This window comes from Lolium rigidum, chromosome 5, assembly GCF_022539505.1.
Source record: "Lolium rigidum isolate FL_2022 chromosome 5, APGP_CSIRO_Lrig_0.1, whole genome shotgun sequence".
Classification (NCBI taxonomy): Eukaryota; Viridiplantae; Streptophyta; class Magnoliopsida; order Poales; family Poaceae; genus Lolium; species Lolium rigidum.
In genome coordinates this window covers 169,201,601-169,272,949 of record NC_061512.1, presented here as the reverse complement: position 1 = coordinate 169,272,949, position 71,349 = coordinate 169,201,601, and the positions used below count along the sequence as shown (strand labels likewise).

Sequence of the window (71,349 nt, the reverse complement as noted above, 5' to 3'; positions counted from 1 at the left end):
CGGTTGACGAGGAGGTCCGTCGGCGGCGAAGTGGAGAAAAGCTTGAAGAAACACCAATGCCGCAACCGCGAAAGGAGCACCGCAGAGGTTCTTCGCGCGGCGAAGTCCGGCGACGTCCAGCAGAGCAGTAGCGAAGATTCGCTGGGCGGCAGAGCTCGAGCGGCAAACGAAGCGGCGGAGACGCAAGAGCAAAGAACACTGTGCGCGAGGAAGTGGGGAATGCGAGAAGAGGAAGAAGAACGAGCGGTTTCGCCTTATAAAGGAAGAGAGAGAGGTGGGCCGAAAACCGCTGGGCCGCGGCGGTTCGGTCCGCGGGCCGCGACGGTTCGCTCCACGGGCCGCCGCGTGGCGCAACGATACACGCGTAACAACAGAAAGCCACAGGGAGGTACACACGGATCCAGAGGGGTGGTTGGGATCCGCTGTGAAGCAATTAATATGCGCGCGGAAGCCGAAGGGAAGTGACCCCTGACACTGACGCGTCAGTCACAGTGCGCATGTCTCTGACAGGCGCGGGGCCCGAGATATTCTCGACTTCGCCGAGGAGGTGTTTAATGACTAAGATACCGGAAAATGCCTTGCAAGAGAGAAAACGTGAGTCCGGGCAAAGATGCTGGATCTAAGCTAAGCGCCGGATAGATTAAACCGGTATCCAAAGACGTGAGAACCTGGCATGGTCTGTTGGATAGAATCCGCCAGACTATACCAGCTTCGGGGACTAATGTTGGGGGGATCACCCCCGGTATGCCAAAGGCATGCCAAACCGGATGGTTTAGGCCATCAAGATACCGGTTTAATGTTCATACCGGAGCACGAAGATAAGAGTTTGGCTAAGTGAAGCTAAACCGGTATCCCCAAGAGGGGTATACCGGAACCGGGTAAAGAAGATACCGGGATACCGGAAAGATGAGCATGTCGGCAGAACTGGTCAAAGATTCTCTCTAGAGCTAGAGAACAAAGATGAGCTAAGCAAAGTAGCTTTAAACGAAGGCCTGACGATAAAGGGGAGGATGACGATGAAAGAAGCCGGAAGACGTCAGCCTCCTGATACGTCCAATTTGCATCACTATTTTATATCATATTTTGCTGTTATTCATTGATATATTTCATATTGGGACACAATACTTATGTTATTTCATCTATTTTGCATGTTTCATGATTATTTGGAGATCGAGCACCGGAGCCGGGATTCTCGCTGGAAAAAGCACCGTCAGATGCGATATTTCGGAAGATCAACTCGTGGAAGGAAGTTTTACCAAAAATCCTATTTTTCCAGATGACTGGAGGAAGCCGTAAGGGGAGCCAGCTGGACCTGTGGTGGGCCCACACCATAGGGTGGCGCGGCCCATGGCTCCGGCCGCGCCACCATGTGGTGTGGGGCCCCTCGGCCTCTTTCGCCTCCTTTTCTTCGCGAAACCCTTCGTCCCGAAGACCTAAGCCACAGAGGAATCCTCACGAAGGGTTACAGCCCGCCTCGCGGGGCGGAGAACACCGGAGAGAAAAGAGCTCTCCGGCGGGCAGGAATCCGCCGGGGAAATTCCTCCCGGAGGGGGAAATCGACGCCATCGTCACCGCCATCGAGCCGGACATCATCTCCATCACCATCATCATCATCTCCACCATCATCACCGCCATCTCCACCGCTGGACATCGTCACCGCTGTAGCAATTTGGGTTTGATCTTGATTGTTTGATAGGGGAAACTCTCCCGCATCTGATTTCTACTTGTTGTTTATGCTATTGAGTGAAACCATTGAACCAAGGTCTATGTTCAGATTGTTATTCATCATCATATCACCTCCGATCATGTTCCATATGATGTCTCGTGAGTAGTTCGTTTAGTTCTTGAGGACATGGGTGAAGTCTAATTGTTAGTAGTGAACTATGGTTGAGTAATATTCAATGTTATGATATTTAAGTTGTGGTGTTATTCTTCTAGTGGTGTCGTGTGAACGTCGACTACACGACACTTCACCATTTATGGGCCTAGGGGAATGCATCTTGTACTCGCTTGCCAATTGCGGGGTTGCCGGAGTGACAGAAACCTAAACCCCGTTGGTATATCGATGCAGGAGGGATCGCAGGATCTCGCAGTTTAAGGCCGTGGTTAGATTTATCTTAATTACTTTCTTGTAGTTGCGGATGCTTGCAAGGGGTATAATCACAAGTATGTATTAGTCCTAGGAAGGGCGGTACATTAGCACAGGTTCACCCACACAACACTTATCAAAACAATGAAGATTAATCAACTCGTATGTAGCGAAAGCACTAGACTAAAATCCCGTGTGTCCTCGAGAACGTTTGGTCATTATAAGTAAACAAACCGGCTTGTCCTTTGTGCTAAAAAGGATTGGGCCACTCGCTGCAATTATTTCTCTCGCATTTTACTTACTTGTACTTTATTCATCTCGTTACATCAAAACCCCCGAATACTTGTCTCGTGAGCATTTACAAGTGAATCCTTCATCAAAACCGCTCGTCAACACCTTCTGCTCCTCGTTGGGATCGACATTCTTACTTATCGAAGATACTACGATACACCCCCTATACTTGTGGGTCATCAAGACTATTTTCTGGCGCCGTTGTCGGGGAGTGAAGCGCTATTGGTAAGCGGAATTGGTAAGGAAAACCTTCACCGTTTGTGCTGATTTTATTTCTGCCCGCCGCTATAAGTCATTATGGAGAGATCTTCTCTTCAATTTCTATTTGGGAAATCTACTACTACCGCAACGGTAGTGGATGAGGCGCCAGGTGAGGAAGTAATACCATATAAAATACCTACGAAAATTATTGAACATGTTATGGATAACCGCTATGAAGGGGATGGAACCGTCCATCCCGGTGATCATTTACTGTTTTTGCATGAATTATGCGGGTTATTCAAATGTGCAGGTATTGCTATGAATGAAGTTAGGAAGAAGCTATTCTCTATATCGCTGTCCGGTAAAGCGGCGCATTGGTATAAATTGTCGAAGAATGGTGATTCTCTTGATTGGGAGGACATTGTGCCTTTATTTTATTCCAAATTTTATCCTCCAAGTGAAATTCACAAAGATCGGAACCGCATATATAATTTCTGGCCTCATGATGGAGAGAGTATTGCCCAAGCTTGGGGGAGATTGAAGTCTTTAATGCTCAAATGCCCCATTCATGAGCTTCCCGGTAATGTTATTATTGATAATTTCTATGCAAGACTTTCTTTTCAAGACAAGACCTTGCCGGATACTTCTTGTTCTCGATCATTTACACGCAATAAAGAAGAGTTTAAAAGGGACCTTCTTGATCGGATCCAAGAAAATACCGAAGGTTGGGAGAACGACAAAGATAGAGAATCGGTATAATTTATGATTATAAATGCATTGAAGCTTTTATGGATACCGATACATTTCGTAATATTAGTGCTACATATGGTCTTGATTCTCAAGTTGCCGCAAACCTTTATAAAGCTTTTGCCTCTCATTATGAATTGCCTAAGAAGAATTTTGATAAGTATCATGAACCGTATAAAGATAAAATTGATTCATCTATTAATAAGTGTGTTGTAGTTGAAACTCGCCGATCGTGTTATTCCCGAAGCTTATATTGAAAAAACTCCTTTTCCCGCTAAAATGAGGGAGTACTCGTTATAAATAGTGCGGTTCATAAAAGTGAAAAGAAACCTAGAGAACCCGAAGAACAAATAAAAGTTGAACCCGCCGTTGCCATAGTTAAAGATCTTGTGACCGAAAATGTAGAGGATGGTCATATTATTTTCTCGTGAAGATGCTTCTAATATTGTTTCACATCCTAATAAACCCAAACAAGCTAGTGTTCCTATGCTATCTCGTTAAAATTGGTGATCATTGCTATTATGGTTTATGTGATATTGGTGCAAGTGTTAGTGCTATACCTTATGAGCTTTACACGGAGATTATGCACGAAATTGATTCTTGTGAACTTGAAGATATTGATGTGGTTATTCAGCTGGCTAATAGAGAAACTATTTCTCCAATTGGTATTGTTCGAGATGTGGAAGTTCTATGTGGTAAGATTAAATATCCTCCTGACTTTTTGGTACTTGGTTCTGCTGCTAGTGATTATTGTCCTATCATTTTTGGTAGACCTTTTCTAAATACTTGTGGAGCTATTATAGATTGCAAGAAAGAGAAAATTTTGACCAAATTTGCTCGGTGAATCTTATGAGTTTAACTTCTCTAAATTTACTAAAACTCCTTATAAAGCTGATTTGCCTAGTAATGATTTTAAAATGGAGCAAGTGTGCATCTATTGTTCTTGTTCCTAATAATCCTTTGCAAAGCAAAATTTGGAGGATAGCGAGAGTGAAGTTTTTAGGAAAGAAAGAGATGAGCTTGAGGAGATTTTTCTTCGCCAACCTATTCTCAAGCATGATTTACCTGTGGAAGACTTGGGTACAACACCGCCACCAAAGGAAGATCCTGTTTTTGATTTAAAGCCTTTGCCTCGATAATCTTAAATATGCTCATATTGATGATAAGAAAATATATCCTGTTATTATTAGTTCTAAGCTTACAGAGTTTGAAGAAGAAAGATTATTGCAAATATTGAAGAAACACCGAGGTGCTATTGGCTATACTCTTGATGACTTGAAGGGGATTTCTCCCTCTATTTGCCAACACGCCATTAATATGGAAGATGATGCGAAGCCTGTTGTTGAACCTCAGCGTCGTCTAATTCCCAAGATGAAGGATGTGAGATGTGAAGAAACTAACCTTGTTCTTAATTGGGAGAAATGCCACTTTATGGTTAATGAAGGAATTGTATTGGGACATAAAATTTCTGAGAGAGGTATTGAAGTTGATAGAGCTAAAGTTGAAGCTATTGAGAAGATGCCCTATCCAAGGGATGTTAAAGGTATTCGTAGTGTTCTTGGTCATGCTGGGTTTTAGGAGATTTATTAAAGATTTCTCCAAGATTTCAAAGCCTTTTACTAATCTTCTTCAAAAAGATGTACCTTTTGTTTTTGATGATGATTGTAAGGAAGCTTTTGAAACTCTAAAGAAAGCCTTAACAACTGCTCCTATAGTTGAACCTCCTGATTGGAATTTACCATTTGAAATTATGTGTGATGCTAGTGATTTTGTCGTAGGCGCTGTTCTTGGACAGACAGTAGATAAAAAATTAAATGTTATTCATTATGCTAGTAAAACTCTTGATGCTGCTCAAAGAAATTATGCTACTACCGAAAAAGAATTGTTAGTCGTAGTCTTTGCTTGTGATAAATTTAGATCTTATATTGTTGATTCAAAAGTTACAATTCATACCGATCATGCTCGCAATTAGATACCTTATGACAAAGAAAGATGCTAAGCCGAGGCTTATTAGATGGGTACTTCTTTTGCAAGAATTTGATTTACATATTGTAGATAGGAAAGGAGCCGATAATCCTGTTGCCGATAATTTGTCTAGATTGGAAAATATTGCTTATGATCCTGTTCCCGTTAATGATAGTTTTCCAAATGAACAATTGGTCGTAATAAAGGTGAGCTCGCGAGACAGCCCTTGGTATGTCGACTATGCTAACTTTATTGTTTCCAAGTACTTGCCTCCAACCTTTTCAACTCAACGAGGAGGAAATTCTTTTATGACTTGAGGCATTATTTCTGGGATGACCCACACTTATATAAAGAAGGAGTGGATGGTATTATGCGAAGGTGTGTTCCCGAATATGAACAACAAGAGATATTGAGTAAATGTCATGGCAAAGTGCTTATGGAGGACATCACGCCGGAGATAGAACCGCGCAAAAGGTTCTACAATCAGGTTTTTATTGGCCAACTCTCTTCAAAGATGCAAGGAAGTTCATTTTATCTTGTGATGAATGTCAAAGAGTTGGTAATATCTCCAGACGCAATGAAATGCCTATGAATTATACTCTTGTTATTGAACCGTTTGATTGTTGGGGATTTGACTTCATGGGACCTTTTCCCTATTCAAAAGGTAACACTCATATACTTGTTGTTGTTGATTATGTTACTAAATGGGTGGAGGCCATACCTACAAAAAGTGCTGATGGTGAGACCTCTTTAAAAATGCTTTTAGATATTATTTTTCCTAGATTTGGAGTACCTAGATATATTATGACCGATGGAGGTTCTCATTTTATTCATGGAGGTTTTAGAAAAACTCTTGCTAGGTATGGTATTAATCATAGAATTGCTTCCGCTTATCACCCTCAAAGTAGTGCTCAAGTAGAACTATCAAATAGAGAAATTAAATCTATCTTGCGTAAAACCGTTAATAAATCTAGAAAGAATTGGGCTAGTAAATTGAAAGACGCACTATGGGCTTATAGAACCGCTTATAAAAACCCCATGGGAATGTCACCTTATAAAATGGTTTACTTTAAAAGCTTGTCATTTACCTTTAGAACTAGAACACAAAGCTTATCTGGCTGTTAGAGAATTAAATAAAGATCCTAAACTTGCCGGTGATAAGAGGTTGCTACAATTAAGTTCTCTAGATGAATGGAGAAGTGAAGCTTATGAAAATGCTAAACTCTTTAAAGAAAAAGTTAAAAAATGGCATGATAGAAGGATCATTAAAAGAGAGTTTAATATTGGGGATAAAGTCCTATTGTATCGGTCTCGTCTCGCATTCTTTGCAGGAAATTACTCTCGAAATGGGAAGGACCATATGTTGTTGAGGAGGTGTATCGTTCGAGAGCAATTAAAATTAGCTCTCTCCAAGGCAATGCTACGCAAGTGGTGAATGGACAAAGACTCAAGCATTATATCTCGGTGATTCTTATAATGTTGATGTTGATATTATTCGAGTGGAAACACCGGAGGCTTTCATCAAAGGACAAATTGACAATCCGCCGTAACTCGACTTTGAATAGGTAACAAGATCGGTAATGAAAAGTTCGCGATTTACTTTCCGAACCTTATTTTTGTCTGTTTTTGGAAAATAAGGAAAATTACGAGTTCGAAACGGAGTGGAAAGGACGCACGAGGGCGTGCCACCATAGGCCGGCGCGGCCCGACTCGGGCTCGCGCCGACCTATGGTCCGCCGCCTCGTTTCCCCTTTCCGACTCTGGTTCGATCTGGTACTTTCCGTTTGTTCTGAAATTTTTTATTATAAAATCCACCGAACCCCTGGAGGTCCGTATATCGTTTTCTCGACGTGTTTTGTTTCGAGCTGTTTCTGCCAGGATCTGTTTTCAGTTTAGAAGCATCATGGCCTCCGACAACAAGGGCAAAGGGCCTTCGAAGGAAGAAGTGAAAAGGGTGTCGTCGAAACAAGAGCAACAAGCTGTGGGAAGTAAGCAAGTCTTGGTGGGATCTGTTGATACTCGACGTTCTTTCTCTCATAACTTGCAGGACCTTTACCCCCTGCTCTTGGCCTCGACTCTTTCCCTGTGCTGGAAGAAGCTCTACGGACTACCGATGAGTTTTGTGGTCAATACCGGGCTCTAAGAAGAGAAGTGGAGATACTCAGTGGAGGAGAATCACCGACTCCGTAGAATGTTGGGATATTACTTGATGCCCATCACAGTGTTCTCCATCGCCGACTTCGGATAACAATGAATCTCTTCGAGACTTAGTGCGGATTTGCCAAGCCGAGAAGTCGAAGCTCGAAGGAGATCCGTAAGAAGCGCATGAGGGATTCATCACCACCATCGCCAAAGGAGTAATTCATCATCAGTATTGGCATCCCCTTGGTTTGTTCCAAGCTTGGGGGAGTGCCGCGGTATCACATTTATCATTACCTTTTACTTTTTACTATCAAGTAGTGTCATATCATGAGTAGGGAAGTTATCGTATGAGATGGGTTGCAGTATGGAAGTATCTCTCCTTTAGTTTGTCTGAGTATCCCTTGGTGTGAGTTATCGTTATGGAATATTAATGAGAAGTCTTATCATTTACATATTGCACACCTTATTTTAGTTTGCAATTTCTACTATATGATTTATCTTGATTTTAGTATTGGTACCACTTTGGGAGCATTGAGTTAATCTATTTGGTTTTGGCAAACTTAGCAATGGTCAATAGCAACAACACTTTGAGTTTAAGAAGAATAGAGGAAATACATGTAGAAGATATTATTATCTTTCTTATCACTCTTAGCATTAGTATTCTAAAGTTAAAACTGTTTGTGCTTACAAGTAAGATGCATGATTGTTTCTATCACATGTATATTTTTTTGTTTCCCTCAACTCTTATGCTTGCTAATCAACCTTGCTAGCCAAAGACCTGTACTGAGAGGGAATACTTCTCGTACATCCAAACTTGAACCCAAACCTATTCCATTTGTGTACACCATATCTACCTACTGCATGGTATTTTCTGCCATTCCAAGTAAATACTTCATGTGCTACCTTTAAACAATTCAAAACTTATTACTTCTTATTTGTGTCAATGTTTTATAGCTCATGAGGGAGTATGTGGTGTTTTACCTTTCAGTCTTGTTAGGCAGCCTCCACTAAAGGACTAGTGGCTTCATCCACTTATCCTATAATTTTGCAATAAGAGCTGGCAACGGGGTTCCCAGCCCCAATTAATCAACTTTCATTAATAATTCTCTTCACATGTTTTGCCCCGATTCATCAAGTAAGCAACTTAATTTTGCAATAGACACTCCTCCATGGTATGAGATTGTTGGAAGGCACCCGAGGATTCGGTTAGCCATGGCTTGTGTAAGCAAAGGTTGGGGGAGTGTCATCCTTAAATAAACTAAAATACATGTGTAAACAAAAGAGAAGAGGGATGATCTACCTTGCCGGTAGAGATAACGTTCTTCATGGGAGCCGCTCTTTGGAGGTCTCGTTTGGCAAGGGGGTTAGAGTACCCGCTACCAGCCGTTGACAACAACAAACACTTCTCAAAACTTTACTTTTATTCTCTTTATATGATTTCAAAACCGAAAAAGCTCTAGCACATGATTTAATCTCTCGCTTCCTCTCGCGAAGGGCCTCGTCTTTTACTTTATGATGAGTCGGTAAACCTATTTCCCTCCATCTCAAGCAAGCATTTGAGTTGTTGTGATCAAACCATTATATTGTGATTTGCTTCATCATGTCTTTACTCTTTCTTGTTTAGTACACAAGTTTTACCTTGAATGAATATAGCTTTGAAGTCATCAATGATTAATATGATTGAGTATGCAAGTTTACCATAAGCTTTTAATATGAGAGCGCTGCTCAATAGATGAATATAATCTGTTAAATGTTCTCTGACCAAGAACAAAGTTTGCCATCACCAATTATGATTCCTTATGCACCTTTATTTGTGATTACCTTATACTTGTTTCAAGTTAAATTATATGAGGAAGTTGTTTACTATAATGTCTTGTGTGAATGAATATGATGCTTCTTGTCCGTATTTTATTTATCGACTCTTCACTCCATAAACATGTGGACCTGTTTACGTAGTTCAGCTTCGCTTGGGGACAAGCGAAGTCTAAGCTTGGGGGAGTTGATACGTCCAATTTGCATCACTATTTTATATCATAATTTGTCGTTATTCATTGATATATTTCATATTGGGACACAATACTTATGTTATTTCATCTATTTTGCATGTTTCTTGATTATTTGGAGATCGAGCACCGGAGCCAGGATTCTCGCTGGAAAAGCACCGTCAGGATGCGATATTTCGGAAGATCAACTCGTGGAAGGAAGTTTTACCAAAAATCCTATTTTTCCGGATGACGGAGGAAGCCGTAAGGGGGAGCCAGCTGGACCTGGGTGGGCCCACACCATAGGGTGGCGCGGCCCATGGCTCCGGCCGCGCCACCATGTGGTGTGGGGCCCCCTCGGCCTCTTTCGCCTCCTTTTCTTGGCGAAACCCTTCGTCCCGAAGACCTAAGCCACAGAGGAATCCTCACGAAGGGTTACAGCCCGCCTCGCGGGGCGGAGAACACCGAGAGAGAAAGAGCTCTCCGGCGGGCAGGAATCCGCCGGGGAAATTCCCTCTCGGAGGGGAAATCGACGCCATCGTCACCGCCATCGAGCTGGACATCATCTCCATCACCATCATCATCATCTCCACCATCATCACCGCCATCTCCACCGCTGGACATCGTCACCGCCGTAGCAATTTGGGTTTGATCTTGATTGTTTGATAGGGGAAACTCTCCCGCATCGATTTCTACTTGTTGTTTATGCTATTGAGTGGAACCATTGAACCAAGGTCTATGTTCAGATTGTTATTCATCATCATATCACCTCTCGATCATGTTCCATATGATGTCTCGTGAGTAGTTCGTTTAGTTCTTGAGGACATGGGTGAAGTCTAATTGTTAGTAGTGAACTATGGTTGAGTAATATTCAATGTTATGATATTTAAGTTGTGGTGTTATTCTTCTAGTGGTGTCGTGTGAACGTCGACTACACGACACTTCACCATTTATGGGCCTAGGGGAATGCATCTTGTACTCGTTTGCCAATTGCGGGGTTGCCGGAGTGACAGAAACCTAAACCCCGTTGGTATATCGATGCAGGAGGGATCGCAGGATCTCGTAGTTTAAGGTCTGTGGTTAGATTTATCTTAATTACTTTCTTGTAGTTGCGGATGCTTGCAAGGGGTATAATCACAAGTATGTATTAGTCCTAGGAAGGGCGGTACGTTAGCACAGGTTCACCCACACAACACTTATCAAAACAATGAAGATTAATCAACTGTATGTAGCGAAAGCACTAGACTAAAATCCCGTGTGTCCTCGAGAACGTTTGGTCATTATAAGTAAACAAACCGTCTTGTCCTTTGTGCTAAAAAGGATTGGGCCACTCGCAGAAATTATTTCTCTCGCATTTTACTTACTTGTACTTTATTCATCTGTTACATCAAAACCCCCTGAATACTTGTCTGTGAGCATTTACAGTGAATCCTTCATCAAAACTGCCTGTCAACACCTTCTGCTCCTCGTTGGGATCGACATTCTTACTTATCGAAGATACTACGATACACCCCCTATACTTGTGGGTCATCACCTCCCCGATTAAAGAAGACCCCGGTGTCATCTATGATTAAAGTAACTTTGTAAAGTAGTTTGTCTAGTCAAAGATGCCATTAGGGTTTCTTCCCCTGTAAGCCACCCTCTCCCCTATATAAGGAGAGGGGGCACACCCGTACTCGGGAGCGAGCAAGAAGTAAGTAGCAACCAGCGTAGAGCAGAGAGAGAGAGATCATGTAAGCACAAACCTGTAACCTGTGGAGATCAGTAAAGAAGATGATCTAGAGCGAGTTCTTCCTTATGTCTTTCTTCTTCAACCTCTAGCCTTGGCTAAGTTCTTGAGGAAACCATCCGGAAGTTCATCCCATCTAATCACAAACCCTCCCCCGAATCCTCTAGCGTCCATTCGGCCCCAACTTAAGCCATCCTATGGCATCTGTCTGTTCACCACGACGACAACACTGAATAGAGCATCATCATGATCCGTTGAAATGACACCATACGAGTTATGGCATGGGTATGAACCTTAATAGTCCTTTCTTAAATTTTGGTATGCATAGCATATGTAAATAAGTTTACAATCAAAATCGGATGAATGTCTTTGTTGGTTATCCCAGAGATTTGATTGGGAATTCTTCCCACTATGGAGACAAAGAAAAAAGTGTTTGTCAATGTTTCTTATTTCCAAGAAATTGTTTCTAGCGAAGTATTTGAGTGGGAGGACAATAGAACTTGATAAGGTTTATGAACCTGAGCATAATGATCAGAGTAGTGCAGCATCGGAATTGGTTCCGGAAGCGGCCACGACGATCATGGCTCCCATGACTACAAAGTGTTTTAGCCATGGAGATCGAAGTACATATTGAACCTTGTAGGTATGGTTTACTTTGTGATCACATAAATGATTTGTGGACAAAGGATTTATTTTGAACAATGATAAACCAACTACAAACAAAGAAGTTATGATGGGCCCCGACTCCGTTAAAATGGCTATACGCCATGAAATCCAAGATAGATGAATACTTTTTGAAAGTAAATGGATCTATAAAATTGATGGACTTGGATGGAATATCCTTGAATAAGCTCGACTTGTCGAAAATTTGTTTACGAAAAAGTTCAAAGAGTTGACTACGATAAGATTAGATCTTCTGTAGCGATGCTTATAGTCTATGTGGATTATCCTAGTAATCGCTACATATTTCTTTTATGAGATATGATAGTAGGATGGCAGAAATACATTCCTTACCAGAAGTGTGTATGAAGGATGTATACTAGATACAAACCAAGAGTTTTGCTAGTCCGTGGAATACTAGATAGGTATACGAACTTCAATTGGATGAAGTGAGTATCACGGAGTTGGAATCTTCACCGGATGAAATAGTCAAAGAGTTTTTGATTTCATCAGAAACGATGAAGATGCTTGCATTTGCAAGAAATTAAGTGGGAGTGCTGAGACATATTTATAATACTTTATGTAGATGACATATAGTTGGTTATAAATGATGTAATTATATACTTGATTATAAAAGGTTTCATTGAGAATTAACTTCAATGAAAGGATATGGATCGAAACATATTTAGTGTCAAGATCTATGAAGATAGATTGAAACACATAATAAGTTTAAGTCAAAGTACATAGAATGGATATTGAAGTAGTTCAATATAGAAATATTAAGAAGGTGTTCTTTTCATGTGAAGGTTTAACAATACTTGAGTGTATTTGACACTCGATGAGTAAAAACACATGAGTGATTTTAGATCACGAATAATATGTACAAAATCAGATGTCCTGTGCTCTAAAAAGTTAGGAGCATATACCAGAATGAATCATGTGATGATCATTGGACAACAGTAAGAATATATCCCTGAGTGCTTTAGAAGAACCAAGGATATATATAGTTTTATATGGGGTAATGACAAACAAATCGCTGTAAGGTGTTGCACCGATATTAGTTTGGTCACATATAAAAATGAATTTCAAATCTCAATTAGGCTAAGTGTTGTTTAAAAGGTAGCACAATGCTAGATTTAGAAGAGTTCTAAATATTGTGACGGATTCTACAAAAGAAGGCGGAGTATGTCATTGTTTTGACAATGATTGAGGATGTTAAGTCAAGAAGTTCTTTGAGAACTTGGTATAGTTCCGATAGTGTCAGAACTTTGAAGCTATATTGTGTGTGACAATATTAGTGACATATTTCAGACCGCGGAATTAAGGTTCCACCAGAAGACCAAACATATTTAATGCCGACTCATTTGGAAAATGAGTGATGCGTGAAGACGCAAATGAATTGCAAAATACATACGTTTCTGAGCGTGTCAGATCCGTTGACTAAAACCTATCCCGTAAGCAAAACATGATAAAGCACCAGAAGGCCAGGGTGTTATATCTTTACAAATGTAAACTAGATTATTGACTCTAGTGCAAGTGGGAGACTGTTGAAGATATGCCCAAGAGGCAATAATAAAATGGTTATTATAATATATCTTTGTGTTTATGATAAATGTTTGCATACCATGCTATAATTGTATTAACCGAAACATTGATACATGTGTGTTATGTAAACAACAAGGAGTCCCTAGTAAGCCTCTTGTATAACTGTTATCACCAGAATTTGACCGAGTCAGGGGTGGGCCGCGATCGAGATGGGCTTGAAGGATATACATGGAAGGAATACATGAATCGGCCTGATATGCAAAGTTTGGGCTAGTTTGCCCGTGTATCTGTAATATAGTAGGATACGTGTCGATTAGATAGAGTTTGGCTCGTGTCCGGTGGGGATTATTCCCACGTTAGAAAGTCTACGGACTATAAATATGTATCTAGGGTTTATGAAATAAACAACAATCACGTTCACCACAAACCAATCTAGGCGCATCGCCAACTCCCTTGTCTCGAGGGTTTCTTCCGGTAAGCATCATGCTGCCTAGATCGCATCTTGCGATCTAGGCAGACAAGTTTATTCGCTGTTCATGCATTGCTCGTACTCGAAGCCTTTTTGATGGCGAGCAACGTAGTTATCTTAGATGTGTTAGGGTTAGCATTGTTCATCGTATCATATGTCGTCGTCGTGCAACCCCGAGACGTCTAGCCGCCCTTACACCTATCTTAGGTGTAAGGGCGGCACCCCGCTTGATCATTATTTAGTAGATCCGATCCGTTATGGTGGCTCCTTGTTCTTCAAGGATTAGTTTAATATCTCGCATAGTTAGGCCTTACAAACGGGTTGAAGGATCCAAGTGGCGCGTAGGGTGTAGTTTGCTAGCCCTAGACAGGATGTTCCGGGATCAACTTCGTGTTGGTTTTTAGGCCTTGTCTAGGGTCGGCTTACGATCACCGTGCGTGGCCGCTGAGCTCAATCACGAGTAGGATGTTCCGATTATGTGGTGAAAACCCTAAATCATAGTAGGTCGTTTTAGCTTTATTTTGATCAAGCAGGACCACCATATATTCGTACACCCCGTACGGATCATGGGTGGATCGGCTCTTTGAGCCGATTCACAGGACAACCTGAGAGCCGATCGAGGCTCGTATTTAATGTTTACGTGTATGCCATGCAGGAACTAAGCGAGGCACATCCATCACCTTCCCGACCGGGTATAGGTCAGGTGGCACGCCCTTGCACCAACGATCGGACGTGCGTGCCGAGTCTTTGCGGGCCATCGCTCGGAGGGACCAGGGCCAGCCGCAGTCCTGGGAGCCTCCCGGCTCTACTGTGTTGCCCGTCGCTGCTCGCCGGTGGGTTTCTGACCGCAACAATAACTAGCTTGTTGATTAATAGATGATCATGGTTTCGTGATCATGAACATTGGATGTTATTAATAACAAGGTTATGTCATTAGGTGAATGATATAATGTACACACACCCAAATAAGCGTAGCATAATATCATGTCATTAAGTTCAATTTGCTATAAGCTTTCGATACATAGTTACCTAGTCCTTCGACCATGAGATCATGTAAATCACTTATACCGGAAGGGTACTTTGATTACATCAAACGCCACTGCGTAAATGAGTGGTTATAAAGATGGGATTAAGTAGTCGGAAAGTATGAGTTGAGGCATATGGATCAAGAGTGGGATTTGTCCATCCCGATGACGGATAGATATACTCTGGGCCCTCTCGGTGGAATGTCATCTGATTAGCTTGCAAGCATGTGACTGGTTCACAAGAGATGATGTGCCATGGTACGAGTAAAGAGTACTTGTCGGAGACGAGGTTGAACAAGGTATGGAGATACCGATGATCAAACCTCGGACAAGTAAAATATCGCGAGACAAAGGGAATCGATATCGTATGTAAATGGTTCAATCGATCACTAAGTTATCGTTGAATATGTGGGAGCCATTATGGATCTCCAGATCCCGCTATTGGTTATTGGTAGGAGAGAAGTCTCAACCATGTCTGCATAGTTCACAAACCGTAGGGTGACACACTTAAGGTTTGATGTCGTTTTAAGTAGATATGGAATATGGAATGGAGTTCGAATTTTGTTCGGAGTCTCGGATGGGATCCAGGACATCACGAGGAGGTCCGGAATGTTCCGGAGAATAAGATTCATATATAGGAAGTCACTTTACAAGTTTGGAAATGATCCAGTGCATATATGGAAGGCGCTAAAATGTTCTAGAACCATCCGGAAGAAATCACCATGGAAGGTGGAGTCCCAGTTGGACTCCACCAACCCTAACCAGCCAACCAAGTGGGAGGGTGGAGTCCATGGTGGACTCCACCTCTTTGGCCGGCCAAGCAAGGGGGGGAAAGGGAGAGTCCATGTCCCTCTAGTTTTCGTCCATATGGAAGTTTTGAATTGGGGTCTTATTCGAACTTTTGGGCAAACCCTTAGGGATTCCACCTATATAATGAGGAGGAGAGGGAGGGGCAGCCACTCTTGGCCGCACCACCAAAGGGGCCCCTGGCCGGCGCCCCGGCCATCCCCTCTCTCCCAAACCCTAGCCTCTCTCCTCCTCCATCTTCTCCCACAGCGCTTACGGCGAAGCCCTGCCGGAGATCTCCACCACCACCGTCACCACGCCGTCATGCTGGCGGGATTTTGAGGAGGATCTATTACTTCTGCTGCCCGCTGGAACGGGGAGAAGGACGTTGTCATCAACACCGAACGTGTGACCGAGTACGGAGGTGCTGCCCGACTGTGGCACCGTCAAGATCTTCTACGCGCTTTCGAAAGCAACAAGTGATCGACTACAGCAACAACGAGATCTAATCTCGTAGGTTTTGGAAATCTTCGAGGGTTAGTCTCATGATCTTCTCGTTGCTACCATCTTCTAGATTGGATCTTGGCTTGTTATTCGTTCTTGCGGTAGGATTTTTTTTGTTTTCTATGCTACGAATCCCATCAATGGTTTAGGGTTTTGCATAGGTTACACTAATTGACACATAAATGGGCATGAGGTGTGGTAGGGTTCTACTTATGATCCCAAGTGATGCATGGATTGGAATTTAAATGTGGTCTAGGGTTTTAGTTGTGATCATCCAAGTTATACACAAACTGGGATTGGGATCAGAGCAGAAGCTATGGTTATATTTTATTGACTAGGGTTACTCTTCCTCACATTAATAGGATTCTTGTATCAAGACAAAACTAGGGTTGTCTCAAATGTTTGGTCAAGCAAGGTTTAAGTTAATGCCATTACTCCTCCACTCAAGATATGAGGAATAATCTAGGGTTGACTACTAATGATCTACCTATCATTTCATGTGATGGATTGTATTTAATTATCACATAGGTTTTACTTATCATCTAAATCTACAAGGCATGGTCATGCATTGGACATGATAAACTTATTCCTCACTAATCTCTCTTTATTATTCCTCTCATCACCCTCATCTAGATCCCTAGGGTTTATGATCATTAACCAATTTGTAATGATCAAGGTATTGACTCCTTATGAATTACTAGTGAAATAGATTCTCTCTTCACATCAATTGTTGGCTTTATCAAATAGGTTTAAGTTCTTAGCTTGTATTTCTCATAGCATTAGTTAGTATTAATGACTTACCTCACTTGGATAGGATTTAAATGATAACCAAAAGTTCCACTCAAGAGATAATGTAAACACATATGGATGGTCCTCTCCTTTCTCAGAGGTTTATTAGAAATGAGTTTGGAGAAACAAGATTGGAATAGTCAAGGTTTGATAAGGAATTAATGTGAATGTCCTTGACTTGGGTTCAACATTGTAGTTGAAGATATACCATGTGAATCATGGTAGAAATATTGATTTAGTAGAAAAGACATAGAAAAGATAAGTAAAAAATAGTTTCTTAATTATTCATGTTCTTTGGTTTATAGTTGAATAAATATTCATGTGTTGTTGTAAGGAATGTCATAGTGAGATCTTTTATAAGATCTGGTAATTGACCCTTAGTTATTGTAAAACTAATCCCATTTGATCTAGCTCATAGATCAAATCATCTATACCCAAAGAAAGGTTTTAGCAAAGATCACAGTGAAGTTTACAACACTTGACTTAATGATCTACTTCAATTCCACCGAGTCAAGTAGAAACTTCACTTATTGTGGCAAGTTTTATTTGAAAGCGCGAAAATTCCCCGGATTTTCTATGCATGAATGCAATGCACACTCTGGTGTTCTCTCATTTTGTAGCCTCTAAACCTGGGATATTACATTCAACTTAACAGTATGTGCCGAAACACTGGTATATAAACAAACAACGAGTATTGGTAAATCTCTAAATGGGCATTTGAGATCTGGTGTGAGATTGTTGAAATATTGGGTCCATATGAAGTGGGCCATATTAGATTTCAAATTTCCCTATAAATCTCAAAGCCCACATAGTGGCAGCCCATGTGAGTTTGAGCCCAAGTTGGTGAGAGCTCACTAGGGAGTGACAAGAGGTGGAAAGTTTAGTCCCACATGAAAAGTTGAGAGGAAGTTAGACCACCTTATAAGGTGGGATGTTCCACCACTAGTAAGTGAGTAAGAAGTGGAGTGGTACACGCGCGCTCCTCCTCCTCCTTGCTCGCTCGTCTCGTCTTGACACGTCGCGCTGCGATCGTGGTGAGTGGATTGAGCCTCGAGCCGAGAATTTTCTTTCTTTTTTCAGTTCAGGAAAGCGAATAGGGTCCTAGACGGACGAGTCACAGTTAGTCGGTTCGGGTCGCTCCGCCGGAGTGCACCGACGAACGGGAGAGAAGGTCTCCGGAACCGCTCGCCTTTGTGATCCTGTATGGGAGAGGGCGAATTAGGTTTTTGGGAAGCGCTCTGCGCGACTGCTCAAGCTCTTCATCATGGGTTGTCTTCCGTTCAAGTCGGGCGGTGCTGCCTATCATCGCCTTCAACGCCGTCTACTTCGACCCGTCGTCAACAACGTTACTGCTGCAACGGCAACTGCTACACCGCCACCACCACCTCCACCAGAGCGGTACGTGTGGCATATCTCGATCTGTTTAGGAATGAATGTTGTACCGTTTGCCCTGCTACTATTCATGTTGATTAATGCATCTACTATGTTCGAGTTTCACATGTTAGTAGTTGTTATCGTCATGCTTAATATTTTGGAATTAATTATGAAAATTGTGTGTGGACGTGTTGTTGTGTGGGCTTGGCCCATTGTAGGTTTTCGTCCGTTTTTCTTCTAAAATACTAGAGCACTCTCTTCTTCATTGATGAATGAGGCAAAACTTTTGCCTCATTTTAAAAATAAAAACAAGGACTACATACATCGAAATACCAGGCATATACTAGGTGGCAAGTTGATTCACTACACATACATGTCACATGCTTAGGTGGTGCACATCAAAAGAGATTTAAAATGGTGTCGCTCACGACTGTGTTAATCAGGTGCTTAGGAACTCTTTAGGTCCTACTTATAGCTGTGTTTGTTCAGCTCACTCTACTCCATGTTGCCCTTCTATCTCAATCTTGCAACTTATAGATTGGCAAGTTGCAAGTCACGATATACTATGCAACTGAGCTGAATATAATTTGGCACCTCTGGAACCTTTTCCTGTTCAAATAAAAAAATGAACCAATGTTCTCCTTTTCAAACAATTTAGCACATTGTTACACGCCAAAGTAATGGTTCCAGTTAATTGATGTCTTAGATTACTTACTACTTACTTTATATTTTGTTTATGTAGTCATACCCAGTGACAGCTCATACTTTCCACGTGTTATGTGTAACAGCCCCTAAGGACGATGTGTGAAAAGGACTTTCCCCAGAAAAAAGAAGAAAAGGATATGGCAATTTTCAGTTTGTAAAAAAAACATTCGCAAAAAAAAAAGTTTGTAAAAAAAACTCCCCTTTTATTTTCCGAATATGCCCTTCTGGCTGCTCTCCTCTCATTCCGGCGGCGGCGTCACGGTGAGGACCGGGTAAGGTCGGGCCAGACCTCGCCGGGCGCCGGCCGCAACCGATACAACGCTGACTGTGCACTCGCACCGCTCCTCCACCGCATCCACGGCGCGCTGGTCAGCCCGTCCAACATCGGCGCTCCCTCCACAACGGCCGCCTACTGCGCCATCGTCCTTCACCGCAGTCCGCACCTCGCATCTGCTTCCCCTTGCTCCACCACCGAGGCCTCTCCAACGCCATCAAACTGGCCCTCTAACCTTGCCCTGACGCCTCCACTCGCAGAAGATTTTGGGTAAAACACCTAGCATCTCGTCTTCTTCTCTCTTCAGGTTATTTTTTATTTTATTTTTTGGCGTGTATCAATGTTTCTGTTTATGCGTAGCAATATCTGTGCTGGATCGGATGTCTTGATGCTGTTCTGCTGACCCCTTAGCCTTGTCCCTTCCGCACCTTGATACAAAAAACATTGTAGATTTGGTGGCGTATTTTCTGTGCAGATGTTCCGTACTTTGTGCACACCAGCACAACACATATGTTCATATCGCTGTTGTCCTCTTCACACCCAGCATTCTTAATTGATGTGCATATTTTCTGTACAAGTGTTCAGTCTATCAATTGAACTGGCATAGTTAGGAGATACATAGACTTTTCCCCTGGTGTTCTTGCATGCTTCATATCAATGGGTATTTCATACTTTTCATATTTCAACATAAATAATAAGCTGACACTTGTAAGCCATTCCAAACACAACTAAAATAGCAACGTTTTACTTTCACATCGGCTTGTGTGGTGCTTATTTGGTTTCTGCTAGTCAATTGAAGTCCATTAAGCTGCTGGGGTCTTACTTAGATTGCCATGCACTGATAGGTTTGCATAGGACCTGTTATATACATAGTGATTTTCTTTCTCTTTAATTTGTTCTCACTGGACAGGGTAGAATGAAGGCACTTGATGATATAGAATCCCTTATTCCAAAAGCATTGGCATCTGCTGGTCCTGCGTTACAGTTTTGATGAGGACCTGTACTATCTTAAACTATCTTACAGTTTTGATGAGGACCTGGACTATCTTAAACGAAGCAAGATCATTCTTGAGGACCAGATCAAGTATGCTGAAAAAAGGTATCTGCAGCATAGAGTGAGAATATCAATTAACAGTGATGATCCTTGGCTCTCCATTTCTAATACGATTACCCTCATGAAGTCAACAAATTATGACATAGAAGATATTATCAATGATTCCCATCATTTGAAAGAGGAGCCTGGAGATACTAGCTGTCTTAGAAAGGTAAAGCGCTTTGGTTTAACAATTGTATCGTTATCCATACAACGCAAAAGGATAAACAATGTTAAGTGCATTTTCTAAATTTGCAGGTCTCATCATTTTTCTCCTGTTATAATCCAATCATCACAAAAGTTAAGCTTATTGAAAGGATGAAATCTGTGAGAAAGGATCTGCAGATCATTCAGTCTGACCTCTCCTCTACAAGGGCACTTCCATTCTCTGAACAGCCTGGATCATCATACGTGAATATAAGTTCACCCATCATTGGAAGAGATGTTGACTTCAGCAGAGTCATGAACTTACTGAAAATGTCAAGCGACAAAGGTATTTCTGTCATCCCCATACTAGGGCCTGTTGGTAGTGGCAAGTCAACTATCGCTTGTCTGATTTACTTTGATACCTGGGTGGAAAAGGAATTCAACCACCGAATTTGGCTTAGCCTAGCTATGCATACTGTTGATATCAAAGGCATCGCGAAAAAGATAATTTCAGAGGCTGGGAAAACTATTTGTGGAAATATGGAACTGAAGAGTAAATTTCATCATATTCTGAAGCACGAGAGCTGTTTAATTGTTTTGGATGGGCTGTGGGCTGATGATCAGAAGATAATTGAGCTTAAGCAGATGCTGCAAACCGGAAGTGCTTCGAAAAGTAAGATTATTGTGACAACACACAATGAATTTGTTGCCAACTTGATTGCTTCTTCTCAGGTATATAGGCTGCATCTTCTATCAGACGAACACTGTTCTCTAGTCTTCCAAAGTGCATTAATATATCAGAGTCAAGACACTGAGATATATAGAGATGCAGTTGTTGATCAGAGTCAAGACACTGAGATATATAGAGATGCAGTTGTTGATCAGAGTCAAGACACTGAGATATATAGAGATGCAGTTCTTGCTAGATGTGAGGGTAACCCTTTGGTTGCCAAATTTCTTGGATTTGTGGTGGATAGCGGGCGAGGATCATTGGAGATATAGAAGTTAGCAAAGGAGACCGAGATATGGAAACTAGAGGAGAAAACAGGGCAAGCAATGCCCGTGCTCCAATCATTTCGACAAATATATTGCAATATGGCAGCCAACTTGAGAAAGTGTTTCATCTATTGTTCCATATTTTCTCTGGGTTCAGATTTAGACAAGGAAAAGATTGCTCGCCAATGGATATCACTTGGATTGATTGCATCAGAAGATAGCCTGTTGTCTGCTGAGTTGGTTGGAAAATTCTATATACAGGACATCAAGGCTTTATTTTTCTTTGATGATATGGTAAGTTTTTTCATATTCTGTACCTTATATGGAAGTGTGTCATATTCATAATGTAATTAAGGTTCTGTGTCTTTTTCAGGATGCTTTAGGAAACCATGGTCCTCCTAGCAAGGTCCTGCGTATGCATACCTTAGCTTACAGTCTTGCTAGATCTGTTGGAAGAAAAGATATGCTTGTCCTTTCAGAAGATGGTAAGATCCATAAGGACACCAATTACTGCTATTATAGGTATGGACAGCTTTCTACATCTGACCTGAAATCAATAGATCGGAAGAGATGGCCTCACAAGGCACGCACATTAATCTTGAAGTGCAGTGAGACTGATGTGGACCTCCTCAGGGAAGTGATTGCAGCAAATAAATTTTTGCGAGTACTAGATCTTCGTGGGTGCATAATCACGGAATTGCCTTCGTCTGTTTTTGGACTGAGGTATTTGAGATACCTTGATGCTTCAGGGTTGCATATTTCAGAATTCTTGGTGCAAAGAAATTGCCTTGAAAAGCTAGAAATGTTGGATCTATCAGAAACTGATCTCGAAAAGCTGCCTTCCTCTATTAGCAACCTCAAACAGCTCAGCTACTTGAGCTTGAAAAGTTGCCACAAACTTACTGCTTTGCCTAGTTCCTTCAGCATGCTGAGTAAATTACATTATCTCGATTTATCACATTGTGTTGAATTGAGTGAATTGCCAGTGTCATTTTTGAATCTAAAGATCCGCTATCTCTACCTGATTGGCTGTCAAGATTCAGTAACACGTGCTGGTTCAACAAGCAATAATATTGAAGTATCAGCTAATTCAGAAAGTCCCCAGGCTCTACCATCTGAAAGAACCCAGTCAACTACACAGGTATTTCTGTCATCTTTTCTGTTTCTAGATGTTTAATATAAATCAAGAGTGATTTTGAATTCCCATGCTGCCTGGTTTTTTTGGCAATAGCAGCAGCTGACTCAAGGAGACCAGTTCACAAGTTCGGAGTTACCATCTGCATCTGTGTCCTCTTTGGGTGTTGAGTGTCCAGATGCTAATGGAAGCAGAACAGGTATTATTTATCCTATGTATCCCAACTTTTACAGTCCAAACTTCATGTTTCTGAATTGGTAGCTGCTATCATACTGAACACACCATATTTCTTCAGCATAGGGAAATACATATCGGCACTTAGTTCCATCATCCTTCAATCCGGCTTACCATAGGGAAATATTCATATGAAATTGCGTGCAAAGTAGTATTGTTTCTAATTCTACAAACCTAACAATCTCTATAGGAAAAAATTCTTAAGAAATAGAATCCTCCAAAATTTCTATGAAATTCGTTTGAATCAGAGAGACCCTAACCTCTGTCTATACAGAAGGCCACTGCATGTTGGAGACTGTCCTAGGAGAGCCCAGAATATTCCAGGGAGTAATAGTATATTAGTGCTGTCCTAGGAGTGCCTGGAACATTCCAGTGAATGTTGTAGTCTAGGCTAGTGTCCTACCAGATTCTAGAGTATCCCACTGTACTAGTTAACATGTACCTAGTTCAGCTATATATATATGAGGGTGTGGAGGACCTGAAGGGGCCTGCCCAACCAGAAACTATTTTCTCCCAAAAAACTACATGGTATCAGAGCTGGAGGCAACGCTGGGTGGCTGCTGGTGGTGAATCGGCGCTCAGCGGCACAAGTGTATGAGCTGGAGCTGGTGCGTGTGCTGGCTGGAAGCAGGAGGAGGAAGGAGAAGCCCAGATGCGAAGTTCTGCAGGTGAAGTATCGATTGGTGGAGCCCCGGTAAAGAGAATCGTTAGGAGGAACAGCAGCCGAGCACTGTCCTGGAGCGGAGTGGAAGAGGAGAGAAGAGCTGATTGGAGCTAGTGTGTGTGCGGCTGTGGCTAGGAGAGGAAGCAGAGGGGCATTATCTGGAAGAGGAACCTAAGTGATAGCTGCAGGTGGTTGCAGGGAATAGGTGTGCACCTGATTTGCATTTCTCTGAGGCGTTGTGATTGTTCAGATCATGGGGGAAAATCAAGGATTGGAGAAGACACTTGAGAAACTGGCCGAGCTTCTCACAGCCAAGGCAGGTGGTGTATTATCATCACATAGTACAGTTTCAGAGCAGACCCAGAAGATTGAACTGCCATCCAATGAGATCAAGTTGGAAGGCGTAAAAAACTATTTGAGCTGGTCAAGAAGGGCTTTGCTCATCTTAAGGACTAAAGACTTGGAGAGCTATGTTGAGGGTGAAGCAGCCGAGCCAGGGGACAAGACATCTCCAAAATGGAAGGTGTGGAGTACTACTAATTCGCTGATTGTTGCGTGGCTGTTAAATTCCTTATCCCCAACAATTGCAGCATCTGTGGAGATCCTCTCTAGTGCAGCTGAAGTATGGAAGACCTTAAAGAACTTGTATTCAGGTGAAGGGAATGTAATGTTGATGGCTGAAACAGAGGAGACTGAGTGAACTGAGACAAGAGGACAAGTCTGTGATGGAGTATGTCGCTGAGCTGCAGCATTTGTGGGCTGATTTAGATCACTATGATCCTCTGGAGCTCCATCATGCAGATTGCATTGCTGCTACTAGAAAGTGGATTGAACGCAGGCGAGTGATGAAATTTACGAAAGGCCTAAACTCCGAGTTCGAGGGAAGACGTGCTGCATTGTACCATCAGCCTTGACTTCCCACTCTAGAGGATGCCATAGCAGCGATCGCACGGGAAGAGGTCGGATTGAAGTTGACAAAGAGCAACACAACAACTCCATCTCGTCCAGACCTTCGTTGTAACCCAAAGCTTGGAGACTAGGGACTGCTTCAACTGTGGTGAGAATGGTCATTTGAGCCGAAATTGCACAGCCCCACGCAGGGGAATTCGGGGTAGAGGAAGAAGATATAATAGAGACGGATTAAGCAGAGGCCGAGGCCGAGGATACTCAAGTGGCCCTAGAGCAAATGTGGCATTCTCCGAAGAAGAATCCTCGGGCACATCTCATGAAGAGCTAAAGAAGGAAGCAAATGTGACTAATGATGGCGGTTATGGGGACTTCGACTTCGACAAGTTCGCTCACCTTGCCTACACCGATGAAGGTAATTATGCCCATGCATCTACATCTTTGCATAAGTCTTGTTCAAATTGGATATTAGATTCCGGTGCATCAAAGCATGTTACGGGCACATTCAAAGAGTTCGATTCTTACACCCAATATCCACCCTCACATAAAGAAACTATTCAAGCTGCCGATGAAACCTCTCGACCCATCATAGGAGTTGGAACGGTTCGGTGCACTCCCGCAATTAAGTTATCTTCGTCCTCCACGTTCCTGCCTTCCCAGTAAGCCTTATTTCATTGAGTGCCTTGGTTGATGATATAGATTGTCGTGTAATGCTTGACCGCAAGATGTGTTTAATTCGGGAAAGGCTGACTCGGAGAGAGGCTTGGGACCGAAACCAGGCATAAGGGACTGTGGTATATGGACCGGGAGGTGACAAACGATGCGATATGTACTCGTACTAGCAAGCAACCGCGGGAGAGAAGGAAGCCATGGTGATGCTTCAACATTGTAGAATGGGACATTTGTCTTTTGATAAAATGTATAAGGTTGTGCCCGATGTGATGTGTGGGGTGGATAAAAACAAATTAGTGTGTGATGCTTGTGAGTTTGGGAAACACACTAGAACATCCTATGTGAGTAGGGGACTCGGAGTATCTCGCCTTTTGTGCTTATTCATTCAGATGTCTGGACATGCCCTGTTATCTCTATCAGTGGAATGAAGTACTTCGTGACATTCATTGATTGTTATTCTCGCATGACATGGGTGTATCTTATGAAGCATAAAAATGAGGTATTTAGATGTTTCCAGGACTTTTATGCTTATGTGAAAAATCAGTTCCATAGTAATTAGGACAGACAATGGGACTGAGTATGTGAATAAAGAGTTTGGTGCATTCTTGTCAGTAGAAGGTATATTGCACCAAACCTCCTGTCCAGATACGCCCCCTCAAAATGGAGTAGCAGAAAGGAAAAACCGTCATATTTTGGAGGTTGCTCGGTCGTCGATGTACACAATGAATGTGCCAAAATTCTTATGGAGTGAGGCGGTGATGACGACCACATATCTCATCAATCGCATGCCATCAAGGGTGATTGGGATGAAGTCACCATGTGAAATGTTGCTAGGTGAGAACAAGTTTTTAGTTGCTCCTAAAGTATTTGGGTGCACGTGCTTTGTTAGAGATCATAGACCCTTGGTGGGGAAGTTGGACCCACGAGCGGTTAAGTGTATATTTATAGGATACCCATCTCGGACAAAAGGGCTACAAGTGTTGGAGTCCTATCGAGCGAAGGACATTTGTGAGCATGGATGTGACATTTAGGGAGTCTGAGCCGTTCTATGGAGAGAAGACCGATCTCAGCTCATTATTTGACATTGACTTTGACTCTTCTAACACAGGTGAGGCTAGTCGAGAGGGGGAGAGTGAGGTGTTGAGGACAAATGAAGATGAACCTTTGAGAGTTATGGTTGATTCAGTCCCATATCCTATGGGTGAGGAGAGATGGAGAAAGCCAAACGAGGAAGAGAACTTGAAAGTGTATACACGGAGAAAATCGCAGAGCATGAGCAAGCGGCAACAACGAGCTCCCACGACAAGTGACACACAGGTGCAGGGGGAGCAACATGTGCAACAACAGGCTCCCACGACAAGTGACATACAGGTGCAGAGGGAGCAACATGCTCCAACAGGTGTTGAAACTGATGAATTGGCTGATGACGCGGGTCCATCTATTACGAGGGATTCAATGGACTTGCCCATTGCCTTAAGAAAAGGAACCCGAGCTGCAGCTAGAAAACCTCCAAATTGGTACCAGGAGGAGCATGACATTGCTAATTATGTATCATATGCATCTCTATCTACGAACTACGGGGCCTTCATCGCATCATTGCAATCTGTGGTGATCCCAAGAGATCGGAAAGTAGCAAAGCAAGACCCCAAGTGGCGTGAGGCCATGATAGAGGAGTTAAATGCTCTCGAAAGGAATAAAACTTGGGAACTTGTACATCTTCCAAGCAGGAAAGAGAGGCTGTTGGGTGTAAATGGATCTACACCGTGAAACAAAATCCGAAGGGAAAATTGAAAGGTACAAGGCAAGACTAGTTGCGAGAGGATATAGTCGGACATATGGGATTGACTATGATGAGACTTTTGCGCCGGTGGCAAAGATGAACACGGTGAGGATCCTAATCTCATGTGCAACTAACTTCGGGTGGCCTTTGCATCGGTTGGATGTCAAGAATGCATTCTTGCATGGAGATTTAAAGGAGGAAGTATACATGGATATCCCACCGGTTTCTCCACTCCTAGAACATCCGGAAAGGTATGCAGAGTTGAGAAAATCTCTATACGGCCTTAAGCAATCTCCACGGGCATGGTTTGATAGATTTAGACGAGTTATATGTGCTATGAGATATAAGCAGTGTAATGGGGATCATACGGTATTCTATCGGCACTCAAATAGCAAGATTACAATCCTTGCCGTATATGTTGATGATATCATAATCACCGGAGATGATGAGGTGGAGATATCACGATTGAAAGACAGCCTACGCAAGGAATTTGAGGTAAAGGATCTTGGCCAACTCAAGTACTTTCTTGGCATAGAAATTGCTAGATCCCCCAAAGGGATTGTTCTCTCCCAAATAAAGTATGTATTGGACTTGCTTAGTGACACGAGCATGCTTGGGTGTCGGGTTGCATCAACACCTATTGATCAAAACCACAAATTATGCGCCGAATCCGGGAACCGGTGAACAAAGAGAAGTACCGGAAGCTTGTTGGAAGGCTCATCTATCTATGTCACACGAGACCCGATATTTCATATGCTCGTGAGTGTAGTGAGCACATGCATGATCCTAGAAGCGGACACTTAGATGCGGTCAACCAAATCCTCGAGTACTTGAAAGGTAGTCCAGGAAAGGGACTATGGTTCAAAAGGAATGGTCATCTAAATGTGGATGGGTATTGTGATGCCGATCGGGCAAGTTGCTTGGATGATAGGAGATCAACATCCGATTATTGTGTGTTTGTCTGGGGAAATTTAGTGTCATGGCGAAGTAAGAAGCAGACGAGTGGTTTCAAAGTCAACAAGCTGAAGCTGAATACGTAGCTATGTCGCAAGGTTTGAGTGAGATGTTATGGGTGAGGAATCTTCTTTCAGAACCGAAACTGTTGAGGAAAGGCCCTTTAAATTTGTGGTGTGACAACAAGTCGGCAATCAACATCGCAAACAATCCTCGTTCAACATGATAGAACCAAGCATGTGGAGATTGATCGCTTCTTCATAAAGGAGAAGTTGGATGACGGTATAATTAAGATAAGTCATGTAACCTCTAGCGAACAAATTGCGGATCGTTTAACTAAAGGATTAGGAAATAAAGAGTGTAGTTCAGCTTGTAACAAGATGGGAATGATAGATATCTATCATCCATCTTGAGGGGGTGTTGGAGACTGTCCTAGGAGAGCCCGAATATTCCAGGGAGTAATAGTATATTAGTGCTGTCCTAGGAGTGCCCGGAACATTCCGATGAATGTTGTAGTCTAGGCTAGTGTCCTACCAGATTCTAGAGTATTCCACTGTACTAGTTAACATGTACCTAGTTCAGCTATATATATATGAGGGTGTGGAGGACCTGAAGGGGCCTGCCCAACCAGAAACTATTTTCTCCCAAAAAACTACACTGCACATGCCCTCTTTCTCACCCGATGTGCCTCCACCTACCTCCCCTCACCAGCAAAGAAGGTCTGCTGGTCGACGCTGCTCCCTCCCTTTGTCTGAGTGTTGCTTCCGCGAAGGAGAGGTCCAGCCGCTGCTACTCCTGCACTCTCAACTCAGAGTAGCTTCCCTCCGCTCTCCTATTCTTATACTTCAGTCCTCGCTTCATGAGTAGCTTCCCTCCGCTCTCTTTTTCTTCTTCTCCACCACCATAAGGTTAGCAGTAGCTAGTGCATCTAGTACCTATAGTGGTTCTGGGGTTGGAAGCTCAACCCAAAGGAAGTATCAGGAGCAGGCAGTGTAGGAGCTACCAATGCTCAAGCTCAAAACCAAGTGTTGTGTGTGATTTGCATGCTGAGTTGTGGACTGTTTGATATCTAGTGGTCAGATTGTCAAACTGTGAGTTGCATACCGAGCATTTGGCAATGATCATTTAAATTGTCAATATCAAGGTAGTCCTGAATGGGTTAATTGTCCCTTTTCCTATTCCCATACAAACTTATCGCAATATCTGTGGTTTTTTTAAATTGCCATATCATGTTGTCATGGTACTCGCATCCATTTCACCATTTCCAACTTCGTTCCTGCACATCATGAAAAAAAAAATTTCATGTTCATCAATCCAAATCAAAAGTTGGGCTGAGAAGCACCTTTTTTTGCCATGTGGCAAGGGAACTCTATGTAAGTATTTCCTCCTAATCATATTCTGCCACAACCCTGTACTGCTCTCTGTTACCCGCAACCATTTTACCAAACAAGTATTGAGTTATGACTTCTAACATTGTTATTCCTTACATTATTATTCTTTGCCCACATCCCTCTTTTTCTGAAGAATTGTATTCTTTTCCCAGGGCCATTTGGTAATAAATAAAGACATCATGTATAAAGGGATCTAAGCAAGATCAACTTCCCCCAAATAGACACATACCTTCCCTGCCAAGTGTCCAATTTCTTTTCTAAATTCTGTACTTTTCGAATCATTATTTTTCAACCTTTTATCATGCAAAGGGATTCCTACGGATCTAAGCAGAAAAACTCATTTTTATGAAAAACAAATTTGAGGCCTAACATATCATAAAATATGCAGAAAAGAACTTTTAAAGCCCTAGCATTTTCTTGGTCATCATGCATCATGAACACTGTCTCATCTGCTTACTGTAAAACTGTTAAACCTCCAGGCATAAGATCCTCTACCAAATCTTTAATCAGGCCCTGCCTTAAGCCCTTCCCAATTCTAAAGAAAATTTCAATTTGATTCTCCTTGATGAATAAGAGGTTCATAGTCAAAATACCATGATGAGCAAAGAAGGGTTGCTCCCTCAAGCTAAAAAAATGACGTGTGGTTTGTAGTGTCTTGAAGTTAACTTTAGTTGAATATATCTAAAAATGTTACCATATCTTACAGAACATGCATACATAATTTTATTCTGGCCAACTTAGATTAGCCTAATTTATTTTGTTACGTGTTTTTTGACAGGTGGTCAGTACGCAGAGCAATACCAAAGGCCCGAGGTTAATGTAGATGATGTATCCCTATCAAATCCTTACCAGATTCACCAGTTCTGGATGAAGCGGAAACCGTAGGAGGCAGTGGTGACAGGAAATAGGCAACTGCAATGGAGCATATCTGTCTGATGAGAGGCTCTATGGGGCAACAAAGGGGCAAAGGGGTATAACCATCTAACTGAATGGAGGTTGTTGTTCAATCCTACTCTGAGAGAGAAAAAAAAAACGAGACCCATGGGCACTACCACCCAGGGCATATTCTTATAGAAGAAGCTAAATGAGCCGCAAATCCGCGTCCGAGGAGATTTGAACCCGGGTTGCGGGGTAGCCACCAACTCGAGCTAACTATCTGACCCCACGAGTAAGCCGAGTTGAAGTTTTGAACAGAGAATTAACTTGGCTGTGGTGTAGGGGAGGAAAGAATTACCTGCTGTTGCAACTATAACGACACAGCACTGCCGTTGAAACTATAACGGTACAGAAACTGCCGTTGCAACTCTAATGGTACGACACAACCGTTGAAACTTTAACATTGCGGTTGCACAATCTGAGCCGTTGCTACAGGTTAGGTGGTCACGGCAGACCAACATGTAGGCTAGTTACTTACATTCCGTTTTTTTTATATACTTTGAGCTAGTTTTCTCTAGTTTCGTGGATTATTTCTAGATTTACATGCATATATAGTTCCGTGGAGTGATTTACTTTTGAGCCAGGTACCATTTCTGGTGTGACTTACATGCATATATAGTTTAGTGGCTTGTTTCTAGATTTCTTAGGTAAACGATTGAACTACTCACGGCCCTCCAGTCCCGTAATGTGCATGAGCACCTTTTATTTTTGTTGACAGTCCTCTCCTCGTGCGGAAGCAACACCTTCACTTCCTCATGATCTGCAGGCTCGAAGCCGAGCGAGATTATACTAGAAAAAACAAATTCTGTTGGCCTGTCCGATCAGATGCTCGAACCCCCACAATCGGCCACCGGGGTCATCTGATGTGGGTGCGCACCTCGTGCGAGCTCCTCCCACCAAAAAGGTTTAAACCGGACAACCGTTGTGTGGTCGTGCCTCTGAATCTCCTTTTTTAGATGGAGTTCCCCTGAATCTCTGAACCAGCTAATGTCTAAAGAAACCAATACACATCCTAGCGTTTTGGTATGGTAACGGCCAGGATTTCATGAGTCGCGTCTCTGAGCTTTGTATTAAAAATGCATTAAAAAACCATTTTGTTCGGGCTACATTTGAAGTTTCTGGTTGATCTCTGCTATGTATAAATCCATAAGTGTAGCGGCTTTCATCCCAAATCTCTGTTTTCTCATCCTAACTCTCATTTTTCCCTCTAAAAAAAACTCTGATTTTCTGCTGAGATTTTCTACCAAGTTTTAATGCTAGTTCTCTAGATCACTATGAGAGCCCGAATATTGGGCTTAATTCGAGATACTTGAGTAGATCTGGTAAGAGTTTCGGGATTTTATCCCTTCTAAAATTTTGGAGCTGATTCACTCGAAGTCCGAACTTAAGTACTGCAGAGGCGTGAGGTTCTTGTATCTGACTCTGTCTGGAAGTGCTCACTATTAGTCTCAAGTGGAACAATAGCTGAGCCTCTGGCCTCTAACAGAAGAAGACCAAGCATTCAAGGTAATTTTGCACCAGAATTCTGCACTAGTGTTACCTGTGTCACAGCCTCACCACCTGCGGAAGCAACGTCTTCACTTTCTCATCACTTGAAGGCTCCTGTGATTTTCCCATGAGCTTTGCACCGAATACTGGCCTATTCACACTACTCTACTCTAGTTCGACCAGACCACACGTACTGCTGGGAAACTCACGAACTCTTCCATCGAACAATCCCAATCATCATCATCAGCGTGTAATATTTGCTCGACAAAAAAATGCGCCCACCTTGGCCCTCCTCACAGTGCAAGAGTTAAATTGAACAACTTCCATAACTACAGGCCCCATAAATCTATGCTGCTGGCAACACCAGGGTATTCAGGGATTTGTGGAGCAACGCGACAATTATTTGCACGCAAGAACTCCAACACCCGCATCTGCATACCCCAGAGAAAACTCCACTACCAGTCATGTAAATATCCTAAGAAAATGCCACTGTTATACAGGCAAAAATAAAAACTGAAAGCATGTAGCGGAAATACAGATGGTAGGATAAACAAGAATAAGGATCATGCGGTAACAACTCATAGCATCAACTTTAACAAGAAAAAGAACTGTTAGTAGGAAAGGTCAGATCTCGTGTTAGACAGTTTGAAGCAACGAAATGCCAATTAACTGGGCAACCAAACGGGCAGCCAAACTCAATTCACGTTAACAGAGGCTGGAAAGGAGATAATACTGGGGGTTCTACCCTATGTTCCCCTCAACATTACAATCAAACTCAGCAGCATTTATTTATTGCTTAACAGAAATATAAAAGTATCAAAGACAGCAAGGGACGTGAGGAGGTCCCTGCAGTGCAGGGTGCAACTTGCAAGATGGATTCATTGATTTATCACCTCCAGTAAGCTTCGACAATGGCCTCAAATCACCTTGCGCCGTAGCAGAAGGTTTACGCCAGCTTAGCACAGCCCAAACTGAAAATGCTGCCCCTTTGTTCAAATCATGCTACTTCTTACCGGGGAGAGAGTGGAGGAGAGGGTGTAACATCAGAATAGATAGGAGAACCATGCGAATTTGTCGCCCTCCATTCATTAGGAAATTCTTCATTCCCGCTGCTCTTGTCTATGGACTCAACACCCCTGGGTATCCCCTCCTCTTTCACAAATTCTGCCCAACTTCTTTCATACCTGTACGACTCTCCTATGCGCTTTCTATGGTCTTTCCATATTTCCCACAGCCGTTCCCCCACCTCTTCAATTCTTGGGCGATCATCTCCGTTGAAAGCTGTACACAAAGACGCTAAGCCAAGCCAGTCTTCAAGAAATTTTTTATCCACGCGATGCGCCAGACAGTCATCCAATATCTCTCTGGTGTTGCCTGCCTTAAATTTCTCAAAAATCTGCATGCACAGCAACATAGGTTAGTGTGTCATCCCGCAAAGTTCTGAAGCACAAAAAGAAAATGCGAGTGTTGTGGTTATGAAAACTTCACTAGACCTACTCTAGGCGCATACTTTACATGGCATGAATTTCATTAGGACAGACACGCCAACTGGCGACAAAAGCATATGACGTTCAAATTACCAATGTTGCTGTGCTAGGGTGCAGTTCAGGGGGTTGGTTGTCGAAGAACCCTGGTTGTAGCACTTCTTCACGGCTCCACTCTAGCGGTCCACGAGAGGATAGAATTTCTAAGAGTACTACACCAAAAGAGTAGACGTCGGATTTAGCAGTAATCTCAATCCTCTGCACATACTCTGGACTCATGTAGCCACATGTCCCTACAATTTGGTCAAGGGTACCACTTCTTGAAAGTTCAAAAGCGGTCAGCTTCGCTCTAAAACTCTCTGTCAGTAGGATTTTCGATGTCTTCAAATTGTAACAGATTAATGGTTCACCTGCTAATATTAATTCATGACCAATAAGGATCTTCTCATAAGATACCCATGATGATATAGAAGTACTACAGTATTTAAGCAATGTGAAACACACATAAGTATTACTCCCTCTGATCCATAATAAGTGTCGTGGCTTTAGTTCAAATTTAAACTAAAGCCACGACACTTCTAATGGATTGGAGGGAGTACGGTAATTGATCTATGATTTTGACAACACATAATTTATCAGCCAACACTTCAATTAGATCAAATGGATTGATTAATCTTCAAACCAAGTCAGCTATAGGAAAAGGAAACATGTAGGTCTTGTCGTCTTGCCATAGCAGATCCCTTTGATGTAAGGATGTACAAACAACTCATAAGCATTGCCATGATTCTACATGGTTTTTATTGTAACATGTACACCTTCAGCTTGCAGTTACAGAACTTGTGTGGTTTAGCTTGACTTTTGGGTGAGAAGAGCATTGCTATCTGTTTTATCAGAACAACTTGGCTTATCCCTAAGATACAACCTTAAATCAAAGGAATTATATATCTCATCTCATACTAGCTGAGTGCCCATGCTTTTCAGGGGAAAACAGATGTTCTATTGTTTTTTGTTACACTTGCTATATTTCTTGCTCAAACCAATATAAGTTTTTTTAACTTAATGATAATGGAGAACTTTGAGTACACTCACTTATTACTGTAATACCTCAAATTGAAGGATAATACATGTCTTAACAATCAATATGCTTATGTAGCACTAAGGATAATAGCAAACAGGGCTACCACAAGTCTACAACTTAATCATCCATAACCCTGTTTGCTAATATACATGCAATTGAAGAAGTGAGCCTAGCTCACTTGGTTAGGGAAGTGGATGTACAACCTAGCCACCCAGGTTCAAGTCCCTAGGGACACGAATTTGAGTTCTTATTATTTAAAAACAAAAATCACTGTAGGGGCTTCCCCTACCGTATTTCGTTCAAAAAAAAAAAATACATGCAATTGGTGCATTAATCAAGTTTGCATGTCGATACCCGATAGTCACATCAACAACCACCAAGAAATATGTTTAAGACTGATCCACAGTATCAGTTTGAACAACAGCAAAGCTTAGTTTTTCTCTGTCCCGAAAGTTCTCTCTTGCCAGTTTATGTTTATTGGCATATCCATCCCGAAATTTTAATGTTAGTGTTCTCTCCAAATTTTCTATGCCAGTTTATGCCTATCCCTCTCACCTATACTATCCCTAAGTTCATTCAAGACATGCAGTATGGCTTACATGTCACATACTGTAACTCATTCTGGCAATGAGAGTGCATGCAGTCAACCTAGGTTATTTTAACTTGGCCATGTGAAAGTTAAAAACAGAATTGAATTTGTTTCTGCAAATATATTATGATGTAAGTTAGTAGTCAAACTTTAATTCGGAAATCATGCGTATGTTCAAATTCGTTATATCTTACCATAGTATGTTTTGAATTACTTGAATTGACAAATAGTAAAAGTGTCTGGTGCAATTTAATGAATGTGTACTTAAGCATTATTGACATCCTGAATTATCACTTCCTTACCAGCAGACAAATGAAGGTAAGTTAAGGCAATGGCAACATCAATAGCGATCAATATACGCTGATTCAAATCCAGGATTTTCTTGTGTTGGCCTGCATATAAGTTAAAACTTAACATGTAATTCAGATTTTCAGCAAAAGGGAGAATAAATTAGCGAACTTGACATACCATGCAGGTGTTGCCTTAGGCTGCCATTTGAAATATACTCACTGATCATAATAAACTCATTTCCTTTATCAATAGAACATAGAGGCGTCACCAAACTCCAATGGTTAATTGCTGAAAGGAGCTGCGATTCCTTGTGAACTTTCCCAACTGGAACATAGTTCTGACAACAAAGAAGATTATGTTATCACTTGCTGAAGAATAGAAGCATATCATTGTTATGTGGGAAATTATCTACACTAGGAAGATCAGGCTGGCTGCAACAGAAGAGGAGGGTGCAGCAGCAGCATGGATGCTGCACCCTTTAGTATTTGATCAGTTTCTATTAGTAAGAGTCATGTTAGGAAAAGTTACCTTCCAGTATTCAAATTAGGTGTTGTTTTTATAAAAAGCAGGGCCATGGCCTATTCTCTACAAAAAAGTATTCGAATTAGGTACTCCCTCCGTCCCATGTTTCCTAGGATGGAGGGAGTACTTAACTTGTCAATCATGTCAATGCTGTCCTTCATAAAGGACTAGTCTGTAGTCGTTAAGAGGCACACAATCATAAAGAATTCTTTGCCCTAACATATCTTTTCCCTTACTATTCTACTCTAGCTGTGCCAGTCACGCATATTACCGATTTAAAGCCCTACAGCTTCCCCAGGAAAGACAGATTAGCATCTCTTGTCATAGTAATAGCTAATACCTTAATTATGTTACGATGGAGATTTCTTTCATGTTGTAGGATGCGTGCAGAGTCTCTACACCGAAGTGCTAACAGAGAAAGTATCCTGTTCCTCGTATGTTTGCTTGTTGGGCAACTGCTACCAATGAATGTAATCCCCTGGACCTTAATTTTAGTTACTTGCTATTTAGTGCTTGCTTTTAGTCTTTCTGCTTGGATGTTGCATTTGAAGTATACACCAAGTTTGCTAGTTTGTGAAAGTTGCATATTTCCTCACATGGTATCATAGCAAGGTCAGGGTTTTGATCGATTTTTTTTGCGATCAAATTTCTCACCAGCCAACTGGTTCTTCTCCCTGCTGATTAAATCTTGCGTCATGCAACTCTTGCATATCTCCGCACTATCCCTTGCGTGCAGCTTGACTTGTTCCCGTCATCTTTCTGCACCATCCGTTGTGTTGTGTAGCTCGTCCTTTGTTCATGTGCTCGCGGAGAGGCTAGTGCAACATCAAGGAGCTAGCGCAGCAATCAGGTAGGTGGGCGGAGCAGGACAAGCACCAGACGGCCCTCTGCTGCCCTCACACCAGTTCACCCACTGCTGCTCTTTAACTTTCACTACTTGTTTGTACTTGAGAATTTCAAGAGATCTCAGATTTGAAGGTTCCAAGAGACCAGCCAATGATTCCTAGTGGGTTCGCCACTCTTTATCATTGGAAAAGATACAACAACACGTGCACTTTCAGAGATCACCCACGTGGTCGTCACCGTGCCAATCACCACATTGCTGTCGTCTGACAGCTAGCTCTTCTTCTCTATCACGGCACCATATGCACCTGCTACTAGCACCAAAGGGGAGACACCGGGCTACCACACGGGGTGTCATCGCCCGCTGGCTCTCCTTCGCCACCGCCAGGCGCCAGCCTCCCACCACTACTCTAGCCATACAACCGAAACCCTTGTGGGCACTGCTGTCCACCTCTGTCACGGTCAGCCACCCAGATCTGGTTTCATTTTTTACAACAAGTTAGTTAAAAGCTTCTCTCAAATTTTTACAGGTCCAGTTCATGTTTTTTTTATGTTCACTGCACTCAATAGTTTTTGGAAGTTCACCAAAGATTGTTAGAACTTAGCCATGATTTTTTCTGAAGGTCATCCAAAATATTTTGGTAGTTCGTAAAAATTAGTTACAAGTTCTCCCTGACTTTTCGAAAGTTTACTTAGAATTTTTAGTCTTATTGGAAGCTCATCCCAAAAAATTGATGGTTTGCCTCCCAACTTTTTAGACCTGTTTCAAGAATCATCGAGTTGAGCACGTTAACATTTCCCATGATCCCAGTCCCCAACCTTTTCTCGTGGGGACTACCCTTGCTCCTCGGAGCTGTACCACAACTATCACTGGTCGGATACTTACCAGCCCCAGCATGTGACATACTACATATGAAGTCAATAAATAAAAACCTACCAGAAGCAGCTTATGGACCCCCACGTAACAGCTTGTCAGCAAAACAATGTATCGTGAATACCATAATGAGCGGCAAACAAATTGTATGCACGTTTTATAAGAAAAAAATGGGTAAATGGTAAGAAAATAAAACGGCATGATGATAAAGTAAGAGAATAGACGAATGTGGAAACAACCTTTTTAGCTCTCCTGACAACAACCATCTGGTTATCTGGTAAGATACCCTTGTAGATTTCCCATAATCCACTTTCACTTAGCTTAAGTGAAGGTGAAAATTTCCGAGTAGCCTTCTGGACCTGTTTAAGGCTTAAGTTCAAGGATCGTGCTCCAGGTATTTGTGCAGACATTTTGGACCTAGGAAGCTTCCCCTCCGCGCTCAGCTGCGCGAGGCTCGGCCGGTTCACGCTCTGATCGGCAGGCCTCTGTCTGTCCTGGACCTGTTAATCACGCATGCAATTTCTCAGTATCAGATTCCATAATACATTCTGAATTCCTGATGATGGCAGTGTCAGACTTACCACGCAAGGTTCCGTCTTTATCTCAGCCTGTTCGACGGATTTCGCAGCCGGCACGCTCATCTTGGCTTGCTCACTCTGTTTCCCCTGCATTGCACATTTGTACAGTCATAACATGAGTGTACTGAATCACAGAAATCGCATGAACAAGATGAGCAGCGGTTGCAAACAGAGCTTGGCTCTGGTGGTTAGGTCCCTTGTGGTGGAACCAGCCCACCCAGGTTCAAGTCCTAGACTTGACATGGGTGTTTGCATTTATCTGGATTTATTCCAGGATTTAACCGGCGCTATGCTTTCAGTGGTAGGTGACGTGCCCGTCAACAGCGAGGCGCCAGTGGTGACTTCGTCGACCTCAAGATATGCCGGCTCAGTCCCTCGGAGGTGCTCATAGGGGTAGGGTGTGCGTGCGTTCATAGGGGTGTTTGTACGTGCGTGTTTGTGAGCGTCTGCGTTGTACTGTGTTCTCAAAAAAAAAAAAGATGAGCAGCGGTTGTGAAGTCGTGCAGGAGGTTGCAACCAACCTGGGCGTGAGGAACCTCTCTGGTGTCCTCCGGGAAGTCGAGCAGTATGCCATTCTCGACGGCGATCTCCTTGGCCAGCCTCCGCATCTGCTCCACGGTCGCACTCTGGCCGGACAGCTTCTGCACCAGCTGCAAAACCAAGGCACCAACCAAACCTCGTCAATGAAAATTCCAGCTCCCGTCCAGCACAGCGGTTGGCGAGGCGCCAGCGGTGCAGCGGTAGGCGCGCGCGCGGATAGCTGGAGCAATAAGGCTAACGTACCGTGGGGTCGACGACGCCGGGCGCGCCGTCCCTGGCGGCGGCGGCGAAGTCGCGGCCGAACTTGTCCGCCAGGATGGCGCGCGCGTCCAGCAGCTCGGGCAGCTCGCCGCACCGCGCCGACGCGTAGATGACGCCCGCGGCCGCCGCCTTGATCTCCTCGGTGCACTCCCTGGACGGAGAACCAGATTAGAATCTCCCGCCGTACCGTACCGCACGAACAGAAACGATCAGACGAGGAATTCCGGGGAGTTTGTTAGCAAAGTAGATTACTTTGGCTTGTCGAGCTGGGCGGCGTGGTCGACGAGGAGCCTGCAGTAGAGCTCGAGGACGTCGAGCGCCGCGAGCGCGTCGTCCTCCTCGAGGACCTGGCCGGCCCGGACGAGCGCGCGGTCGAGGTGGCCGATGGAGAGCAGCTGCGCGACGTCGCCGCGGGCGATGGAGCGGCGGCCGACGCGCGGGCGGCGCACGACGGCGAGGCGCGCCAGCGCGAGCTTGACGAGGGACTTGAGCTTCGCGGTCTGCTTGTGAGGGATCCGCTTGTGAGGGATCCGCTTGTGAGAGGTTGGGAAGGTCTCCATCGATGGCATGATTACTGTAGAAGATGTAATTCGTTCCACTGGAAATGAAAAATTGGTAAGCACAAAAGTCGAACAAAGCTTACTTTTTTCCTAATGTTTCCACTGCCAACAATAATTTCAGATAGAAAACTTCCAGATGTACCCTTGTGTGCTTTTAACTATGGTAGTCTGGTAGAGTAGATGGACACAGAAGGTGGGCCACAGCAAAGATTGGTGATAAATCTTTACTGAATGCTCGCCCCCTGACCTGATTTTCTAGTTGTTTCAGCCCTTCTTGTACAGGCCTTTTGCCTTTTTCTCTGTTTCTTCTTTGTTGTGTAATCTAGGTAGGGATTTATTTTCTTCGGTTTGTTGTTGTATGCTTTTACGCTATCTCGGCCATTTTTTCTTCTAATAATAAATGACATATATTTTGGTATGTGTTTGAGAATTTTTTTAACATGAAGTTGTGAGTTGTGACCATGCCACTACATAGTCCGCAGTTTTAGAAAATGCCTATTGTTGTCAGAATGATGTATGGGTCTATCTACATGTTACTGAGACATGCAGTGACACTTTTTTAACTTAAAGGTTTCCAATAGCGTGGTTTCAAAAACCCCTGGAAGTTGCTGCAATAATAATGTTGTTATGGTTGGGTTCCAGTATGCACGGAAGAGGCCCTATAGTGGGCCGAATTAGGGGCTTAACCCAAGTTATCTAGGGTTTGGAGGAGCTGTCCTCTTATATAAACACATGTACCCCTTCGATTATAAAAATAAACATATACTGTTGTCGTCTCCCTCAGAAGACGGGAGCCCCAAGCCCTAGCCGCACCTTGCCCTAGCCGCCGCCTCCTCCCTCTCGCAGCGACGGCGCCCAGCCGCCGGCGTCTGCGCCTCGAGCCTCACCGCCCTCACTTCCATCCCTATAATCTACGCCCGAGACCTGGTAGAACCGTAGTCTCTACCAATTTGGTATCAGATTGCTCTGGTTTGATGAGTTCTTCAGGCCTCCTCACCACCGCCACCAACTGCACCGGCGCGGCCACCGCCACCTCGCAGCAGCCGCCGCCGGCCACCTCGGGTCCGCCCGCCTCGGGCACCGCGGCCATGGCGGCCGACGCGGCCCCCGTCCTCTCTCCGGCGGAGATGTCGTCGGCGATCCGCGACCTCACCCTGGCAGTCTCGAACCTCCGGACCTTCCTCCAGGCTCCCTACGCGCCACCGCCCCCGTCGGCTGCGCCCTTCGCGCCACCACCACCGTCCACCGTCGCGCCCCAGGGACTCCCGATCACCCAGATCAGGTTCCCGTCGTCGCCGTCCCCGCTGCCGACGTGGATCGACACGTTGACCTAGACGACGGCGCCACCACAGCCGACGGTGCTGCAGCCGCCCGCCACCACCTTCGGGGGGTTCGGCGGGTATACTGACCCATACGCTGGGAGCTCCATGGTGCCGCAGTACTCTCCTCCCGCCACGATGGGTCGCCACGATGGGTCGCCACGAGGGCGCATACACGGCCTCGCCGCACGTGCAGCAGCCGACTCGCTTCACCAAGCTGGAGTTCGCCACCTACGACGACACCGTTGACCCCCTGAACTGGCTCAATCAGTGCGACCAGTTTTTCAGGGGCAGCGGACCATGGCGTCCGACCGCACGTGGATCGCCTCCTACCACCTCCGTGGCGCCGCACAGACGTGGTACTACGCCCTCGAGCAGGACGAGGGCGGGATGCCTCCGTGGCAGCGCTTTCGCGACCTGTGCCTCCTCCGGTTCGGCCCCCCGATACGTGGGAGCTGCATGGCCGAGCTCGGTCGCCTCCCCTTCACCACCTCGGTGCAGGACTTCGCCGACCGCTTCCAGACGTTCGCCTGCCATGCGCCTGGCGTCACGGCTCGCCAGCGCCGAGCTCTTCATCGGCGGCCTCCCCGACCACATCCGCGTCGACGTCGAGATGCGCGACCCCCAGGACCTGCAGACGGCCATGTACTACGCGTGCGCGTACGAGCAGCGCGCCAACGCCATGCAGCAGGTGTTCCCGGGCCGTGGCGCGCGCCCCCGACCCGCCCGGAACCGGCGACCGCCACCCCGACGTGCCCCGCCCTGTCGGCCGCTGCTGCAGTCGCCCCGCGCCCACATGTACCTTCCGGCGCTTGACGTCAGCGAGCAGCTCGAGCGGCGCCGCAAGGGCATCTGCTTCAACTGCGACGAGCCGTACGCGCCGGGTCATACATGCGCCCGCCTGTTCTACTTGGAGACCGTCGACGACGAGGTGGAGGCCCTCACCGCGGAGCTCGACGCCACCACACTCTCCGAGGCCGATGTCATGACCTATGGGCCGGTCGATGCGACCGCCTTCGTCGTCTCCCTTCATGCCATGGCGGGCATCAGGACGGCGAAGACGATGCTGCTTCCCGTGATGATCCACGGGGAGCGTCTCACCGCGCTCGTGGACACGGGCTCGACGCACAACTTCCTGTCCAGTAACGCCATGCGCCGCCTCGCCCTCCAGCCGGCGGGCGCGGAGAAGTTCAGCGTCACCGTCGCCAACGGGGACCGCCTTGCTAGCCAGGGCGTGGCACGACAGTTCCCGTCCTCATCGGCGACGAGCCCTTCTCCATCGACTGCGTCGGCATCGACCTGGGCTGCTACGACTTCATCCTCGGCGTCGACTTCTTGTCCACACTAGGCCCCATCCTTTGGGACCTCGACGTGCTGTCCCTCATCTTCTGGCGCGAGGGCGGCCGTCGCGTTCAGTGGACGGGCATCGGCGGCTCCGGCGCCGCGACCCCGCAGCTTCAGTTGATGGCGGCCGCACTTGACGAGGCGCATCCTCTCCCGGCCGACCTCCCGCGCAGCAGACACGGCCGACATCTTCGACGAGCCACAGGGCCTCCCACCCGCGCGGCCCTGTGACCACCGCATCTACCTACTGCCGGACACGACGCCTGTCGCCGTGCGACCGTACCGGTACCCCCAGCTGCAGAAGGACGAGCTCGAGCGCCAGCTGGCGGTCATGCTCGCGCAGGACATCATCCAGATTTCGACATCGCCGTTCTCCGCCCCGGTGCTCAAGGCCGACGGCACATGGCGCTTTTGCATCGACTACCGCGCCCTCAATGCCATGACGTCCAAGGACAAGTTCCCTATCCCCGTCGTGGATGAGCTCTTGGACGAGCTACACGGAGCGCGCTTCTTCACCAAGCTCGACCTGCGTTCGGGCTATCATCAGGTGCGCATGCACCCGGACGACATCGAGAAGACGACGTTCCGTACTCAACATGGCCACTTAGAGTTCCTGGTGATGCCGTTCGGCCTCTCCAACGCGCCGGCAACCTTCCAGGCCCTGATGAACGACGTGCTCAGCCCATACTTGCGCTGCTTTGTGCTTGTTTTCTTTGATGACATTCTTATCTACAATTCATCCTGGGCAGAGCACCTGCAGCACGTGGCCATCATCTTCAACGAGCTTCGAGCGCATCGTCTCCACCTCAAGCGCTCGAAGTGCTCGTTCGGCACGACCTCCGTCGCATACCTGGGGCACGTCATCTCGGCGGAAGGTGTCGCGATGGACGCGGACAAGGTCGCTGCCGTCGCCGGATGGTCGACCCCGCAGTCACCGCGGGCTCTCCGCGTCTTCTTGGGCCTCGCCGGCTACTACCGAAAGTACATCCGGGATTTCGGCCTCATCGCCGCGCCACTGACGCGCCTCCTTCGACGCGACGCCTTCTCCTGGTACGAGGAGCCGCTGGATGTGCCCTCACAGGTGTGGGCTGATACCTCCATGGACTTCATCGAGGGCCTTCCCAAGGTGGGCGGCAAGTCCATCATCCTCACGGTGGTTGACCGCTTCTCCAAGTACGCGCACTTCATCGCCCTCGGTCACCCCTATACAGCCGCGTCCGTGGCCCGGGCCTTCTTCAACGGCATCGTCCGCCTCCACGGGTTTCCTTCGTCCATCGTCAGCGACCGTGATCCTATGTTCACGGGTCACGTCTGGCGGGATCTCTTTCGGCTGGTGGGCGTAAGCTCCGCATGAGCACAACATCCCACCCTTAGACGGATGGCCAATCCGAGATGGTCAATAAGGTGATCGCCATGTATTTGCGTTGTGTTACAGGTGATCGTCCACGAGCTTGGGTGGACTGGTTGGCATGGGCGGAGTACTGCTACAACACCTCATATCACTCCGCCCTGCATGACTCGCCTTTCGAGGTGGTCTACGGGCGCCCACCTCCGCCGATGCTTCCTTATGAGCCTAGCATGGCTCGGTCCGAGACGGCGGGCGACTTACTCTGCACCCGCGACGAGATCCTGGCCGAGGCGCGCCAGCGTCTTCTCCAAGCACAGCAGCTGGCCAGGAAGTACTATGATGCTCATCATCGCGAGGCGGAGTTCGCGGTGGGCGATTGGTTGTGGCTGCACCTCCTTCATAGGACCACACAGTCCCTGGACCCGCGCTCCAAGCGCAAATTGGGACCCCGCTACGCCGGTCCCTTTCGTGTGCTGGAGCGTGTTGGCACACTCGCATACCGCCTTGAGCTGCCAGCTGGTTCTCGCCTCCACGACATCTTCCATGTCGGCCATCGAAGGCCTACCGAGGGAACCTCCCGCGGCGACCCCGGCCCTTCCTCCTACTTCGGATGGCCGACTTCGCCGGCCTCCCACGAAGGTGGCGAAGGTGATGCAAGCGCAGACAGCCGTCGCGGCGTGTGGCATGTCTTGGTGCAGTGGGCCAGCCTCGCCCGAGGAGGAGGCGACTTGGGAGAAGCTCGACGATTTCCGCCGCCAGCTTCCATATGTTCGGCCTCGAGGACGAGCCGTTTGAGAAGGCGGGAGAGATGTTATGGTCGGGCTCCGCATGCACCGAAGAGGCCCAATAGTGGGCCGAATTAGGGGCTTAGCCCAAGTTATCTAGGGTTTAGAGGAGCTGTCCTCCTATATAAACACATGTACCCCTTCGATTATAATCAGACAATAAACATATACTGTTGTCGTCTCCCTCAGGAGACGGGAGCCCCAAGCCCTAGCCGCCGCCTCCTCCCTCTCGCAGCGACGGCGCCCAGCCGCCGGCGTCTGCGCCTCCAGCCTCACCGCCCTCACTTCCATGCCTATAGTCTACGCCGTAGACCTGGTAGAACCGTAGTCTCTACCAAATGTCTAGCTAAATGAGGACATAATGTTTATGCCCTACTTCAGGTCAATATGACACGAAAAGAAACCATTTAATAGCACTTCAAGAAATATAAATCATTGTTTTATCCCTAATTATGCATGTATCATATAGAGCATATTTTGATCACTATGGTGTTTCACTGATCATTGCATACTTCATGTGATTCATAAGCTTAGAGTCGATAAATAGTTTAATTTGTGAAAAAAATCCTCGTTGTATAGGACATCGACATGGTCAAACAATACACAGTTTGGCTATTTATATATTTTTAGTTATAGTAGATCTACTAAAAATATAATGAAACAAAAGACGAGGATGCTCTTCTTTATTATGTGGACTTTTAGGCAGTCTTCCCTGCCATCTTGTATTTTGTTCTGACATGGCATATTTACTAGCCTAGAAAAATACCTAACCACAAACAGGACTATTTTTCACTTAATTGAGAGTGTCATATATACACGCGAAAATAACTTAATGTCACATAGAATTTATGCTCAGTCTAGAAGGACAAACACTATGCAGTAACCTGAGCTATGACAGAGCCACAGAGGTTTTCCATTCAATTTAGAGTGACAAACATTTATGTGCTAACCTGATTTTTCCAATGTTGTATTGAACTTGGGGAAAAGTTTCCAGACTATTGACGTGCCAAGGCCTGTTGTAGCCGGGTTTTGCTGTAAAGATGGTAAAGATGATTCACCAGAAGATTGCCTGCCCGATGCGTCCACGACATAGCCACCATCCTGTATTTCCGCAAGATAGCTGAATGTGAGCACAACAGAAAAGTGTGAAAAGTAATCGATTATTAAGTATTATGTCAGTAATCTAACATATCTTGTACATCTAAGTCACAGGAGAAGAAAAGTGATGCATTGAAGAAATTAGTATGACAGCAAATGAAGTACATGGTTACTTACCTGAGTGGTCAATTCATGTAAAATATTTGTCCCAGATGAACTTCGGTTTGCTGTTTCATTTGGATTCTTGCTACTGGATGACCCTCGAGTGTATTTTATCCCCATGAGCCCCAAAGAGGTTACCGCTTCACCATCATCCCCCACACATGCATCAATTACTATTTTTCCATTAGTCTTCAAGGATTCAAGCCATTGCAGGCAACTGGAAGAAATCCTGCACCCGGTAATCATTATGTTTACTGGTGATGGAGATGACAATGGCCCCAAAGGTTCCCCACATAACAGTATCCGGTTACTATTTTTTACTTCATATTTCACACACTTTGGCAGAGATGGTTTGAACATGAGATTAGGGCAGAATAGCACGGACAACTCTTCAAGAGCAGGGAACATGAACTGCTGATTCCCATTGTTTGTGGTCGACAGTATAGGCAACTCTTCTAGGTTTAGTAAAATTTCCAATTTGAGGTGTGTTAATTTCTTGAAGGGCTGTGGCCCCCCAGAAAGACCCATCTCCAGATTTACAATATTAGGCATATCTTTTATATGCAAATGGCGCAAATTTATTAGCTGGCCCAGTGGAGGGAGATCTATGCAGTTCCCAAGGAAGAACAGATGTAGGCTGACAAGGTTAGGGAGAGAAGTCACCATGTTGTTCATCATCCATGTAGGCCATGCAAAGCCTGAATACCCAGCTAGCTCGAGATACTCTAAATTCTGGTGTGGTAGGAGCTTTTCCAGAACTTCTTCGCCTAAATCTTCAACTACTCCATGTACTGCTCGATGAGAAGTATTAGTCCACTCCAGCTTAAGGAAACGAAGCTCTGGTCGATTCTGCAGATTTGCGCTCTCTGCGATGCTTAAGCCCCTGGACCCTCTTGTGAGGTCTGGAATAACAAGCTCATCAGTTGTTATGTGCCAGTTCTCACGAATACTAATGGAGCACCGGATATATGGTGGAAGACAGGCCACTATCATTGGATCTTTTGTCAACAGAAATTTCAGTCCTGTCATTTTATGTATGATACCTAGGAACATTTGTGATACACTATGGGATGGATGCTTGAGAGCACAACCAGTGAGGTCCAACGTGTGCAGCTTCTGAAGCCGCATAAAACATGCAGGTATGACAAGAAGATTCTGCGACAAGTTCAGATATTCCAGATTGAACAAGTAGCCAAGAGATTGTAGACAGTCAATGGTAGGGGTGCATTGTGAGAGATTCAAAAACTTCAGTCTAGTCAAGTTAATGAAAAGGTTAGGCCGAGTCGGCAGCTTTAGACATTGTTGTAGGTTCAGGTACTCCAAATTGGTTGTTAACATATCAATAATTAGGTCAAGTGCCTCACAGCCAGTTAGATCCAAAATTCGAAGGCTCTGAATATCCCCAAAGGATGGAGGGAGGTTTTGTAGTTTACGACACCTCCGAAGTATAAGGACTTCCAACTTCAGGAGATTACAAAGAGATCCAGGCAATTGTTTGAGCTCATAGCAGCTCGACATGTTCAGGAACCTAAGAAAATATAGGTTGCCAAAAGATTCTGGTAGCTGCTTAAGGTTGAAGCAACTAGATAGGTTTAAATCCTCCAAGTTCATTAAATTACCAAATGAAGGAGGCAACTGTGGAAGCTCAGTGCAGCTTGACAAGTCAAATAATCGAAGGTCCTGAAGCTTGCAGAGAGAGTCATCAAGCTCAGAAACATCATAACATGACAGCCTAAGATGCTCAAGTGTTTGGAGGTAGCCAAGGGTTGCAGGCAAGCTTTGAAGTAAGTCACAGCCTTGCAGATTCAAATATTTTAGCTTCTCTAAAGAACCTATGAAAGAGGGTAATTCCTTGAGAGAAGTATTTGATAGATCCAACGCCTCAAGGTTTATCAACATACTCATGGAGGAAGGTAATGTCTGAACCTTTGAGCCAGAAATGTCAAGGTATCTTAGATGCTTCAAATTACCAATGGAAGTGGGCAATTCTCTAAGGCAGCTTCTACTAAGATTCAAAACACGCAAATGCTTCAGTAATTCAAATGGTTCTCGATGGAGCTTTATAGCCTCAACATTTAGGAAGTGTAATGCCCTTGCCCCTGTAAGAAGTGAACTGCAAAGTGTTGATTGTCCTCTGTAATAGGTCAATAATGCATATTGGAAAGAGAGGTCTTTTGCATTATCACTAATTTCTCTATCATCCAGAATAATAATATCATTGCACGCAACATGCCTTGCAAAGTCATGCACGAAGTTATGCATGTAAAGTGTTGTAGGAGATGTTCCGCTTCCCATTCCATAAACCTGGAAACAAACAGAACATAAATCACATAATATTCCCCAACATAACCACCCCGTTTGAAGTTGGACTAGTTTACCACCATATGAGGGAGAGCCTAACTATGATGTAGAACATAAAACAAACTGAACCAAGGAAGCTTGGCGAGGAAAATGCTAAAGGTGGGTATCAGTGTTCAAATATACTGCAAACTAAGCTATGAAATATTATTGCATTCAAATCCACAGATCATGAATACCTCTGCTCCAAAGTCTGCTGCCAAACTCCCTCCCTCCATTTGTTTGGTAATACTATAACATTTGGTTTGTCATAAAAATATCTTCAAAATATATACTATTTTTTTATAATTTTTACTAACATATACATATAAATACAATGATAAAAGTTGCATCTTGGAGACTGCCATAACTCTAAAACGTCCTGCACTTTGGAATGGAGGGAGTACTAACTGAAAGCTAAGCTAAAAAAATACCAGCATGTTGGTTATGCATGATTCATGGTGAACCTAATGGTCAAGCCTTTTACCATGAGAAAAAACCATTGATCCCAAAGGGAAAAGATTATGGACATTGTAAGTTGTGAATTTACTCAGTCGAGCTTTAGAAATGAGCGCTGTAAAACAACATCGAGTAAAATATAAACTTAGTAACTGGGCAATATGATTTCATGCTAGCATTGTTAATCTAACAAGTAGTACTGACTTACTGAATGTGTCTTTGTAACTTGGAGGAAATGTATTGACAGAAGGTCCTGAATGTACATCTCCCCATGAACATAGGGGGGCAAAGTCCCATATTTTGATCCAACCATATCAAGTGCAATCCACTGTTGGATAAGTTTTTCTTTATCAATAGCAGATCCCATAGGCAATACTGATAAATATAGAAAGCATAGTTTTAGTGCTGAGGGCATGTCACAGTATATTTGATTCAATGATGAAAACAATTTAGTTTTCCCGGAAAATGTTTCCCCTAATTTCCATATTGGTTCATCCCTTGCTGTTAACCAGACATGCATGACTTGATTGTGCACTATTGAACCAAGAAAATGAGCTAAAGCTGGTAGTCCATCACATCTTTTTGCAATTTGCTTCCCAATTGTCTCTAGGTGTGCATTGACACGACCTCCATCCCCAAATGCCTTTTCAGAAAATATTGCCCAACAGTCATCTTCGGATAATGGAAGCAACTTGTATGGCGTGAAAGTGTGCATTAGCTCTGCAGTTATTTCACTGGAGGTGGTCACTAAAACCTTGATCGACTTGTTCTTAGCCCTGAGCATTTCCTTCAATTCATCCAGCTGGCTTTTATCTGTGCTACAAAGGCCATCCAAGACAATTAGACAATGTTTGCCATTAAGTGTCTCCTGCAAGCGATTCTTTAGCAATTGGAGATTCCCGTGAATCTCAATGCTGGTATTAACTACTGAGGGTCCTTCTTCTTTTGTTTCATTAGCTTGTGAGATTATATCAGCAGCAATCTTCCTAAGGTCAAATTTCCTATTTAAGTCGATCCAAATACGAAGATCAAAATCCCACCCTTCTCCCTGGTCATGGAAAATTAATCTGGCGAGAGTTGTCTTCCCTAAACCCACAAGGCCAACAATGGGAATGATGCACAATGTTTCTGCATTATCTTGCAAGATTAATTCCGCTATTTTTGTTTTGTCACTATCTCTTCCAACGATTGCAGCTCTACAAAACTCTTCTTGCATATCGGTTTGCTCAAGATCACACCTTGGGTGTTGCATCATAGTAAAAATGACAGAATTTCTTGCTAAATGATCCAATCTTTTTCTCAGTGTCTTCATTCTGTTCACTCTAGTGCTATACAAGAAAAATGGACATGGGGAACACAGTGACGTTGCCTGAAAATTTTATTAAGAAGGATCAATTGAAGGAATCCAAGAAAAATGTACCACCGTAGTAACCAAAGGTTGCATCTTCTGCTCAATGAGCAAAAAAAATTTGTAATCTACACTCTAATAGCAGCTATACATCCCTTTGGGGTTGGGACTATCGAACCTTTGTAATACAGCCGCTCCTCTGAGATTCAGTGTCATTTTGGTCTTCAAATTCGTCCAAGAGGTTTTCCATGTCATACACAATCTGACTGATCTTCGTCATCCAATCCTGTACGTCAGTACGCACCCAAAAATATATATCCACACTTACCAGCACATCTTGCAACCTCGACAGCGTTCGCCTGACGTGCGCCACGTGCTGGTCTATGTCTGAGGGCAGCTCCGACCGGCGAGCGCCGGAGGCCAACCGGCGCAGGAGCCGGTCAACGACGGCGCCGGCGGTGGCCATATGGCATGCCGATTTTGGGTAACAGTACCTGTGAGGAACTGCGGGTTCTTTTTTGAGCTGTGGAATTACGATTTTGAAATTGGGGATCTAGAAGAGGCGTGGAAGAGCGACCACTGAAGTCATAAGAAGGGATAACCAAACTGTGGCCACACTGGGAACGCGATGGCTTGTGCCAAACCACAGGTCCTCAAGCCAATCAGTGTGGTCAAGTGGTCAACAAACCAATCAGTGTTGCATAGTCCCGGCCACAGCTGCTCAAAGCCTCCTTCGCCGCATCCTTCCCGGATGCGCTCTCCTTGCCGACCATGGTTGGCACCGAGATGCTCGTGGCCGCGGCTGTGAGCCAGGTTGCCCGCAAGATCGGCGAAATCGTCGGCGCCGCGCAGGGCGAGGTCAAGCTGTGCTGCAATTTCAGCGACGACCTGGAGACCATAAAGGACACGCTGGTGTACCTAGAAGACCTGCTGAAAAATGCGGAGAAGAACTCCTTCGGGAGCGACAGGGCGAACCTGCGGCACTGGCTCGCCCAGATCAAGGCCCTGGCTTTCGACATCGAAGACATCGTCGATGAGTACTACTCGTCCAAGGAGCAGTTTGAAGGGAGCAGCAGCTATGCTAAGAAGGTAAACAGCCTGGCTTGATTTTTGGTCTGGTTAAATAAATTCTCTTGTGATCAGGTATTATAATTACGCCTTACGGTTTCTGAAGTAACATTTTGTTATCCTTGTTTGATATACCTGAATTTTGGATTTTTTTTAAACGAGTGACTTTTGGATCTAGATTTATTTGATGTCTTAGTATGTTTCTCTTCCGGAAAAAAAGATGTGTTAATTGGTCAATGAAACTAGAATTTTAGATGCATGCCCAGCAATATTGGTTGATAGTTCACATGACAACTACATATATTTCCCCTTTTTCCAAGGCAACAAAAGTACTTGAGAAAAAGTAATTCTTTTGTGCTCTGTTAAAAAGTGAAAAACGCAAATTTGAAAGCATATTGAGGGCCTGATTTGCTCCGACGCACAATTCGACTACTGATAATAGTGCTTTAGGATTCTTGTAAATCTCTGCCTGTGAGTCGAAAATATTTCATGTTTGTAATGAATGCAGAGCTCTCAACATATAATTCAAATTCTTGAGCATATAAGCTAGGCCAGAACAAAAACGTTGACCAACGGGGGAATGATCTCTCCCTTGGCTATACGTTGTTAGGTAGAAATGAGACTCTCCCCGCGGATGGACGCTAGGATAATAACCCGAATAAAGTTCGCCCCTCCCGCGAAATTACCGCGTGATGGGGATTCGAACCCGGGTGGGCTGGCTGCGCACTCGCCTTGCCTTGCCACTGAGCTGGAGCTCAGTTCTCAAGCTAGGCCAGAACAAGAAAAAAATGTTTTAAGGTGGCTAAATACTGAAAAATATACAGTTGAGAGGCAAGGGGGACAAATCCTTCTTTTGACATTGTAAAATACTACTCCCTCTGTACCGATTTATAAGACGTTTTAGCATTGCAATATTAACTTACCATTGCATTTATGTTTTTATTCCATCTAGTTGCACAAGCACTTCTTCACTTCTTCATCTGTCTTTTGGTAGGTTAACATGGTACATGCTTACAACTTTTGTTATGATAGCAATGATTTTGATTTTCAGAAAAATTGCTGGTAAATTTTCAGGGATCATTGTTCTGCTCACTTTCCAATCCGATCATTTCAAAAGTTAGCATGGTTCATAAGATGAAATCTAAGAGAGAGTTGCTACAGACAAGGCAACACTTACCTACTCAATATCATTTCATTTCACATATTAACTCAGCCGTGGATTTTTATGAGAAGCAAACAACATCATATAGAAATAGTGACATTACAATTTTCGGGAGAGATAGAGACCTGGGAAATCTCATGGACATGATAATGCAGAAAAGTGTCAATGAGATTTCCATTATTTCTATAGTTGGGCCTGTGGGGCTTGGGAAGACAAGCCTTGCACAACTAGTTTTCAATGATTCCCAAACAAAGGCATTCAGATTCAGGATATGGGTTCATGTTTCTATGGGTAATGTCAGCCTTGAAAAAATTGGGAGGGATATAGTTTCTCAAACTACCGAAAGAATTGAGGGAAACATGCAATTGCAATCAATTAAGAATGCTGTTCAAACCATACTAAATAAGTATAGCTGCTTAATAGTATTAGATAGCTTGTGGGGTAAAGATGAAGAAGTGAATGGGCTGAAGCAGATGTTGCTCACAGGTAGACAGACAGAAAGCAAGATCATAGTGACCACCCACAGTGATAAAGTTGCTAATCTCATGTCTACTAGTCAACCTTACAACTTGTCTGCATTATCTGAAGATGATTGTTTAAAGATATTCTCTCAAAGGGCAATGACAGGTCATGGTGACCCACTGTTCAGAGAATATGGAGATGAAATTGTTAGAAGGTGTGATGGCACACCCTTGGTTGCTAATTTTCTTGGATCTGTGGTGAATGCTCAGAGACAGAGGCGTGAGATATGGCAAGCTGCCAAGGATAAAGAAATGTGGAAGATAGAGGAAGATTATCCGGAAGACAAAATTTCACCATTGTTTCCCTCATTCAAGATAGTATATTATAATATGCCTCATGAATTAAGATTATGCTTTGTATATTGTTCAATCTTCCCTAAAGGATCTCCCATAGACAAGAAAAAACTTATTCAACAATGGATTGCACTTGACATGATTGAGTCCAGACATGGAACCTTACCGCTTGATGTAACTGCTGAGAAGTATATTGATGAACTTAAGGCAATATATTTCCTTCAAACTGTAGAAGGGCATCAAGTAAGTTCTTTGGTGAACCTATGTTATTGACTTGCCTTTTGGTTTGTTTTGCATGCACTAAATGGTGAACCTTGCTATGTGCACAATAAATATTCTCTGTCATTTCAGAAGTCAAACAACTCACAAGGATTATTGTAGCTCATATATATTCATAGATTGTCATTAATCTTTGGTAAGTAATGTGAAATAAATCTCATGTAAAAATGTCATGTTTTGACTGATAATTGATTTGGAAATTGCAGTATCAATAAGGTTAATTGCTGACTTACTCTGGAGAACATGTTAAACCAATATTGTTGAGGAATATATCATGCTTTCAAAAACAATAGGATTTTAAGCCATATGGTCAATATCTACGATCATATAGGACAAAAATACATAGATAAAGTTGATTTAATTTTTAGAGTGGACTTCACGATAGTATAAGTGAACAAATAATTTTACATGTACCTCATAATATGCACCAAGAACTTACAGTTAAATATTTGCATCAAACTGCCATGGTATCAACATATTCAAATAAACACTTACAAGCAAGTATGCATTTTGTTTTGTTGAAATAGGTAGTTTGCAAATCTAATTCATTCTTCATAAGATAAACTAAAATATAGCCGCACCAGGTCATGGCTAAATTTTGCAAAGAACTAGAATTTCATGATTAGATGTGAGTATGTATATTTTTGTGTAATTAAACTAATTAAACTTCTGTACAGGTTACTGCAGAAATAGTCAATACTTCAGAGGAAATGCTCTGCATGCATAATTTGGCACATGATCTTGCTAGGTCAGTTGCCGGTGAAGATATCCTAGTGATTTTGGACGCAGAGAATGAACGCAATAATAGATACTGTGATTACCGTTATGCACAGGTGTCTGCTTCTAGCTTACAGTCAATAGATAGCAAGGCTTGGCCTACAAAGGCAAGGTCACTGATTTTCAAGACCAGTGGTACAGATATGGAGCATGTTGGCGAAGTTCTTTCAGTGAACAAGTATTTGCGTGTTCTGGATCTCGGTGAATGCTCTGTTAATGAGATACCTGGTCCTGTTTTTCAGCTGAAACAACTGCGGTATCTTGATGCTTCGACTTTGTCCATTACAACACTCCCTCCCCAAATTATTAGCTTTAATAAGCTGCAGACATTGGATCTTTCAGAAACTGAACTTATAGAGCTGCCATCCTTCCTCAGCAACTTGAAAGGGCTTAATTATTTGAATCTTCATGGTTGCTTGAAACTTCAGGAGTTGAATAGCCTTGATTTGCTGCATGATTTGCATTACCTCAACCTTTCATGCTGTCCTGAAGTTAGAACCTTCCCTGATTCTATTGAAAACCTCACCAAACTCCGTTTCTTAAACTTGTCGCAGTGTTCTAAGCTTCCGACATTACCCAACAGATTATTGCAATCATTTGCTAGCCTTTGTTCTCTTGTGGATCTGAACTTAAGTGGTTTCGAGTTTCAAATGCTGCCTGGGTTTTTGGGCAACATTTGTTCTCTTCAATATTTGAATCTGTCAAAGTGTTCTAAACTTGAGGAACTCCCCCAGTCATTTGGCCAGCTTGCATATTTGAAAGCCCTAAATCTTTCATCTTGTCCTGATCTTAAAATTCTTGGTTCCTTCGAATGCCTTACTTCTCTCCAGATTTTGAATCTCTCAAATTGCCCTAGTCTCGAATATTTGCCACTGTGCCTTAGAAAGCTCCAAAATATTGACGTTTCTGGGTGTCAGGATTGTATAGTCCAATTCTGTTCTCAAAGCTCTGGAAGTTCCCCATCTCATCAACATTCAGAGCAAGTTGAGCAAGCCAGATTAAGTTGTGACATCTCGGAAACCATTCCTGAAAATCCTGCTTCCATTGAAGATCTGAAAGGAAAGAAGAAATTGGCTTCCCACGTGGAAAAGGAAACTGAAGTTATTACTAAGGTACACTGATTCACATATGTTTCCTAGAATAAAACTAAGAAGTATCTGCTGTTCCCTTCCCATTCAGTTACTTTAATTTTGCTAGATCAAGTTTCCTGATTGTATAGAAAACTATTATGCAAATTTGAACCACTAGTGTTAGCAATGGCTGAAGAACTGATACATTGTGTAGTTGTACTCAAATTGAAAATTTCTTTGTTTCTAGTAATCTTATTGGTACTTCTACATGCATCACAATTCTTTTTCAACAGTTCAGTAAACATCTTGGAGGTCTACATGTTACAAATCCAAATGGGACACTTTTTTTGAGCTAAAAACTGTAGGGGAGGCCCAGACAGTAAAATTTTATTAAAAGAGATAAAATATGTACAAGAGGAGAAGAAAGGAGAGAATGTACAAAAGGGCCTAGCCCTGGGCATAACCCAAAGAGAACTACAAAGCGTCTAGCCAAGCTAAGAGAGGGGTTTTTTGGTCGTCCTTCATTCTGTAAGAGAGAAGGAAGATGTCCCTCTTAAAAGAAAAGGACCAAGCTCTAATAGAAGGTGTTACATTGTCAAAAATAAAAGTGTTCCGTTGCTTCCATAGATTCCAGGTGGCAGTGGCAAACACTTCAAAGAAGAAAGGCTTCCTAAAAATGGGACACTACTTATAGTAATTGTTTGCACAAAAATGTCATTTTGTCATTCTAATTATCTCAGTCCTTTTTTCTTACTGTAGCCAAATGAAAATGGAGATACAGTACATGGAATTCCAGGACAGCTGTCCTTGCTGTCTTCATCTTATTCTTATTCCTTTGCATCAAGCTCAAGTGCACTGTTGGCCTCTGTCCCCTCTTCAGATATCTCAAAGATGGAGCATCCACTGTCTAATGGAGAAACAACAGGTATGCTACTATAATTTTGTTCACAACTGAAATATCTGAATAAGACGTTTAGACTTTGGATTCTTCAAAAAAAAAACGAATCTACTTTTCAACCCTGAACCCTGGTAGCAGTCTATATTTTGAATATGACCTTGAATTTGTAAACGTTTACATAAGAAAGAGAACTACCAAAGCAGTCCACTTTTCACCTTTACGGGATTTGAGAAGTGGTTTTAGGTGATGTATCCATGTCACTGAATGCTGTTTTGCAATCAGATTTTACTATTTTTTCTTGGATTACCAAAGTGATCTTTTTTGCATCTGAATGGTGGAGTTTCTTTTAGATGACATGTTCTTGTAGCATTTGTTTGTCGATGGAATTGATATGCTGGTGATTTGGAGGACAGGTAGACATGTGGGATACACGTCAATCAAACCCATTTGTAAATCCTTCCGATGGCGAAAAGTCAGCTGTTTCTGTAATTCAAGGTTGCAGTTCAAATGTTAGAGTCTAGGGTCGAAACTGGACTTTGGCCAGAGTTTACGGTTGAAAAGGGGTTTTCTATTTTAAAATACCATGATGAGCAAAAAAAAAAGGCAAATGGCCTTCAGTTCATAAAACAAAAATATAGTACTTGCTTACTTTGCGAGGTACAAATGTGGCTATAGATATTTGTTATGATGTCTCTGTAAAAAGATGTGCATAATACAGAAGTATTTTGGATAGTATAATTACATATAATTTCCTTTGACCAGCTTTTTTTGAGCTGGATCCTTGTAACCAACTTGGATACTCGCTTGTGAACAAATTTGATAAACATAGACTGCTTTGATTTGGACCTGGCAAAGTATCATATTAGGGCTTAAAGCAAAGATTGAAGACTCTGCTATGGAAAATTGAGGAATAACCAAGGCAATTGTAATAGATCAATGTTGGTTAAATTCAGAACGCGGAGTAACTAAACCTTGTAAATTTTGTCTACCCGTGAGTTTTGACAGGTACTCAATGCAATGAAATGTGTCAAGAGCCTCAGTGCTCCATAGAAGATGTCCTGATCACTGAAGAAAGCATGTGCTATTCGGACACACCGGTTCATCTGCATGAAGCAGCCACCGTAGGAGGCAGCGATGGCAACCACATAAAAGGATGCAATGGAGCATGTCGGTGCAATATTCCATGTGGCGGGACAAACCATGAGGTTGTTGCACAGCAGCGCAACCAATGTGAGGGAGAAGTGCTGGTTTGAACTGATGGCCAACTTGGCTGTGGCGTAGGAGGAGAGACCTCTCCTAAGGCATGATGTGAAATTGGCATGGTTGCCGTTCGATACCCTTGTTTTGCGTTCTGTTGTTGGTTTCATTTCCATTGTTGTCGAGGACATGTGATTTCAAACCAATCAGCACTGGGATGTGTAGGTATGTGTAAAATTTGCACAAACCGTCTTGCGACATAGGTTGACTGCGTCCGCGCGCTTGTGTCCCATGGTCACAGTTGCGGGCCTTGCGGCTTCCCTCTCTGCAGTAGTTGAATTTCCTTCTTGTAAGTTGATAAGAAGAATATCAAAGTGACTGTACCAAGACATATTAAGATGCGATTTGCTTTTGCATTTATCTCCAAGATTCTGTGCAAAAAAAAGTATGCAGTACTTGGACCAAAGCCCCGGGAAGAAAGAAAAAACCGTGGCCTCTTTCGTTCCCCTAGTACAGAACATCGGCAACAAAGATGTGGCCCGTCGCTACAGTACTATCACTGATGTGGGTGGTACATTGGCGATGGAGGCCAATCCGTTTGCGATGAGATAGTAACACACACAACCTTTGCAAAAGATTTACCAAACCTTTCAATTTCCACTCCCAAACTCGATTAACGCGATTAATATTTGCTGAACCTTATCCACCACCTCTGCTCATTCTAATTCCGTTGGTACACTAAGACTGAAACACGATTAGCACACTAGAAGTTAGACTAGTTTAACTGAGTTACCCTTTTTCTTAACAATCAATATGAATACATAGTAACAAGTATTAAATGGTAGAGATACACGAGCTGTCTCCAACGATTACAAAATAAACTCTAAAAGATACTAACAAATTTTTAAAGTCTTCAAACCCTTTCTTCTTCCTAGACACAATCTTGTAATTTCTTGAAGGCAGCAAAAGATAGTGATACGGGCTGAGCCCGTGTGGGTTGCCCGATCTCACGAATTTGACCAAGAACACGAGGGGTTGAGGGATGAACACAAGAACACGATGAACACACGCACAAATAACCCGATACAATCCGGTTTGTTCTCGAAGGCCCGAACCACCTTCCCGATAGAAGCTCTCAAGGAAAAGACACAAGGTAGAAGTCCCGAGAGAAAGATCGGCGAGTCAAATCCAAGAGATCTAGAAGGGTGAAAAGATCAAGGTTGGTAGAAGTGCAAGCAAAAGACCAAAGGTAGAAGTGCAAGCAAAAGACCAACAATTGATAGAAGTCACCAAAGAGATCACATTGATTCGATATGGAGATACAATAGATCGATAATCTAAAGAGAGGGTTTCCCTAATCCACAAAGGGATAATAGAGACATAAGCCAAGTTCATCTAAACATCATCTCTCCCTCATGAAGGTGGGGGTAGGTGCCTATTTATAAGTAGGGGGCCGAAGGGGTAAGTACAAGCTGAAAACAGGCAATTGCGTGCTGAAACGCGTACAGGCGGAAGTTCCGGTCCGAAGGGGCGGAAGTTCCGGTCCGAAGGGGCGGAAGTTCCGGTCGGCGCGGTACTTCCGGTCAACTTCCGGCCTAGTTCCGAAAACGACCTCTTTGCTTGCAGTATTGTCCAGGGGCGTTTCGGCGCAATTCTGGAAGTAGAGCGGAACTTGGGCGGAAGTACCGACGGGCGGAACTTCTGGCGGTGGCGGGCGGAAGTTCCGGCTGCAGCTCTTCAGCGCAAGCATCTTCGGTCTTGGACGGTATCCGGGCGGAAGTTCCAGCCTGGAGCCACTACAAAGGAAAACCTTTTTTTTGACAAATCACTGTCGTCATGTGAAGGCCAATTTTCGTCAAGGATTACTTCGCGGTGACGAAATTTGATCATCATGGGGTTCGTCAAGGAAGCTCCGTCATAAAATATCGGGGGTGACGGTATGCATTTTTTCGTCAACGTCAAATGTTTGATGGTGATGACCTGCAAATTCGTCAACATCGAAGGTTGATTGTTGACAGACAGGTTTGTCACGAAAAATTGCAACTTTCGTCAATATATAAATCTTGGGAAGTTTCTGATTGGTCCAAAAAAGCATACGTGGCCTTACATGTGGGTCCCATTTGGCTTCGACAACATGGGTCCGACAAGCGCCGACATGGATATCCGTCATGTGGGACCGGCATGGTGCCGACTCGGTGGGACCCACAAAATATTATGACAAGCTGGACCCACAATATTCCGACCGGTGGGATCCACAAAATTCAGACAAGTGGGACCAGGTTGTTGCCGACATATGGGTCCCAATAATGCCGATCGGTGGGACCCATAAATTCCGACAAGTGGGACCGTAAATTGGTGCCACGTGGTTTCATTTAATAGTGACGTTGTGACATTTTCCGTCACCTTTTGAATTTGACAAAATTTGAGAGCATTTGAATTATTTGCGAAATTTGGGAAACAAAAAAACTGGCGAAATATCAAAAAATAGACAATAAATATCATACATAAATGGTGGCACAAGAAGTATATATGTCTCTCACAGACCGAAAGATTCATAAGAAAATTACAATTGGAACACAAAGAAATTAAAAGACCTATGATTAATAATGTTGTAGGACGGTGGTGCAATAGATTAGTTGCCCTGAGATTCAGACATGGATGGTGGCTGGGATGTCCTCAAGAGCAAATTAAGCACGGCATCCATTTCTCTCTGCCTCTTTTCATAAGCCAGAGTCTTTTCTTCTTGGGCTTTCTTCACAGCTTCAAGTTCTTCCTCCTGCTTCTTCCTGATCTCTTCAAATTTTTGATCTTGTTCTTGCAATCTTGCCTGCATCTCACTGTGGTACCTTTCAGCTGCATGTATGGAGTTCTGCTCTTGATCTCGCCGTCTTTGTTGTAGCTCTCGGATGCGTGTAGCTGAGACGAAGACTTCACGGAACTTGTTGCGACGCCCAATCTTGGTAGGAATGTGCTTGTTGCAGGTGGTGGATGGGCTTTTCTCGCTCGTAACTAGCTGAACAATTTGCAAATCAGTCAAATCAGGTTCATCTTCATTGCGTGGCGCCGCTTTTTTTGCCACCATTTTATCATGCATAAAGATTACAATCATTGCATGGACAACATACAAAACTGGATTATATTATATTGTGCTAATATGAAATATTTCTTACATATGCACTTTTTGCTTCAGCACTCATAATGTTATCCTTGTTAGTGTGTGTGATTCTAAAACATTCAATTGGAGAGGTTTCTTCTTCCTGCTGCTTAGCCTTCTGCTTGAAAAAAATGTAGAATGCACATTACCATTGTACACTGTGTATGACAGAAGTATGAACTGTATTGGGAAATTCAGAACACTTACTACATGTTCCCAGTGAGCAACATAGCTTCGAGATCCAGTGGTATGGAACTGTTTCACAGCTTCTCTGTTCTTTCCATTTTTTACACACACTCCCTATGTTCAGTACATGCATTTTATTTATCCAGATCAGAGAAATGTAAGAATTCAGTAGCTGTTACTGAAAGGAATAACGTTTATGTACCTGGTACTTCTCATCAAACCATCTGTTCACCAGTTTTTTCCAGCTTTTCTCTTCTACATGATCTGGCTTCTTCAGATATGCTTGCTCCACCGTGAGATTTTTAATTTTCGGCCAATACTCCTTTTTAAGCCTATATCGGAACTGCCGAATACTAACTTGCAGCATATCAGTGCACACATCTTGAGCCACCTCATCATTTTTGTCCATAGTAAACTTTCCCCGCAAAATAGTGATGCATTAATCGGTAGATTCTTAGATAGTTGATCATGTAGCATACTAATTAGGTTAAACCAAGATTGTACAGGACTCACCGCTACTGTACTTATAGCATGAGGAATGACATGTCTGAGAGTTTCATCTTTCTTGTACTGTGTCCAGTGTGTTGCAAGCGGTATTTTGGCACGGATGTGAATACCAACCTCACTGCTCAGCTTTGCTGACTGGATATAATCCTTGGGTGTCCTGACACCAGCAGAGAATTCAATTGGCATCTTATTGCCACCATGTCTTCTTGTGTACTCATGTAGTCCATGGCCCATGGTAGGTATGCGTCCACCTCTCTTTCTCTTACTACCGATAGATGTTGTCAATGTCTCTGAAATAAGAGATGAAATGATTCTCTTTTATATGAAAATATGCGGTACAGTGTTTAGTTTTTACAAACTTTCATACCTTGCCGCTGAAAGTTTACAATTTGATTGTCCTCAGGAGATGAGGTGCTGCCTCCAGATGTCATGATCTGGTTAGGTGAGGGTGCTCCTTCGTTGTTCGGACCAGCAGGTGGCCGTCGGCTCATCGGATGACCCGACTTCAGGTTCAGCTTGTTGCCATTGATCTTGTTGCAATGTTAGATGGTGCAACTTCAGGTCCGGATCGCTTCTTCGTGCAACCGTTGCAGAAGAAGCAACTATCTCGCAAGCAAAGTAGAGGCTACATTAGTAGGAAACATTTAGCATGTACGTATTTCCTATCATAGTTCGGACATAGTTCCACATGACTCGAGCTGAAGTTTTGCCGACAGTGCGCTGATCCTCATCTGAATGAAGATCATCGTCAGCAGTAGCTATCTCTTCTGGATTCGGTTCGTACGAAGGGTCCTCTTTGACCTCCTTCTCTTCGCAGTATGTGTCCTTTAGATTGTTACTAGTTCCTATTTGTACCCCACCATACACTAATGAACGTGCAAAACCAGAGAAATCTTGCTGAATTTTGTGGCCAGGTCCATATCTTTCAGCCAAAAAAAATTCCATGCGTACTATATTTTCTTGCATTTGTTTCTCCTTGACAAGCTCATATGCCGGCTTGACGGGGTTTTCTGTCTCCGCTGAAATAATCGGAAGAGCGGAGCGTGAACAAAACATAAGAGGGGGCCAATTCCATAGAAAACAGCAAATAATTGTCTTTGCAAAATATTGTACAACAGCAAATGATTGAAAACATAAGAGTCTACGTATGATGTCGGCGAACAAAACATAAGAGGGGGCCAATTCCATATAAAACAGCAAACAATTGTTGTTGATCAAACTCTGCTTCCCTCTGAACCTGAAGAATAAAAGTCTGAAGCAATATCGTTGTTCACTGTAGCTCGTCAGGCTGTTTTCGGCAACGGCTGGAATTAGTTCAGTTAAGTGTTTCTGGAATAAGTTCAGTTAAGTGTTTGGGCAAACAGTTGTCTATGCAAAAGATTGTACAGCAGCGGGATGGCAAAGATTGTATAGCACGGCATGATTGTCTATGGAATAAAAACAATAAACCCTATACGTATGATGTCGGGATTGGATCTATCAAATATGCAAGATCTAGATATAGGTCAAACAGACGTGCTAGACATGTAAAACCGATTTCTCGATCGTAGCATCCGAAAAACACAACAACAAGCCGATCACTGATGGCGTGTATTTCACACGTTCGTTGGGCAACCCCAAGAGGAAGGTATGATGCGCACAGCAGCAAGTTTTCCCTCAGAAAGAAACCAAGGTTTATCGAACCAGGAGGAGCCAAGAAGCACGTTGAAGGTTGATGGCGGCGGGATGTAGTGCGGCGCAACACCGGAGATTCCGGCGCCAACGTGGAACCTCGCACAACACAACCAAAGTACTTTGCCCCAACGAAACAGCTGAGGTTGTCAATCTCACCGGCTTGCCGTAACAAAGGATTAACCGTATTGTGTGGAAGATGATTGTTTGCAGAGAAAATAGTAAAAACAAGTATTGCAGCAGATTTGTATTTCAGTATTAAAGAATGGACCGGGGTCCACAGCTCACTAGAGGTGTCTCTCCCATAAGATAAAAGCATGTTGGGTGAACAAATTACGATCGGGCAATTGACAAATAGAGAGGGCATAACAATGCACATACATGACATGATAAGTATAGTGAGATTTAATTGGGCATTACGACAAAGTACATAGACCGCCATCCAACCGCATCTATGCCTAAAAAGTCCACCTTCGAGGTTATCATCCGAACCCCCTCCGATATTAAGTTGCTAACAACGAGACAATTGCATTAAGTATGGTGCGTAATGTAATCAACAACTACATCCTCGGACATAGCGCCAATGTTTTATCCCTAGTGGCAACAAGACAACACAACCTTAGAACTTTCTCGTCACTGTCCCAGGTGTCAATGCAGGCATGAACCCACTATCGAGCATAAATACTCCCTCTTGGAGTTAAAAGTAAAAACTTGGCCAGAGCCTCTACTAGAAACGGAGAGCATGCAAGATCATAAACAACACATGTATAATAACTTGATAATTAACATGACATAGTATTCTCTATCCATCGGATCCCGACAAACACAACATATAGAATTACAGATAGATGATCTTGATCATGTTAGGCAGCTCACAAGATCCAACAATGAAGCACAATGAGGAGAAGACAACCATCTAGCTACCGCTATGGACCCATAGTCCAGGGGTGAACTACTCACTCATCACTCCGAGAGCGACCATGGCGGTGTAGAGTCCTCCGGGAGATGATTCCCCTCTCCGGCAGGGTGCCGGAGGCGATCTCCCGGATCCCCCGAGATGGGATCGGCGGCGGCGGCGTCTCGCAAGGTTTTCCGTATCGTGGCTCTCGGCACCGGGGGTTTCGTCACGGAGGCTTTAAGTAGGCGGAAGGGCAAGTCAAGAGGCGGCACGGGGGCCCACACCACAGGCCGGCGCGGCCGGGGGTGGGGCCGCGCCGCCCTAGGGTTTGGCCACCCCGTGGCCCCTCTTCGTCTCGTCTTCGGACTTCGGAAGCTTCGTGGAAAAATAGGCCCCCGGGCTTTGATTTCGTCCAATTCCGAGAATATTTCCTTACTAGGATTTCTGAAACCAAAAACAGCAGTAAAACAAAGAATCGGCACTTCGGCATCTTGTTAATAGGTTAGTTCCGTAAAATGCACGAATATGACATAAAGTGTGCATAAAACATGTAGGTATCATCAATAATATGGCATAGAACATAAGAAATTATCGATACGTCGGAGACGTATCAAGCATCCCCAAGCTTAGTTCTGCTCGTCCCGAGCAGGTAAAACGATAACAAATTAAGATAATTTCTGAAGTGATATGCCATCATAAACTTGATCATACTATTTGTAAACATATGTAGTGGATGCAGCGATCAAAACAATGGTGATGACATGAGTAAACAAGTGAATCATAAAGCAAAGACTTTTCATGAATAGTACTTCAAGACAAGCATCAATAAGTCTTGCATAAGAGTTAACTCATAAAGCAATAAATCAAAGTAAAGGTATTGAAGCAACACAAAGGAAGATTAAGTTTCAGCGGTTGCTTTCAACTTGTAACATGTATATCTCATGGATAATAGTCAACATAGAGTAATATAACAAGTACAATATGCAAGTATGTAAGAATCAATGCACAAGTTCACACAAGTGTTTGCTTCTTGAGGTGGAGAGAGATAGGTGAACCGACTCAACATAAAAGTAAAGAGAATGGTCCTTCAAAGAGGAAAGCATCGATTGCTATATTTGTGCTAGAGCTTTTATTTTGAAAACATGAAACAATTTTGTCAACGGTAGTAATAAAGCATATGAGTTATGAAAGTTATATCTTACAAGTTGCAAGTCTCATGCATAGTATACTAATAGTGCCCGCACCTTGTCCTAATTAACTTGGACTACCGGATCTTTGCAATGCACATGTTTTGACCAAGTGTCACAATGGGGTACCTCCATGCCGCCTGTACAAAGGTCTAAGGAGAAAGCTCGCATTTTGGATTTCTCGCTTTTGATTATTCTCAACTTAGACATCCATACCGGGACAACATGGACAACAGATAATGGACTCCTCTTTAATGCATAAGCATGTGGCAACAATTATTATTCTCATATGAGATTGAGGATATATGTCCAAGACTGAAACTTCCACCATGAATCATGGCTTTAGTTAGCGGCCCAAAGTTCTTCTCTAACAATATGCATGCTCCAACCATGAAGGTGGTAGATCTCTCTTGCTTCAGTACAAGACGGACATGCATAGCAACTCACATGATATCCAACAAAGAATAGTTGATGGCGTCCCCGAAACATGGTTATCGCTCAACAAGCAACTTAATAAGAGATAAAGTGCATAAGTACATATTCAATACTACAATAGTTTTTAAGCTATTTGTCCCATGAGCTATATATTGCAAAGGTGAATGATGGAATTTTAAAGGTAGCACTCAAGCAATTTACTTTGGAATGGCGGATAAATACCATGTAGTAGGTAGGTATGGTGGACACAAATGGCATAGTGGTTGGCTCAAGTATTTTGGATGCATGAGAAGTATTCCCTCTCGATACAAGGTTTAGGCTAGCAAGGTTATTTGAAACAAACACAAGGATGAACGGTACAGCAAAACTCACATAAAAGACATATGGTAAACATTATAAGACTCCATACCGTCTTCCTTGTTGTTCAAAACTCAATACTAGATGTTATCTAGACTCTAGAGAAACCAAATATGCAAACCAAATTAGCAAGCTCTAAGTATTTCTTCATTAATGGGTGCAAGGTATATGATGCAAGAGCTTAAACATGAGCACAACAATTGCCAAGTATCAAATTATCCAAGACATTTTAGAGTTACTACATGTAGCATTTTCCAATTCCAACCATATAACAATTTAACGAAGAAGAAACTTCGCCATGAATACTATGAGTAGAGCCTAAGGACATATTTGTCCATATGCAACAGCGGAGCGTGTCTCTCTCCCATAAAGTGAATGCTAGGATCCATTTTATTCAAAAAAAACAAAAACAAAAACAAACCGACGCTCCAAGCAAAGTACATAAGATGTGGCCGAATAAAAATATAGTTTCAGGGGAGGAACCTGATAATGTTGTCGATGAAGAAGGGGATGCCTTGGGCATCCCCAAGCTTAGACGCTTGAGTCTTCTTAATATATGCAGGGGTGAACCACCGGGGCATCCCCAAGCTTAGAGCTTTCACTCTCCTTAATCATATTGCATCATACTCCTCTCTTGATCCTTGAAAACTTCCTCCACACCAAACTCGAAACAACTCATTAGAGGGTTAGTGCATAATAAAAATTCACATGTTCAGAGGTGACACGATCATTCTTAACACTTCTGGACATTGCATAAAGCTACTCGGACATTAGTGGATCAAAGAAATTCATCCAACATAGCAAAAGAGGCAATGCGAAATAAAAGACAGAATCTGTCAAAACAGTAACAGTCCGTAAAGATGGATTTTATTAGGCCACCAGACTTGCTCAAACGAAAATGCTCAAATTGAATGAAAGTTGCGTACATATCCGAGGATCATGCTCGTAAATTGGCATAATTTTCTGAGCTACCTACAGGGAGATAGACCCAGCATTCGTGACAGCGAAAGAATTCTGAAACCGCGCAGTAATCCAAATCTAGTACTTACTTTTCTATCAAAGACTTTACTTGGCACAACAAAACATAAAACTAAGATAAGGAGAGGTTGCTACAGTAGTAAAAAACTTCCAAGACACAAATATAAAACAAAAATACTGGAGTAAAAACATGGGTTGTCTCCCATAAGCGCTTTCTTTAACGCCTTCAGCCTAGGCGCGTAAAGTGTAACTCAAGTGTTATCGAAGGGTGGTGCACCTACAGCGGGGTTTGGAGTTTTCTCAACCATGCATAGTATATTGGATACATAAGTTTCAGCGTCTCCCTTTTCATTAGTCTTGGGCTTGCTACTCTCATCGAACAAATTTTCGGGAACAAGCCAAGCATAGTTATTTTCTAGTGCATCATTCATAGCTAGGAGTTTACATGGTATTGGTGCTTTGATCTCCCCACCATCATTAATATTATTAGTGTATCTTATTCTATCCATGTCCATCTTTTCAAGGAGACTAACAAAATTAGTATGAGAACCAAGCATATTAAATTTAGCAAAGACCTTTCTAGCTTCTCTTGCTAGACCACCAAATTCTCTAAGAAGGGTTTCTAAAACAAAATCTTTCTTTTCCCCTCTTCCATATCACCAAGTGTAAGAAACATGTGTTGGATTATAGGATTGAGATTAACAAATTTAGTTTCCAACAGTGCGAACTAAAGCAAGCAAGCAGCAATTTCATAGGTAGGAGCAAGTTCTACCAAGTGTCTATCTTCAAAATCTTCAACGGTACTAATATGGGTAAAAAATTCTTCTATATTGTTCCTCCCAATTATAGACCCTTGTCCTACCGGTATGTTTTTTGTGGTAAAATTAAAAGGAAACATAATGAATCAAGTAACGTAAATGCAAGTAACTAATTTTTTTGTGTTTTTGATATGGCAAACAAGACAGTTAATAAAGTAAAACTAGCAACTAATTTTTTTGTGTTTTGATATAATGCAGCAAACAAAGTAGTAAATAAAATAAAGCAAGACAAAAACAAAGTAAAGAGATTGAGAAGTGGAGACTCCCTTGCGGCGTGTCTTGATCTCCCCGGCAACGGCGCCGTGAAAATATGCTTGATGGCGTGTATTTCACACGTTCGTTGGGCAACCCCAAGAGGAAGGTATGATGCGCACAAGCAGCAAGTTTTCCCTCGGAAAGAAACCAAGGTTTATCGAACCAGGAGGAGCCAAGAAGCACGTTGAAGGTTGATGGCGGCGGGATGTAGTGCGGCGCAACACCGGAGATTCCGGCGCCAACGTGGAACCTGCACAACACAACCAAAGTACTTTGCCCCAACGAAACAGCTGAGGTTGTCAATCTCACCGGCTTGCCGTAACAAAGGATTAACCGTATTGTGTGGAAGATGATTGTTTGCAGAGAAAATAGTAAAAACAAGTATTGCAAGCAGATTTGTATTTCAAGTATTAAAGAATGGACCGGGGTCCACAGCTCACTAGAGGTGTCTCTCCCATAAGATAAAAGCATGTTGGGTGAACAAATTACAATCGGGCAATTGACAAATAGAGAGGGCATAACAATGCACATACATGACATGATAAGTATAGTGAGATTTAATTGGGCATTACGACAAAGTACATAGACCGCCATCCAACCGCATCTATGCCTAAAAAGTCCACCTTCAGGTTATCATCCGAACCCCTACGGTATTAAGTTGCTAACAACGAGACAATTGCATTAAGTATGGTGCGTAATGTAATCAACAACTACATCCTCGGACATAGCGCCAATGTTTTATCCCTAGTGGCAACAAGCACAACACAACCTTAGAACTTTCTCGTCACCGTCCTGTGTGTCAATGCGGCATGAACCCACTATCGAGCATAAATACTCCCTCTTGGAGTTAAAAGTAAAAACTTGGCCGCAGCCTCTACTAGAAACGGAGAGCATGCAAGATCATAAACAACACATGTATAATAACTTGATAATTAACATGACATAGTATTCTCTATCCATCGGATCCCGACAAACACAACATATAGAATTACGGATAGATGATCTTGATCATGTTAGGCAGCTCACAAGATCCAACAATGAAGCACAATGAGGAGAAGACAACCATCTAGCTACCGCTATGGACCCATAGTCCAGGGGTGAACTACTCACTCATCACTCCGGAGGCGACCATGGCGGTGTAGAGTCCTCCGGGAGATGATTCCCCTCTCCGGCAGGGTGCCGGAGGCGATCTCCTCGGATCCCCCGAGATGGGATCGGCGGCGGCGGCGTCTCGCAAGGTTTTCCGTATCGTGGCTCTCGCACCGGGGGTTTCGTCACGGAGGCTTTAAGTAGGCGGAAGGGCAAGTCAAGAGGCGGCACGGGGGCCCACACCATAGGCCGGCGCGGCCAGGGGTGGGGCCGCGCCGCCCTAGGGTTTGGCCACCCCGTGGCCCCTCTCCGTCTCGTCTTCGGACTTCCGGAAGCTTCGTGGAAAAATAGGCCCCCGGGCTTTGATTTCGTCCAATTCCGAGAATATTTCCTTACTAGGATTTCTGAAACCAAAAACAGCGAAAACAACAACCGGCACTTCGGCATCTTGTTAATAGGTTAGTTCCAGAAAATGCACGAATATGACATAAAGTGTGCATAAAACATGTAGGTATCATCAATAATATGGCATAGAACATAAGAAATTATCGATACGTCGGAGACGTATCAATCACCGACAGATTTACCTTGGGGTTTCTTCGAGCTTGGCGCCTTCTTCGGCGTCTGTGCGCGATTTTCCTTCCCCCGCAGCTTCGACGACTGCCGGCCATGGCGACCACCGGGGAGATAGATGCGAGATGGAAGAACGTCCGGCGAAGACACCGGATCTGGGTGAGCACGAGAGGATGATGTCGGGGGGTGGGAGTTAAGATGCTCGTAAATCATGGGGGAGAGGCACGACGTATATAAGGGAGGACGAAATATTTGATAGGTGGGGTGCTCGGGAGGAGTGGAGGGAACGAAAAATTTGGGTGTTTTGGCAGCCGTCGTACTACAATTTGGAGGGAACAAGTTTTTGCCGTGAAAGAAAAAATATTACTCTGAAAATGGAACTGTACATGTATATTTTAATTAAAAAATACCAGAACATGAATGGGACGCATGAAAAAAATCTAAATTTGGCACCCTCCTTTCGTCCGAAAACCCCTCTTTCGACACATGAATGGAACATGAATGGGCCATTCCCCCCTCTTTTCGTCCGAAAAGCCCTCTTTCGACACATCTTCACCATGGGGACACCATGCCACCAACTCCAAAAAAGCAAAACCCATAGCAACCAAGGTGTCATATCACAATGTGCACAAGGGTGCCAAATCTTGCCCCAATCCATGGTGGTTTGGTCATTTTTTGCCCATTCCCCCCTCTTCTCGTCCGAAAACCCCTCTTTCGACACATCTCCACCATGGGGCCACCATGCCACCAACTCCAAAAAATCAAAACCCATAGAAACCAAGGTTTAATATCACAATGTGCACAAGGGTGCCAAATCTTGCCCCAATCCATGGTGGTTTGGTCAGTTTTTGGCCATTCCCCCCTCTTTTCGTCCGAAAACCCCTCTTTCGACACATCTCCACCATGGGGCCACCATGCCACCAACTCCAAAAAATCAAAACCCATAGCAACAAAGGTGTCATATCACAATGTGCACAAGTGTGCCAAATCTTGCCCCAATCCATGGTGGTTTGGTCATTTTTTAGCCATTCCCCCCTCTTTTCGTCCGAAAACCCCTCTTTCGACACATCTCCACCATGCGGCCACCATGCCACCAACTCCAAAAATTAAAACCCATAGAAACAAAGGTGTCATATCACAATGTGCACAAGGGTGCCAAATCATGCGCCAATCCATGGTGGTTTGGTCATTTTTTGGCCATTCCCCCCTCTTTTCGTCCGAAAACCCCTCTTTCGACACATCTCCACCATGGGGCCACCATGCCACCAACTCCAAAAAATCAAAAACCATAGAAACAAAGGTGTCATATCACAATGTGCACAAGGGTGCCAAATCTTGCCCCAATCCATGGTGGTTTGGTCATTTTTTGGCCATTCCCCCCTCTTTTCGTCCGAAAACCCCTCTTTCGACACATGTCCACCATGGGGCCACCATGCCACCAACTCCAAAAAATCAAAACCCATAGCAACCAAGGTTTCATATCACAATGTGCACAAGGGTGCCAAATCATGCCCCAATCCATGGTGGTTTGGTCAGTTTTTGCCCATTCCCCCCTCTTTTCGTCCGAAAACCCCTCTTTCGACACATCTCCACTATGGGGACTCCATGCCACCAACTCCAAAAAATCAAAACCCATAGAAACCAAGGTGTAATATCACAAGGGTGCCAAATCTTGCCCCAATCCATGGTGGTTTGGTCATTTTTTGGCCATTCCCCCCTCTTTTCGTCCGAAAACCCCTCTTTCGACACATCTCCACCATGGGGCCACCATGCCACCAACTCCAAAAAATCAAAACCCATAGCAACCAAGGTGTAATATAATAATGTGCACAAGGGTGCCAAATCGTGCCCCATTCCATGGTGGTTTGGTCATTTTTTGGCCATTCCCCCCTCTTTTCGTCCGAAACCCCCTCTTTCGACACATGTCCACCATGGGGCCACCATGCCACCAACTCCCAAAAATCAAAACCCATAGAAACCAAGGTGTCATATCACAATGTGCACAAGGGTGCCAAATCATGCCCCAATCCATGGTGGTTTGGTCATTTTTTGGCCATTCCCCCCTCTTTTCGTCCGAAAACCCCTCTTTCGACACATGTCCACCATGGGGCCACCATGCCACCAACTCCAAAAAATCAAAACCCATAGCAACCAAGGTGTCATATCACAATGTGCACAAGGGTGCCAAATCATGCCCCAATCCATGGTGGTTTGGTCAGTTTTTGCCCATTCCCCCCTCTTTTCGTCCGAAAGCCCTCTTTCGACACATCTCCACTATGGGGACTCCATGCCACCAACTCCAAAAAATCAAAACCCATTAATTACTCCGTGCAAATATTGAGACGATAGGGGAGGGGGAAGGGGATAAATATCATCCCCATTAATTACTCCGTGCGAATATTGAGACGCGTAGACGACGAGAATATTGACGGGTAATTAATGGAGTTTTATTTTTGGAGTTGGTGGCATGGAGTCCCAAGTG

General features: G+C 43.8%; 3 protein-coding genes and 1 long non-coding RNA gene across 7 annotated transcripts; 3 read left to right on the top strand and 1 right to left on the bottom strand.

Moving 5' to 3' along the window:
* Nucleotides 1-19,219: 19,219 nt before the first annotated feature.
* Nucleotides 19,220-22,597, top strand: LOC124656679 (disease resistance protein RGA2-like). The gene is made up of 4 exons (XM_047195383.1): nt 19,220-19,275; nt 20,263-20,542; nt 20,629-21,807; nt 21,887-22,597. Exons 1-3 carry the CDS (start codon nt 19,220-19,222, stop codon nt 21,517-21,519), a joined length of 1,227 nt encoding a protein of 408 aa, XP_047051339.1. The 3' UTR covers nt 21,520-21,807; nt 21,887-22,597.
* A 1-nt stretch (nt 22,598) lies between these two features.
* Nucleotides 22,599-30,211, top strand: LOC124653975. Its single transcript, XR_006988118.1, has 3 exons — nt 22,599-22,654; nt 22,748-22,847; nt 30,028-30,211. It is a non-coding gene; the product is annotated as an uncharacterized LOC124653975 (long non-coding RNA).
* Nucleotides 30,212-32,644: 2,433 nt separating this feature from the next.
* Nucleotides 32,645-50,067, bottom strand: LOC124652497 (putative disease resistance protein RGA1). 3 transcript variants are annotated; one of them, XM_047191510.1, is made up of 10 exons: nt 49,672-50,067; nt 48,354-49,514; nt 45,365-47,653; nt 45,040-45,190; nt 39,270-39,331; nt 37,594-37,782; nt 35,293-35,452; nt 35,127-35,216; nt 33,254-33,567; nt 32,645-33,069 (listed from the first exon to the last, which is right to left on the bottom strand). In XM_047191510.1, the coding sequence occupies exons 1-10, from the start codon at nt 49,957-49,959 to the stop codon at nt 32,683-32,685; spliced, it is 5,091 nt and encodes a 1,696-aa protein (XP_047047466.1). In that variant the 5' UTR covers nt 49,960-50,067; the 3' UTR covers nt 32,645-32,682. The 3 variants fall into 3 exon arrangements, with proteins under 3 accessions (XP_047047466.1, XP_047047465.1, XP_047047467.1); XM_047191509.1 differs by having other exon boundaries at nt 33,254-33,570; nt 49,672-50,066; XM_047191511.1 differs by lacking the exon at nt 33,254-33,567 and having other exon boundaries at nt 32,952-33,069.
* A 90-nt stretch (nt 50,068-50,157) lies between these two features.
* LOC124651586 (disease resistance protein RGA2-like) lies at nt 50,158-57,019 on the top strand. Of its 2 annotated transcripts, none has more exons than XM_047190644.1 (5): nt 50,158-50,582; nt 51,636-52,781; nt 53,495-54,706; nt 55,545-55,589; nt 56,568-56,730. In XM_047190644.1, the coding sequence occupies exons 1-5, from the start codon at nt 50,265-50,267 to the stop codon at nt 56,610-56,612; spliced, it is 2,766 nt and encodes a 921-aa protein (XP_047046600.1). In that variant the 5' UTR covers nt 50,158-50,264; the 3' UTR covers nt 56,613-56,730. The 2 variants fall into 2 exon arrangements, with proteins under 2 accessions (XP_047046600.1, XP_047046598.1); XM_047190642.1 differs by having other exon boundaries at nt 50,161-50,582; nt 55,424-55,589; nt 56,568-57,019.
* The last annotated feature ends 14,330 nt before the right edge of the window (nt 57,020-71,349 follow it).

Excerpts from the sequence above, each read along its gene's own strand:
- LOC124656679 (XM_047195383.1), top strand. The coding sequence starts at position 19,220 with ATGCCCTTCTGGCTGCTCTCCTCTCATTCCGGCGGCGGCGTCACGGTG. Across the intron at positions 19,276-20,262 it reads GGCGTCACGGTGAGGACCGG|TTTTGATGAGGACCTGTACT; the intron begins GTAAGGTCGGGC and ends CCTGCGTTACAG. Across the intron at positions 20,543-20,628 it reads ATACTAGCTGTCTTAGAAAG|GTCTCATCATTTTTCTCCTG; the intron begins GTAAAGCGCTTT and ends CTAAATTTGCAG.
- LOC124652497 (XM_047191509.1), bottom strand. The coding sequence starts at position 49,959 with ATGGCCACCGCCGGCGCCGTCGTTGACCGGCTCCTGCGCCGGTTGGCC. Across the intron at positions 37,783-39,269 it reads AGACCTTCCCAACCTCTCAC|AAGCTTCCTAGGTCCAAAAT; the intron begins AAGCGGATCCCT and ends AGCGCGGAGGGG. Across the intron at positions 33,070-33,253 it reads ACCCTAGCACAGCAACATTG|ATTTTTGAGAAATTTAAGGC; the intron begins GTAATTTGAACG and ends CTGTGCATGCAG.
- LOC124651586 (XM_047190642.1), top strand. The coding sequence starts at position 50,265 with ATGGTTGGCACCGAGATGCTCGTGGCCGCGGCTGTGAGCCAGGTTGCC. Across the intron at positions 50,583-51,635 it reads GCAGCAGCTATGCTAAGAAG|GGATCATTGTTCTGCTCACT; the intron begins GTAAACAGCCTG and ends GTAAATTTTCAG. Across the intron at positions 54,707-55,423 it reads AAACTGAAGTTATTACTAAG|CCAAATGAAAATGGAGATAC; the intron begins GTACACTGATTC and ends TTCTTACTGTAG.